The sequence below is a fragment of the Salvia hispanica genome, chromosome 6, assembly GCF_023119035.1.
Source record: "Salvia hispanica cultivar TCC Black 2014 chromosome 6, UniMelb_Shisp_WGS_1.0, whole genome shotgun sequence".
NCBI lineage: Eukaryota > Viridiplantae > Streptophyta > Magnoliopsida > Lamiales > Lamiaceae > Salvia > Salvia hispanica.
In genome coordinates, this window is record NC_062970.1 from 30,784,039 (window position 1) to 30,854,516 (window position 70,478).

Genomic DNA, 70,478 nt, shown 5'->3' on the forward strand with positions numbered 1-70,478 from the left:
GCCAGCGCCCTCTAATCGGCTAGCCCACGCCAATTTTTACTCCGATTCGCCGCTGGCCGACTGCAATGGTTCGGCTAGCAACGCGAATCGGCTAGTCAGCACTGTGAATGCTCTAAATTTAAAAATTCTTTTAATTCTCCTTTATTTATTTTCTCTTATTTTATTATCTTCCCTTATCACACAAGATAAGGGGACGCAGAAACTCACCCAAGGAAGGGATTCCTTGGGACGGAAGGAGTATTCAAGGACCTAAGGTGCAGTAGAAACATGAGTTGTTTTGTGTTGTATCAAGCTACAGTCAATTAGGTACTTTATCATTAAAAGATGAAATTAAACGACCCAAAAGTAGATATAGTGACACATGCGTAATTAAATGATATTACTGGGGTGAATGCCCCGCTTAATTAATAGGGAGTGGAGTATATACAATTGAATTCCTACATTTTGAATTTCCTATTCATTCGGGTATGACATTCAACCTCGCCGAGAACTTCCCTCTCCGCCGCCAAGATCCAGCATTTCCCGGCGGATTCTTGGCGGAGAAGACGACAACATTCCGTCCAAGAGCAGAGCTGGCTTTGACGGCCAATGCGGCCATATCCTGGGGAAGGAGGCGGCGGTTGAGAAGGGAGAGGGGAAGGGCGAAGTAGATTTGGCCAAGCTGGAGCTCCTCATCGTCGGTGACACCCAAAACGACGTCGTCGAAACCCATTTCATCGGAATTGCAGATAAAAGAGTCAGGAAACTTTTGCAAAAGGTAAGAGACTCTAACGGGATGCGAGTATTCTTGTAGTCTCCCATCTTCCAATATCAACTTAGCCGTCGCTACTACACAACTTGACTCGCTAGAACTGCATATCCCCATTTTTGTAAGCAATCTCAGCTGAGTGGTTGTGTGTGTGGAAGGAAGAGAGAGATAGTGCATATATATATATATATATATATATTGCATGGATATATAGAGAGATGGAGAGAATATAATTCATAAATTTGTAAGGTAGTGGATGACAGGTTGTAATGCTGGAGAGTACAGTATCCCTAAATTGTGACCTACTTTCTGCAAAAGGGTTGGAGATTGTCATTTTCGGTATAATAATTGAGGCCACTCTACTATTCTGTAGGGTTACAAGACTTTACCTTTTCACTTTCTTGTTTTTATTTCAGTTTATTACCTACTCCCTCCCATAATCCTAAAAATTTTAGTTAAGAAGTTTTAAGGGCATCCACATCGACATTGAAACGGACTAAAACGCTCTATGCACCATCACGTCAGAATTTTATCTTCCACCACTTCCACCTGCAATGGAGCGGATTATAACCCGCTCCAAGCCCCGTTCTAAGCATTTTACTTCTATTTTGTATTTATATAATTTATGCAAATATATCAAACAAAATAAATAAATAAAAACAACACAATTAAGGCAAATCCTACATTTACTTCATTAAAAAAAAGTTACTACAAAATAAGAAATTAAAATAAAAAAAAAGTGCACTACATATAAAAAAAATCTCGGCTCGTCTAGAGTAGTCCCAACCTGCGGCTGAGGCAATCGATCATCCGCTGGATGCCTTCGATTTGAGCCGGGTTGGTCGCCTGCATCAGGGCGTTGTGTACGTCCAACAACGTCCTTTAGTCGGAAGACACCACCAAATCCATGTAGGCATGTGACGCAGCCGAAGTCTCGCTCGGGGTCGCGCTCGGGGTCGGGCTTGGGGCATGGTCAGGCGGCGCCGCAGCGGATGAGGTCGCCTTGCCCTTGGTCTTGGTAGCCTTGATGCCAGGGGGACGCCGGGATATCGGTGTGCCGGAACTCTCATCCTCGAACACCGGATTGTTGAGGTCCATTGGAGACGCGCCGCTCTCGCTGCTTGTATAATCAGCGAAGGTGCGCTTCGACGCCCTCTTCTTCGCCGTCGTCGATTGGGGAATCATACCACCAACGAACTTCTGCTTCTCCTTCAAGATCGCCCACGACTGGTAGTGCTTGAACTCGCCATACAATGACATGTACAATTTCACCGCTTTGTCGCGCACATCCGACAGACTCTCGGCGCTGCCCTGCTCCCTCTCACACTTCTCGTACTTCATCGCGAACAGATTAACCTGCTTCTTTATTTGATCCCAGTGCTTGCGTAGCTGCTCCCTATGGCGCTTGTAGGCGTGGCCTCGTTGTATTTTTCGGTGATGCGCTCCCAATACGCAGTAACCTTCTGGTTGTTGGCGAACACCGGTATCCTTCCCTGAAACTCTTCACACACCGCCATTTGCCGCAACTTCTGGGCTCGTGCCTTGGGCCGCTTCTTCTTGGTAGCGGAGCCCGACGCGGCGGCGGATCGGCGCGAGGTGCGGCGGCGGGTGTGCGGTTGGGAGAAGGCTCCATGTCTGACAGCCCGTACGAGTCCGTGCTGAACTCGGGATCGTACTGGGTGTTGGTGTCGAATTGGCGGTATTCGTCGAGTTCTGTACCCGGCCATCGTGCACCACCGAACATCGGACTATTTGGACTTGGGTAGTCTCCGGGATTCATTTTGTTTGAAGTGTAGAATATGTAGTGTGAATTTGAGAGTGAAAGGAGTGAAAAATAAAGTGAAAAGTGAGAGGTATATATAGGTTTTGAAAATTAAATAAAATTAAATTAAAAAACAAAAGCACGTCGCATCGTCCGCGGATGATCGATTGGGCGCAGACAATGGTTAACCCATCGCCCGCGACGCCACAGTAATGAACGATGCGACGGATTAATCACTTAAACTCCCTTAATCCTATCATTTAAGGATACATTTTGACTTAATATGTATATTTTTTAAAAAAGAAGTTATGAAGAGGAATCAGTAGAAATAAGTTAGTGAAAAAATAAGAAAAATATAACATCTCAAACATAAGATTCTTAATTTAAACAATGTTAACCAAACTCTCATGAAAATATATGCCACCAATAATATAGGCAGAACTTTAGTGCCGATTTGGTCCCTAGGTGGTAAAAAAGAAAATCAATTAAGTTCACTTGCAAATGGTAAGGAGGGAATATTAATTTATAATAAATATAATTTGAATGAGTTAATGAAATATATGGTCTATTTATATAAAATAATATAAATAATATAAATTTAATATAAATATTCTAAAATAATAATACAGGATATTTAATGATTGCGTAAAATAGTGGAGTACTACATTTTTATGAATAAATAAATTAATTTATTATAGAAGTTGTGGTCGCATGGGATATGTATATACTACATTATATTATGAGTAAAATGTTATGACTTGTTGTGTAATATTTTCCTCACGAGTAAATAAATGTTTAATTTATTTTACTATTTTAATACTATAACTGTAGTTACTTGTCTCATTTACTTGTCACATATTCTATTAGTCCACTTCTATTTTATTACTGGTATAAAATAAAAACATTCAAATGGGATTCACATCTATTTTATTAGTATAAAATAAATAAATTCAAGTGATCAGATTCACATTTTATTAATTATATTACTTCTATTTCTGAAAATTGGAGCAATAAAATGTGGAGTATTGGTTATAGAATGGAATATGAAACTACCGGAATAATGTTGAGTCACGTAAGATAAAATAATCTATAAGTTGAGAAAATGAAAATTGAAAAAAAAAATATTTATGATAAGATAATATCGAAAGGCGAAATGTGCACATATGCCAATTAATGTACCAAAAACAAAAATTAGTTGGCAAGCAGCATAATTTTACATTTTAATTTACTACTACTCCTATAATTTTGCAATTTTTTCCTTAATTTTACAATTTTAACTGAGCAACATCTCAAATACAAGCCCCATGCAACCTTTTGTGCTGCCAAATTCTTGCAAAATCTGCTAACATTCCTAATTGATTTATCTTCAAGTTTTGTTTTATTAGTATATTTTTAATTTTGGACACTTAGAAAACGTGCCAAATGCCAATTGCAACTCTCAGCACTCTCTTAACTTGAGTACTGCGTAGAATTTGTTGATAACGTGAGAATTTAAGAGAGGTGTTTGGCCTTTGTTATTTATGTGCCTTTTGTTAATTTTTAGGCCTTTCCTCTTTCGTATTGTGGCAACCTCCAATCCACATGGTCTTTTCTATAAATTAATGGGTTTAACAGATTGGAGATCATGAAAGACAACAACCAACAACCATTCTTTATTCTTTCTAGCTTTGTACTCCCATATTGTAGTGTATATTATAGGAGCATTGTTGACTTAATTTTCAGAATTCCTTCAAATTTGTCGGTACCTAGTGAATTTAAAGTGTTTCTACACATTAAAGAAAGTCATTTTTATATTGGGTGACAATTAGTCAATTCGAGAGTATAAGTCAAAGCGTATCTTGTGAAAAGGGCACTTTCATCAACTTAGACTTACCAGTGTAAAAATTACTGCTAGACGTAATTAATCCAATTGGCAAAAGTATACTATAGTATAACTATTGAATCAGATGTGTGGTTTTATTATTTATTTTTATTTATTTTTATGGTGGGACTGCTTACGCTAGTATACACCTAACAATAGCCAATGCATTGTGACTTTATTTGGCAGAATTCGATCCATCAAAATCATATTGCATTCAATATCATGACCACACATAGTCACCGGCAAGCCGCGACAAAACTTTCTATCTTGAAATGGATCTTTCTAAAAAATTAATATAATTATTTTTGGATCTTGCCAGCATCATAATGATTTTTGGTTAGTAAAGGTTTAATAATTGGATAAAAGGTACAGACAAAAAAAATGGCACCCATTAAAAGTTTCAATTCAACCAAAATGAACAATAAGATTATCAACTCATTGATATTTAATTAAGTCACATCTAGTCAAAAATCAAAAGACAAAAGAGAAGGATGAGGTTAAAAGTCTAAGGCGCGACCTTTAACTTTAAAGTCATTTACTAAGCCAAAGAAAAAGACAAAAGAGAAGCGATTAACAAATCCACGATCAACATACCTCTCACCAATAAATAAAGCAACAAAAAGAGACAACTAACAACACAACCACAAAAAAACGAGAGTTCTCTCAACCACACGCAAAAGAGGGCAAAAGAAGCGAGATGAACTTTACATTTATATCGCTCAGCAAGTGGTATTGATTCTTCGATAATTTCTAGACCACCTTCTAACTTTGACCAATTCATAACACTGTTCTCCTTGTAGAAAAAAAAAGACTAGTCATTACCCTTGAATCCATAAGCCAAGTCTTCAAAGAATAAATCTTTTACAACATCCCAATTTGGCTCTAATATTTGAAAAATCGCATCGTTTCTAAGTAATCATATGGACCACAAAATCATACATAAAAATTGGATGATCGTATCTTTTTATCAACTTTATAAAAAGGTGCATTCGTATGAGAAAGATTTATTTGGAAGGGTTGTTATAGTACTCTACTCCCTAAGAGCTTTTAGATAATAAAAAAAGGTGTCTACATTTGCATTTATTTTCAACTTGTGGTTAGATGCCAGGTTTAAATTGTAGGGTAGGGTGGATCAAATTTTAATAAGCCCCACTCAAAATTTATTAACTATTGGTAATGAATTTTAAATAAAGTAGGTTTGAACACGAGATCACATGCATAGAATTTAATATAGACATTTTTTAGCGTAAACTCCGGCAAAAAACTTCAGAAGAAGACAACTATATAACGAATTACAATAAATAGCCCTCTATTTTTAGAGTAAAAATGCTTAAAGTATGAAACTAACGAGCAGAGTTCACCAAGAATAATGATAATACAAACTACAAACAACACAAAATCCACATTAAACCATAAGAGGAACAAGAAGTTAGAGAAATACGAGAGCTAACTCACAAACAACAAATTAGGTTGTTCTCTTTTAGCAAAGAGATCAGACATGCAACAAATCCAAAGAACACTAACTAAATACGAAGTAATAAACATAATTTGTGCCCATCGGTAATTTTCGAGTATTTTTACTACTATCTATATTGCACCAAGAGCCCTCTTTAACTGTTTTGTCTCCTACCTTATCATGAACATAATGAGTAATGAGCATCGACCTCAATCTGAACATAGTAATTATATCGTATAATGGCATTATATTATACGATAGATTAATAAAACATAATGATTAATGAACATAGTAATCTATCGTATAATGGCATTATACGATAGATTAATACTCCCTCCGTTCCCTATTAGGAATCACTCTTTGACCGGGCACGAGTTTTAAGAAATGTAAAGAAAAGTTGGTTGAAAAAGTTAGTGGAATGTGAGACCCATTTTTTTATATTGATTTTATAATAAAATGTGAGTGAATTGAGTTAGTGGAATGTGGGACCTACTTACTATTTATGGTAAAAATGAAGTGTGACTCTTAATTGGGGACGGACCGAAATGGAAAAGTGTGACTCTTAATGGGAGACGGAGGGAGTAAAACATAAGATTCACTATTTGAAGGCTAAAAAAACTAACTCAAAAATCATCAGTATAACCAGTAAACTAATTTGGATTATTTTATCAATCAATTTTATCACACAGTAGATGATGCATCGTCAAAAGAGTGGAAATATGGAAAGCAAGAAAGTTAATTGAAGATATTAATGAAAAGTGATGAGGTGACATAATGCAATTAGGTACTAATCCAACAAATTTAGGAATGCATGATGATAGTTTTTTCATTATAAAATTTAATGGAAAAGATTTAACATATAGTGTGTAGTAAAATTGCAGATTGAGCCCATTCCAGACATGGTAGCTCAATCTCAAATAACTCAATGTGAATTAAAAGAAGCATATAAATTTGGACATGGGTTTGCAGAGGAAACACTACTGAGAATGGGCCGGATTACATTTTGTTCCATACTCAATTTTGTGAGTCGGCATTTCTTCTATCAGTTAGTACAACTTACACACACACACACAAACGGTCATGTTATTCGATTGTTGTCTAATTATATACTATGATATATCCATATACACAATATATTTAAAGTATGTAAAATGTTTTTTAGAAACAAAATATAGTCAATTTTCTGTACTGACACGATGGGTATGCACGTAGTTAATGAGTTTGGGCCCTTATCGACCCAATAAGAACTCGATGATTTCGGGTTGAATTCGGATTATTCGTTAAGAAATAAAATTAGTATTTTAATTATTTTTATTATTTAAAAAGGTATTATACTTTAGTTTTATTATTTGGATTTAAATTGTGATAAAATTTTAATCATTCATATGTTTTAATTATGTGATACCACGTTTTAATCGTGTAATATTATATTCAGGTCATTATCGTGGCGTGTCAAGCTAAATTGTATCGTAACATACTAATGTTAACAGAAGGGTTGACAATTTTAATTCGACATGACATGAAAACCCTACAGAAACACACACAAAGTTAATGAGTTGCTATCAAATTAGAACCCGATAATTTTGGATTGTGTTAGGGTTTGCCTTATTCGGTTGGGTTGATGTCGGATTGACACAATAGCAACTGAATCTGAAACTATCCAACCCATATGATTATCCAGCCCTAATTTTAAGTTGGAAACAAAATATTATAGTAATTCTTTCGAAAAAAATCTTTTCTGAACATTTTAACAAATATAGAAATTAGATTGTTTCTCTCTCAGCTCCTTTCAAAGATCAAACTATAGTAATTAATACGATCTTACACAATACTTTTGTTGAAAATGTACTGGCATTATTTATATAGTACGTGACTCAACAACACTACTAATAATTTTTTTCTTTCTTATTCGGAATAGACGATGGCAACAAATTCAAATAATATTACCCTTTTCCACCTATATAGTCTACACCATAGCTGACCTTATAAAGTGTCGATCCAAAATGTCGAATTTTTCGACTTGGACATAGAAAGTAGAAGTGCGTGAATCTTGAATTATTTGAAATGGAATCCGCCATATTATTTAATTATGCAACTGGAATCTTTTTGAATCAATATTGTCGAAGTCAAATTAATTAATGCTTGTTTAATTAAGTTACAATCTTTTTGAATCAATATTATTCGACTTGGACATAGAAAGTAGAAGTGCGTGAATCTTGAATTATTTGAAATGGAATCCGCCATATTATTTAATTGTGCAACTGGAATCTTTTTGAATCAATATTGTCGAAGTCAAAATAATCCATGCTTGTTTAATTAAGTTACAATCACCATCATTTGCCAAATAATTATTACTATTAATTAACTCGGCTTGGAAACCCAGTTTGTATATTAGTAAATTAATACTACTAGTAATAATTTTCAATAATTTATCATCTAAGAATTTTGGCAATATACTCTAAATAAAATTTGGCGACTTCAAGTATATATTCCATCCGTGATCAATTTTGCAGATAAAGTTGGTGTAGGTGTATACGGAATATATTAAGCTTAATTAATGTATTTTGAGATTTCGGAAACTTATATTTAGATTATTTAGGTGTTCACAATTTAGAAAACATGTGTTTTCCCAACATTATTTTCAAATTTGTTATGCACATGCAATATAATGGAGTAATAAATTACTGAAGTCGGAATAATTAAAAGTTAAAGGCTCATAAATCATAATAATACCGACTCTTTAATAAATTAAAGAAACATTTTATCGTAAACATTTTTACTTGATAACGAATTGAATTAGACGTGTATGGTGAATCCGTCCACACTCCAGAACGCTTATCCTCAAAGCATGATGAAAGATGAATAGACATTTTTAATTTCTCATCATCTTGGATTATTTTTCTTATGAAACCATAATATCTAAAATATATAATACGGTAATAATAATAATAATAATAATAATAATAATAATAATAATAATAAAATATATTCTCATATAATTTAGAGTGAACTACAAAAATAGTCCCTAGACTATGCGTTTATCTCGCCGATGAACCATGGCCTTTAAAAATATCTCCAGACAACCCTCGACTAAGCGTTTATCTCGACATTGGTCATTTTTCACTGTTTCGTGGCGAAAATACCCTTTTGGGGGGTTTTGAGGGGTTTGGACAATTTGGTCTTTACATTTTAAATCTGATATTATTTCAATGATGTACTAAATCTGATATTATTTCAAAATTATCATTCTTCTTCCCTTTTGTCATCCCTCACTTTGTTTCTTTATTTCAATATTAGATTTAATTTTATAAAATTAAATTTTAAATTTCAATTTTTAAATATCAATAAATTTTTTGAATTATTAAAATTACTATTAAACATAACAAATTAATAGTTTTAATCAATATTTGATAGTGTCAAATATTTAATCAATAAGGTACGAAGAAACCTTAGTTTTAATCATAAATAGATCATATAACACGATTTATTGCGAAATAAATATGCATCTAATGTAAGACTAATATAATTTTCGTTTATTAATTTGAAAACAATTAAAATTAACTAGAAAATTTCAACAAAAATTCTCCTATATCAAATTTTTAGTCAACTTCATAATATTTTTAGTCGAATTCTCCTATACATTAGATGCATATTTATTTTGGAATAAATCATATTATATGATCTATTTATGATTAAAACTATTAAATATTGATTAAAACTAAGGCGTCGTCGTACCTTATTGATTAAATATTAGACACTATCAAATATTGATTAAAACTATTAATTTGTTATTTAATAGTTATTTTAATAATTAAAAAATTTTATTGATATTTAAAAATTAAAATTTAAAATTTAATTTTATAAAATTAAATCTAATATTGAAATAAAGAAACAAAGTGAAGGATGGCAAAATGGAAGAAGAATGATAATTTTGAAATAATATCAGATTTAGTACATCACTGAAATAATATCAGATTTAAAATGTAAAAAGACTAAATTGCCCAAACCCCTCAAAAGGGTATTTTCGTCACGAAATAGTGAAAAAGGACTATTTTCGAGACAAATGCTTAGTCCAGGGTTGTCTGAGGATATTTTTAAAGTCCAGGGTTCATTGGCGAGATAAACGCATAGTCCATTAACTATTTTTATAGTTCACTCTATAATTTAATAAGCTTGTTTGACAATCCCTTAGAAAAATAGTTATTACGTATATTTCTTTTCAGTATTGATTTCATTTAGTGTCTTTAATCTCTATACAAAGAATTAAAGTATTCATAATTTCATTTTAAAAGGAAATTATTAATAAATGGAGTATAAGATATAAAGTTATGTTGATAAAAAAAATTATATACTTTATAACATATTAACATTAACATATTCAAATGAAAACGGAAAACCATAGGGCACTTTTATATCAAATAAAGATACAATTAAAATATTACTCCTTCTATCCCATTTTAGCAGTCTCAATTTACTATATATGAATGTTCCACTTTAGAAGTATCGATTGGAATATTTCATAAATGGTAATATACCTCACGTTTCACTAACTTTTTTTTCACTCGCATTTTATTATAAAACTAATACTCACTCCGTCCATGAAAAATATGCACTTTGTGAATGGTATGAATTTTAATGTAGAATTAGTAAAGTAAGAGAGAAGCGAAAAACGTAGAGAAGGGAAAAAAATAAGAGAGATTTAGTGTTAGTGGAATGTGGGGTCCATATTATTAGTAAGAGAAAAGGGAAAAAAGTAAAAGAGAAGTAGTGTTAGTGGAATGTGTGATCCATTTTATTTGAATGTGCCCTATTTTTCATGGACAACCAGAAATGACAAATGTGTCCTATTTTTCATGGACGAAGGGAGTATATAAAAGTAAGATCCGCATTCCACTATTTCTTTTCACTAACTTTCCTTTACATTTCTTAAAACTCATGCTGAACTCAAATGGAACTCCTAAAATGGGACAGAGAGAGTATATAGTACTTCCTTGTTCCATAAAGAACACTTTCACTTTCCATCTGTCCATAAAAAAAAAGCTCATTTCTATTTATGGAAAGTTTTTCCAACTCATTAATCATGTACATATGTTTACAACTTATAAGATTCACTATTAAACTAATAATAATGGTCTCGCTATCCATTAACATTGTTTTAATTATCCTTCTTATTCTCTCTATAATTTTACTAATTATGCATTAATTTTTTGTATCGTCCCAAATGTTCTTATTTTCATAGGACTGAGGGAATACTATTTTAGATCTTGAAAACTTAATTTTCGATGATAAAACTATTAATGTAGTAGGAGTACTACTTATTTATATGTCAATATCTTGCTCGATCAATAAATATATTATTCAAGAATGTTTGGGGACAATAATTTGGCACATCCCACGCATCGTCAATATTAATATGGGAAAACTCTATGTAAATAGTGAATATGAACTACTCTGTTGACGCACAAAGATTCTCCGACAATTTTGAATAATGCATAGTGATATCTAATTTAATTGGTTATTCTTGCAAAAAAGCTGAAAATTAAATAAAAAATTTATTTGGTTATTCTGGTGAAAAAATTAAATTTAATTAGCTGGTTATGGTCCATTGTAAAACAAACACGCACGAGGTAGTGGTTACCACTTTTTGATCTATATAGCCCATAATGTTTGTATTATGTTCCCTCTTTTTATATAATCTTACTACACATAATTTCCGATTTTTCTTGATGGAACAAAAGGACCTACGCCTTTGAAATCTACTGAATTATAGAGTGGAGTAGTATTTTTGATAAAATTCAAGTCAACTACCTTTATAATGACTTGAATAATTAAGTATAATTCGAAAAATCTAACTCAACTCTGGTGTCCCATCCAGAATCCACTGTAAAATTTTCAAATAGAGTTTATTATTGTTAGAAATTTGGGAATGTGACATGAAAGAGGCAATTTTGGTAAGCGGGTTTCTTCACCTATCTACACACAATTTAATAAATTAGGATATTGTCAGAATTTATATGAATTGGGTTGATATGCAAGCTGAAAGCATATATAGTCCATGCATTCAATATAGTCTCAACTCAAATCAACAATATGACTTTAATTACCAACCTAATTATATTAAACTTGTGATATTTCAACTTCATATTCTGACCGAGTGATCACACTATCCACAAATACAAATGAATTACTTTGTATATGTTAGTTCGTTATTTTTCAAGAGGGGTTACTACAAATAAATATTGAATAGATTGTTGAATCATATCTTAGAAATCACACACAAATATTAGGTTAATCCGTAAAACATAAGATGCAACTAAGCATTACAATCACACAAACATGAACAAATCAAGCACCAATAAAATCAATCCATCTTGAGCGCCTCAAATTTTGAGGTTAATTATTGCAATCTTTACTTGTACTCTGCTGGTGCATTCGAAAATAGGGATATTGGTCCCTAAAATCATAAATTTTAGCTAAAATTTGGTATTTCTCACGAACTTTAAAATTAATTTTCAGTTTAATAAGTAAAGATAAATTAAATCGCCTTAAATTCCACCAATCGCGACTCTGTGCATACGATGCACTCACGCTATGATTGCAATTGCAAGTGGCGATAATTTTGGTTCAAGAGCCATGGGCGCGGCTGAGCCAATGGCTTGCTCCCTTGCAATAATGTGTCAGCGTGTGAATTGTTGATGCTCTTAATAAGTCAGTATAAAATTCCATGGTCCACATTTATGATAAAAGTAAGTAATTTTAGCATTACTGGGTTGTATTGTTCTTTTTAGAATGCGAGTAGTTATTTAATAATTTATTTATGATTTAGTTATTAATTAACCTTTAAATAGAATTAATGATTCTAATAAAATTTATTATTTTTCGTTGGAAATTTAATAATCAACAGATTTTAATCAGAATGCGCATTTGGTAGTAGTAGTACCTCTTTTTGGACATAGTCATGAATACAATTTACACTTTCTTCTAATTGTATACTAACTCATAGTAACGTAGAGTGCAGAATAAAAAGCTGGCTACTATTATGCCAACCATGCTGCAAACTTGTAGAATTATCAGTTAAATAATTTGTTCATAATCCATTCAATATACTTCTAGTAAGAGCGTATCAAGGGAGAAAGACAAGTTGAGAAGGTATATTTCTAATTTACTTTTTCAAAAAGGCAATTATACTTTCTTAAAAAGAAATGGACTCCAAGAGAAAAGAGAAGAAGGTAAATTGAGAAGGCAAATAAAAATAATTAATTTTTTACATTTCCTTCCATGAATAGGTAAAGATACCTTCTTAATATGAAAGAAGGTATACTGCCTCTCCAAATACTTTTTTCATTGGATCATGAAATTTTATCAAGAAGAAGTAAATATGATAGTTAATTCTCTTTATCTCTTCATTTACCATTTCCTTTGGAGATGTTCTAATATAAGATTTCTTGAATTTTTACTCGCACCGTAAAAATAGTTACACAAGTTAATAAGTGCAGTTAGGGGTGAAAAATTGAGCGTGTTGTGTCATTATTGTGTCGACACGATAACGGCACGACACGATAACAACAAACACGAATACGACCCGTTAAGAAAACTCCAAACACGAACAGAACACGACACGAATAACTTTGGATCAACGCGACACGATAACAACACATATATGACACGACACAATAATGACACTATAATAAAAATATTATAATATATTAATATTATTTTTAATAATAAATTTAAAATTTTAAAATAAATAATAAAATAATAATATTATAATATATTAATATTATTTTCTTAACGTGTAACACGAACACGACACAAAGTTTTCGTGTTGACACGATAAGGACATGAACCCAATAAACTTTGACGCATATCTAATAATTTCATACGGGTGGATTCGTGTCGTGCAAAAAATTGTCAGCCCGTCGGGCTGTATTGTTTGGTTTAATGCTCTGTCACATCTTAAATAAAGATGCTTAATTAATTGGCAACTACATCATCAATATTAACCAAAATAGTCAAAATACGACATCTGCCAAGGGGCAAAATGGTATATACGCCTTCTCACTCTCTCTTCTCGCTCTCCGAGGCCATTCATTGTCTCACTGTGTGTTGTGCGTGTAATTCGATATCTGCTCAGCCGAAATCCAAAAGTCGTAAATTTTTTTAAAAAAAATTACTTAATTCAAAGGGAAAAGGAAAAAAAAACATATTCTTATATGTGATGAGATATTTCTGCTGCGAGAAATCGTCTCGCAAACCCTGATGATCGAAGCTCGCAGACAGCAGCTCTCCTCCATGTTCTATCTTCGGTAATAACTCCATCAACCTTCCTCGTTTTATCCTCAAAATCTTTTCTTCTTTCTTCCTGTTTCCTTATTCAAAAGTTTTCAATCCTTTTGTTGCGTACTTCTTTACATAAGAGTTGAATAGCTTTCTTCCGTTTTTTTGAGATAGTTTCAGTTTTGAAATGGAAAAAATAGTTGGTATTTACTGTTTTATGTTGGTCTATCATGAGTTTCCTTTTCTGGGTTTGTTTCCGGAGATGCTTTTGTGGTGATGGGTGGATAGAGTTAGAGAGAGTTGTGTAACTTTGTATTCTGTTTATGCAAGGAAATTTTTTGGGTTTCCTTTCCTTTAAATAGAACTTGTTAATTTTGTAAATGGGCCGTTTTTATAATTTTTTAGAAAGATAACTTTTTGTTGTGTGCTATTTGAAAGCGTTGCTTATGGTTTCTTTAATGTTTTAGAATTTAGACATGGTGAAATACGGGTTTTAATTTAATTTGGATTCTCCCATTTTGTTATGGTGGTTGTTTGAATGTTTTTGCATGCGTTCTGTTGGTGATAGAAGCTGTTTGGTGCATGTTTTTAGGGGGCTTTGTGGTTGTGCCAAGGATTTGCACGTGCTGGTGGTTCTTTTGTGTGCTGCTTTCCTTCTGGCTTCGTGTGACAAATGCTCGTTAAATGAAGCAGAACGCCAGATAGAAATTGATAGGTGCAAGACCTATACTTCCAATTCTCATACAAGTTCTCTGGGGATTTTTGATGGCGATTTTAGTTTGTTAGCATCTAGAAATGCTGTTGAGCAACAGAGCCTTGACAATATATGTCCAGATCCAAATTCCTTCTGTTTCCTCTCAACATTGTCTGGTTCTTCGTTTGATGAAGTTGCTATTGAAAAAGATGCAACAGATGAAGCTTATAATGTTCAGTCTGAAGGATTTCTGCCTGGACTGAAGCAAGAGAGGAGTAATCTCAGCTGGCCAGCCAAGCACGGTATCTTCAAGACTTTTGCTGGCAGAGTTATTTTGTGTTCGTTGAATGAGCCAGATGATTTTCATGGATCCCAGTCCGAGGATAGCACCAACAATGGCCAAAACGTGGATGTTTCATCTTGTATGAGCACATTATTTGACCATGGAACTCACACGTCAAAATCAGGGGAAAATGCGGAGGGAGTTAACTCTGTCATTTGGGATAGTGTTTCTAGACCCCCTGTGGAAGTCAGACCCTTTCTGCTTGATTGGGGACAAAAGAATTTGTATTATCCTTCTGTAGCCTTTATAACGGTGAAGAATGTACACAGTGATAGTGTTCTAACTATCCATTATCCTTACAGCAGCAATTCACAGTTTTATCCATGTAATTTTAGTGAAATATTCTTGGCTCCTGGAGATATTGGATCAATATGTTTCACTTTTTTCCCTAGAAATTTGGGCCTATCCTCAGCTCAAATTGTTTTACAGACTAGTTTCGGGGGGTTCGTGATTCAGGCTAAAGGCTTTGCTGTTGATTCTCCTTATTTCATAAAGCCTCTCGATGGTTTCAATATTTCTTCTAATGGAAGGTGGAGGAAGAACTTGTCTCTTTTCAATCCTTACGTTGAAGCTCTCTATGTGGAAGAGATAACTGCTTGGATATCCATTTCCTCTGGAAATAATTCCCGTTTGTCAAAAGCTGTTTGCAGTGCACGCAGTATGGAGGGTTCCAGTGAGCAAGGGATATTAAGACCTAAAGAGTGGTTGGAAGTTGGAAGCGCTGATAGTCGTCTACCTGAAATTTCCGTAAGGCCTCACAAAAATTGGGAGGTTCCTTCTCAGCTAACAGAGGCCATTATGGAATTAGAGATTTCAGATCATTTTGAGGGAAAAATTGTTGGTGCTTTCTGTCTACAGTTAGTGAAATCTTCAGCCAGTGAGATAGAAACTGTTGTAGTACCTTTTGAAGCGGAGTTTATGTTAAGTCCAGCTTTAGATACAGATTATATTTCAGTATCTCTAGAGGCCTTGGTTCCATCTGATACAAGTGCACCTGTTGTTGCTCTCTCGGTGAGAAATGATGGTCCTCATGTTTTGAGTGTTATCAAGGTCAGACAAGTAGGAGATAGTGCTGACACTTTTCAAGTTAAGTTTGTAGAAGGACTTGTACTTTTTCCTAAGTCTGTCACACAAGTAGCAGTCATAAGCTATCGGGCGATTCATGAAGTAGACATGACATGTAATTTGCTTGTAGAGATAAATGACACAAGAAGTTCTCAGATTGAAATATCTTGCATAGATGTAATCAATGTTTTTGCAGGACAAAAATTGGATTCCGCTACTATATATGCCCAGGAGATGACTAATGTTATTGGTGTCAAAGGCAGAAAAAAGTCTTTTGACAATGACGTGCATCCACCTACTGGTCTCAAGGTATACACCCCTGATTCATTTTCTTTGTACAAATGAACTCTCTTGGATTAGTTAATTGTGTTTGTGTGCAAGTTCTTCACTTTGTAAATATTGAAGCCAGAGTTGGATTACTTAAATTATACCATGCTGAGGTCGAACTGTAACTGAAGTTTTTTAAGGGCTTTTATTTATAGCTTTCAACAACCAGAGTTGGATTCTTGCATTGATTGCACTATTTAGGCTGTGGTCTCCGTGATTGTAAATTTATCATGAAAAAAGGATAAAAGAAAGTTTCTTGCCTTTAAATCCCTCCTTTCTTCTTGAGTCTTATCTATAAAAAGAATTTTATCATTTCTTATTCCTCCTTTTCACCCCTATATGAGAATATTCTCATACCTATACATAATATTTTACCTTATTGGAGTAAAAAGGAGGAATAAAAATAGGTGATGTCTTTTTATGTATTGATAAGGATGGAAAAGAATAGAGGGATTTAAAGAGAGAGAATTTTGGTTTCCCTGTTTTTCCCATGATAAATTTACAACCAAAGAGAACATAACCCTAATGGTACAAGTCTGACTCATATCATGAAGTCATAGTAGTAACATATAATGATGGCGTTGGTGTCAAGAAATGTAGCTGTTTCTGTTCGTTACTTCATTGTTGAAGCTAGATTAGGCATTAAGCTTTCTTCTAAGATCAGTAGAGGTTAAACAGGTACATAATAGCATGTGTATAAAGTTGGTAGTTAGTCTATAATTTTTTCCTGAACCATATAGTTTCTATCCTTGTAGAATCTTTTTATGTATTTGCAAAAAGTCTGAAGTTCAAATTTAAGAAAATAATGACTGTCAATTGTTATCTGAAGGCAGTGGATAGAAGACAAGCAGATGACTTGGTGCTCAGTAACTGGAAATCTCAGGCCAGAGCAAGTTTCATGTCTGTTCTTGATGATGATGAAGTTCTGTTCCCAATGGTTGAGGTTGGAAATCATTGTTCCGAGTGGATAGCTGTTAAAAACCCGAGTAATCAACCAATTTTGGTGCAGCTTATTCTAAATTCTGGAGAAGTCATAGATAATTGCCGCACAAATGAGATGCATTTACAGCCATCTTCGTCCAGCATTATAGTGGGTAACAAATCAATTGCTCCAACAAAGTATGGTTTCTCGATAGCTAAGGATGGGATGACTGAAGCTCTGATTCATCCTTATGGTAGCGCATCTTTTGGTCCCGTCCTCTTCCAACCTTCTGTTCGCTGTGAATGGAGGAGTTCGGCTCTCATCAGGAATAATCTCTCTGGGGTGGAGTGGTTGCCTCTCCGAGGATTTGGTGGATCAGTTTCGTTGGTGTTGCTAGATGGGTCTGATTCTGTGCGAAGTTTAGAATTTAAGATGAATTTCCCATCCCAACTAAATTTTTCTTCCCCGGAAACTTTGCACCCCACAGAGGGTAAGAAGTCGCTGTGTTCTCATCCCTTGATTAAAGAAGTGTACGCCAAGAATATGGGAGATTTTCCTCTGGAGGTAGTACGCATTGGAGTTTCAGGGTCGGATTGTGGTTTAGATGGGTTTCTCGTGCTTAATTGTAAAGGTTTTACTTTACCACCTGGAGAATCTGTAATGCTTCAGATATTGTATCAAAGTGATTTCTCCATGGCTACCATACAGAGGGACCTTGAACTGTCACTTGCAGCTGGCATCCTTGTGATACCCATGAGAGCAAGCTCACCAATGCTCTTGATTAACTTCTGCAAAAGATCAACTTTCTGGATGAGGTTGAAGAAGATTATGGTTCTAATCTTTTTTGCCGCATCATTGTTGTTTCTACTAGTGCATCTCTTGATTCCACGTTCAACTGCCTTCACATATCATAACTTGAAAAGTGGGAAAAAATCATCTGCAGGCAGTGGTGTAGTCAATTATTTGAGTATGCGGTTGAAAAAGAAAACCAATGCTGCCATGCCTCCCAACATGAATGGTTATGAAGGATCAATAGTAGGAGAAGAAGCATTGCTCTTGGGATCTGCTGCTGGAGGTCTGGTTGGTTGTGCCTCTGGAGAGGGACATGTTAATGCTTCCGAACATCAGAAGCATGAGAACTCTTTCACAGATGATCATCCACCAGAAAACAGATTAGCATCCTCTCAGCTGTCAAACTTTTCACCAGTTGGGAACTCCGATATTCAAGCTGAATCGGATTCACGGAGTCTCACTGTTAGAATCGGAAAAGAAAAGGGAAGAAGGCGGAGGAAGAAGAAGACTTGTGGCATGAGGGTACCTGGATTTTTTGAAGTTTCAAGTAGTCAGAGTAGCAATTCTACCCCTACATCACCTTTATCACCTGCAACATCTTTAACACCTAAGCGTTCATGGCTGGTTCCTCTTGATATAAATCAACCTGTGGAAGTTAGGAACCCTTTCTCTGAGCCATCCGATCAGCAACATGATAAAAGAGAGCCCTCTGAACCTCCTAAGGTCAACCTGTTGAAAAATGAGGCTTCACCTGGGCATGTGACCAACTGGTGCTACTCCGCTGGAGAGAAACTAGACTCAACTAGAAAACTTGCTGGTAGAGCCATTCTGTTACCTTCTGCCACTTTTCCTAGTGCTGGGAGGTCTTCACCTTCCTGGGAATGCCATTCTCCTTTTTTGGCTTCGACATCGACAATTTCTCCTCAGGCACGAGCTCCTGGGACCAAACTGAATAACCATAAAATTAGTGAACCAGGGGCTATGATTGCTGTGGAGGAGAAATTCCAGTATGACATATGGGGTGATCACATCTTTCGACTTCCTGTGGCTAACCAGTCGAACCAGGCCTCAAATGTACCATTCCATCCTCTTGAAAACAATTCTGAGAGCTTTTTTGTGAAGGGTCCACAAACCCTCATGACAAACTCTCTACTAAAACCTGTAAGTTTGGACATGGAGGGTAATAAATAAATAAATATTTCTATCTGGAACTTGTTTGTTGGTTTCTACACTTTGTCTTGATTTTTGTTCTGGTTATTTGATTTCTGCTTAATGAAGTTGGACATAAATCTAACATTCTCTCAAGGCTTATGGATGTATAGTAGTTAGTTTGGTTTTCGTCATTGTTGCCCTCATTCACCAGATTAATCTTAATTCCTTGGGAAGTTCAGAACTGCATCACCATTTTCTCTTTGGACACTGGGACCTTTGAAGAAACTGACTAGACTCGATGTGTGTTTATGGGATTTTTGCTTAGGTCATACTAATGTTTCCATTATTTTAACCAAGTAGAGCTCAAGAATTTTTGTTTGACAATTTTAGTACAGTGGAATTAAACACTTAAATTTGTTTTATTATATTTCATTCTGGATTGGACATGCTCAGAATTGAATTGCTGTTATCCATTTTTAGTCCCTGTTTTGAGCTAGCTCCATGCCTCCATCCTAGCTCCGAACTGGCCCGCCCTGGAAGTACTCTCTTGACTCTTTTGTATCTGCTTATTTCTTATTTTTTGTAGTAATTAATATTATTTAGATCCAAATCTGCTTCACATTAGATGAGCATGCCAACTCACTCTTATCAGTTTACCTGTAAGTTCTCAAGATTCTTCAGTAAGATGCTTCCTCTGCTGATTTTGTGGGGTGAGGTTCTGCTTGAAGCATCAAAGTTGCAGGTGATGACCTTGCAATTCTTTTACTGTATGCAGAAAATGGTCTTTTTTACCCATATAAGATGCCTACCTAATGTTCTTAGTTGAATTAATCTCATGTGCTTCCACCACAAATTACTTCTGTAATATGAATAAAGTATTGCCTTTGGAAACCATGAAAATTTATGCATACAAGTCTTATCAATCTTATCTCTTGTGCTTGACGACCATTTAGAGTTTTATCTTATATATTACTCCTACTACATAGTATATTTGGAATGTCTGTAACTTTTATGTCTCTTCTCATTGGCTACACGTTAATGATCCGATGTTTTTGTCTTTCCTAGTGAAGTTGAAGCTGATAATGATCCAGGTAGTTGTCCTGAGCAGTCATGATTATTAGCAGGTCAATAATCAAGATTCTTGCAAATTAGCAGGTTGGTTAGGTGCAATGTTTGAATTCTTGCTACAACAACTGTTCACGTTGTCCGTTTATGACTGGGGATTCTGCTACAATCATGTTATAATCAGAGATTGGTGCAAGGCGCTCGATTTGTGGTATGGGCAATTGTTAAGGGATTCCGGTCCCTGTGGCTCTGCACTCTTGGTGACACAGACCATGGTCTGTTGTTGTCCATGACAAGAGACAGTAATGAAAATCTTGATTGCATGTAGGAATTCTGTTTGTCTTCTAGTTTTGGTTTCTTTTGACAATGTTAAATTTGGCTTGGTTTGGTACATCAGATTAGGGACTCTAAACTTCCTTGCTCGATTTCTTTCAACTGTATGCATCAAATTAAAAAGAAAAAAAGGAGATTGAATATATTAGATGGAGTTGAAGATACAAGGTGGAAGGTTATTAAGTCAGCATCGTATGTCAGAAGAGAGGGTATGAATGTCCACTACAACCTGCTGAGAAATGCTCTCAGCTGCAATCAAAATATAAATTAATAAAAGTTTAAAAAAAGGAAAAAAAAGGGATGAAGTTAACTATGGCTTTACAGTGGCTGCAGAACTGCTTGTGTTGAATTCCAGCAATCCTTAATCTCGTGTATCTCATCTTCAGAAGCTGGTAGTCTACCGGAATCTTGAATCTGGCGGTGAATTGCTCTATAAAACGACAACGTAAACAAGCTGAGTAGCATCCTAATGAGGTTTGGCGAGAGCCCGGCTGGAGACGCCGTGCAATAGCTTTACAAATCCAAGGAAACTGAGCTTCCCATCAGTGTGTCTGATCCAGTCATGTAGAACAGCATGAACAGGAACAGAAGGGCTCAGGCCAAGTTCCTGAAACATAAAATTCCATCCACTTTCTTTAAGTTTCCACGTTTTCATCGAACCTTTACCTGAAATAAGGACTATGAAAATTGTAGTATGTGTTACCGAAGCTAGTTCCTCGATCATGATAGTCCTGTTGCCATCCTTGTCGAAGAGCTCATAGGCGCAACGAGCGTGTTGCTCCCATCTATCGAGAGCTTCCAACTGATACACACTCAAAGCAGCAGCACAGAATTCTTCAAAATCCATTCTTCTATATTGTAGTGCATTCAGCTGTTGTGTGGAGAAAAGACAGAGTAAGTTACAGTCGATTGACATTTCATAACACATTTGATCCAAAGCCTCACCGAAGCAAGAAAATCAAAGATGTGGGATTCATTCATGGCGTCTGTTGCGTTTTTCTTCAAGGCCTGGCCAAATTAGTGGGGCAGTTAGACCAAGTTTTGATTTAAACAAACAATAGCAAGAACAATGTGACAACTACCAACCGTTTTAATATTATCTATACATATGGTGCCGTTTTTATTTGGCTCGAGCAGTGCAAACTGCTCCCTCAAGTAGAAAAGTTCATCCGCTGTCAGTGTTTTCGATAAAGCCTGCAGAGATAGATGAAGGAAATTATGGAATCACAACAGCAAAGTAAAAACAGCAGATTAGAAGTTTAAAATGAACAGGTAGCAAATCAGATTGTCACAAGATATCTCTCACAATAGGCCCTATGACCGGACACTTTCGCATGCGTATTTCTAACAAATTATGAAACCATATCAGTAGAGAAGTGCACCCTAATGTTAGACACCTCTTCTAATCCTACATCTCTGAAGGGAATGTCCATTTTGGGATATCTACCTTAGAGTAAGAAATAACCTAAGTTGGTTACTCTATCCAGAGTGCGCCTATTACCTAATCATTGAAACCCGAAAAATATTTATGATCTTTCTAGTGGAGAGATAATCTTTCAATGCAATGCACAAAAGAAATTGAAGGAATATACACTTTACCCACCCGTAATGCAGCTTTTCTAAGGGGAGATGATCGCATATATGCTTTCATTAGCTTAAATATCAATATATCCAATGGCGCTTTCACGTCACTGGTATTTCTGAGCCACGGATGACCTGAAGCAGCAGATATTTTGGTGAGTTAGTAAATCGGTGTATTTTGTTGGGGCAGGGTTAAGCATTACTAGCATTGGACACTCACACATGGCTTGAGCTGCACTCATTCGTTTCCTCGGATCCTTATTAAGCAAACGTTTGACAAAATCTTTTGCCTCAGATGACAAAGTTGGCCAAGGTTGTTCCTCATAAGTTGGTTCAGCTTTAACAACAGCACGGAAGATGCCAGATTCAGTTCGAGCCCAAAATGGCCGGCTCCCACATAACAATATATAAGCGATAACACCAATGCTCCAAACATCGGCCTCAGTACTGTATGCTCTATGTAAAACTTCAGGAGCTACATAGTATGCACTGCCAACGATATCATTAAGCCTTTCATCTATAAAGAAATGAATCAATGTCAATCTAACCGAGTCAATCATAACTTCCGCCACAAATTTTATAAGAACATATCGGACAAACCTGGTTTCACAAAATCTGATAATCCAAAATCAATGGCCTTCAATGTTGAGTCTTCTTCTTTAGTTGTAAACAAGAAATTCTGGTCAAGAGGCATGGACCAGTTAGACAATACTATAAATAGTAGTATTCCATTAGTAAATCAAACATGCTAAAAAAGAGCATTCAGCTCCAACTGCTTTTTGACACACTATAATAACACAAGAGAAGGCGATCTAGGCTTTCAATAAACCATTTGTAACTCAAGACACACGGTTGAAGCTCCTACCTCAGGTTTAAGATCCCGATGTACCACACCCTGGAGATGGCAGAACGAAACAACATTCAGTATTTGTATCATCACCAACTTTGCATCATCTTCTGTATACTTGCCACCCCTGAACCATTAGGAAACATAACCTATTATAGGTGATGCTTCTCACACGAATATTCAAGCTCAAAACATCCAAATTTACAGGATATTGCCCTCTCAAAACAAAACAAGTTCATACAAGTTGATACCTCGAAAGTATTTTATCTAAAAGTTCACCTCCTTCGCATAACCTGAGAAATTAAGTAAAACTCGAGATCATGCTTCTACACATTATAAGCAAATAAGAGAATAATCAAACACAAAGGAAGCAAAACTTACTCCATGACTACATAAACATTGTCATGATCTTCATAAGCATCATAAAATTGGATGAGATTAATGTGCCCTGTCAAAGCTCTCAGTATCTTCACTTCCTTCCTCACATCTTCAATCGCTATAGCTGTGGTCATCTAGAAACACAAACAAGTAACCAACATCAGACAAACAACATCATTAGAATCTCAAACAGTTTGACAATCGGCAAGCAAGATCCGGGCATTTATCTTTCATCTTCATAATACTAACAAAATGATCAGCCATTTCCAGACCTCATCATCCAATATTCAAATTAATTTATTTCAACCATCTTCCAAAACATAACCTAATCAAATGAAATCTCATTCTCGGAGACACTGAGCTCTTCACAAAATATAACCCCTTTCTGAATTCAACAGATCTCCACAAAACAAAATCCCATCAAGATTAAAAAAACACCAGATCACCAAAACAAAATCTCACCTTGGCTTTAGGTATGACCTTAACAGCAACTTCCTGACCCTTGAGCTCCCCCTTCTTGAACTTGGCCTTACAAGTAAACCCAAAATGCCCTCGCCCAACTTCTTCCCCAACCTCATATTTGCTATAGAAATTCTTCGAAAAGCCGAAGCTTTTATCCAAACCCGCCCCTTCCACCTCCTTCCCCTCCGGTATCGCTGCCTCATTGGGCTTCACCGAGCCGTGCCGCCGCGCCAGCACCGCCTTGATGTGCTTTGCCGGAGACGGCGGCGGAAAAGGCCTCTTGAAAAACCTCCTCGGCGTCCCACTCCCGGGCGCCGGAGATCTCGCCGGAGACTTCTTGGAGAAGAGATAATGAGCTGGGCTCGGGCTGTAGAAGGGGAAAAAAGGAGACTTTTTTCCTGCTTCTTCGCCCTTTTTCTTCTCGAGGTTTCCAGAATTCCTCGCATTCTCGCCGCTATTCTTCGCCGGAACTGGCTGTTCATCGTTATTCTGCCCCGGAGCATAATTATCGCTGATTTCATCTGATGAATGGAAATTGAGCTCTTGGGAGGGTTTGGGTTTAGAAGTGCAAACTCCCATTTCCGTTTACACACACAAAATCTCTGTTTCTATTTCTTGTATTGCTCAAAACCTTGTTTCAATACAAAAAAGGAAGCAAGAAAAACCCCAAAAATTTCAAAGATTTGAACACATTTTTATAGAGGGACTTCAGCTTTGAATCTCTGCGAAAGAAGAAAGTGGGAGAAGGAAGTGAGAGAGAGGGATCTGCGTAGAAGGTGATAAAAAGTAAACGACGATGGGTGCTTTGCTTTGTGAGTAATAAAAAAGGAAAAATCAAACTCAAAATTTGAAAAAAGAAAAACCATTTTAGGTTTAATTAAAATAAATTAAAATAACAGTAATGAGGAATTATGATTATAGATAATGAACGTAACGACTGTGGTCCAGGGTGTACAGTTGAGGTCCACGTGGCATGACGTGGTAGGTTTTAATCTTGATTAACAAGTGAGAATAAGAATTTGTTTCTTTTTCTCGTTGGAAACTAGTGAATTTTATTAATAATATTTTGGGATGGGTGACAAGGAATTTCTTGATTAAGTTGTCTAATTTGTTTTCTTTTGATTGTCAAGATATTTCTTTTTGTTTTTTACTGCGTATGTTTGTCTGCAATACTTTGCAACCCCAAATACAAAGAGGATTAGTTGAATATATATGATAGTTAATCAAGCAGAAGTTAAGACAAGTTGCTTGAACTTTTAGATTAGCTTCAAACTACTTCCTCCGTTTAATAGAAGCAATTCATTTTATGCACTCGTTTTAAAAAAATGATATTAAATAGTTAAGTGGAAAGATAGTAAAGTAAGAGAGAGAATAATGTAGAAAAAAATTTTATCTATAATATTCTCTCTCATACTTTATTATTTCTTTACTTTAACTATTTATAATTATCTTTTCAAAATAAATGCACAAAATGAAATGCTTCTATTAATGTGTAACGCAGGGAATACAAAAGTATACTCCAAGGCAATGAGATACTACTAAATAATAAGGTAAAGTAAATAACCATGGTATTTACATTTTCTTCGTAACAACTTATTCTCCAATAGTCCAAGTCCAATGAGTATAATATCTCCAAGGGAATGAGATATATATTTTACATGAGTATAATATCTTCTTAAATATTCTTTCTCATTATAGAATGAGTTTTTTTTTTTTAAAAGAGCCAAATATAAGGGACTTGGATCTCCTGCTGTGACAAAATGTACAGTAAAGCCACTCATTTATGAATAAAAGAAAATAATCTAACTTATTAAAAAAAAAATCAGTAGAGGGACATGATTTGCACCCTTTCTTGAAGACGCTCAAAGGTGAGGATTAGAGGCAGACACATAAAAAAAAAAAAAAAGAGGCTACATTTTAAAAATTTATTCAAAATATATTTTTAGATAATATAGATCGTTGATATGAACTTTCTTGATCTCTCTATCCACTATTATGAGTCTCATTTGAGTTCGGCACGAAGTGTAAGAAATACTTCATCCGTCCGCGAATAGAAGTCCTCTTTTTTTTCATACGAATTTTAAGAAATGTTAAGAAAAGTAGGTACACAAAAATGTTAATTGTATATGAGTCACACTTCTATGTATTTTAGATTTAAATGAAATGTGAGAAAATGTGAGCCTATTACCATATATAGTAAAAATGAACTAGGACTCCTATTCGCGGATGGAGCGAAATTAAAAAACGAGACCCATATTCGTGGACAAAGAGAGTATAAAGGAGAGTGGGTAGAAATAGGAAATGGAATGTGAAACTCATTTTTATATATCAGTTTTATAATAAAACGTAAATTGAATGAGTTAGTGAATGTGATGTCTACCTACTACCTACATTCCTTAAAAACAGAAACTCTTCTCTTTTTGGTCCGTCCCCTGAAAATAAAAACTTTCTATCTAAAGCAATGCGATGAGGAGTAGAGAGTGGCGGGGCTCATGTGTTGAAGCCCTTTTTTTTAAAAAAAAAATCATGTACTTTTTTTTTTAAATCTTTGTACTTTTTTTTAGTGGAATGGATTATTTTTCTCGTATATGTGTCGTAAATTTAATTCCGTATATCGCAATTTTAATTCCGTAAATGTAGTATATTTTGAATTGTTTTTATTGCGGTTGGCCTATGGGCTGACCTAAATCTGACGTGGTAGGTGATTTTTTTAGTGTTGCTGACGTGGCAGGGGAGAGAATGGCTGGCCTATGGCTGACCTAAACACCATTGCGGATGCTCTAATGAGGTGAGACTCATCCACAAACATACTTTTCTTTTTATCTCTCTTACTTTATCAATTTTATGTTAAAACTTATGTTGTTTCTAAAGTTTCAATTTTTAAAGGACTGAAAAAGTACAATTTATAATAAAATTGAGCTGGACTCCAATTGACGGATTAACTTAAATAGCAAACCAATTTGAATAAGTTTGAAGACACTACTAAAAAATAAGCATAGTAGGGACTTACACGACCGTCCAACATATGATCACTTGTTTCCGTCAATAGTTTTACTTTTAAAATTTATTCTACTAAAAAAAATATTTCCAACTTTTGTGTAATATTCATATACGACCATGTATTACATTTACAAGAAGGTTCCATCCAGTTTTAATTCAGTTAAGTGTAAAATATTAAAATTTTATTTTAAAATGGATTGGAATGCCATGAGCAATAATGATTAATCATTTCGACAGTTCTAGAAGATATATTAAGTTAACTAGAACATTACAGGAACACTAATATTTTATAGGTCGAATTTAAGTAAAATGATTCAAGAATAGTGATATTAAACCTTTCCTTATAAATAAAAATATTTGTGTATAATAACTATTAACGTAAAAAGTGTCCATTTTAAAAATTTTGAATTTTGTGCCATTTCGGAAATTGTATAATGAAGTTGCAACCGTAATGATTGGTTCGAAATGTTATAAAAGTATATTTTTTGCAAATAAACATGCTAGAATCTAAAAATAAGGTACCAACATGGCATCATAAACTTATTTGTGAAAGAAATACCTAATGCACATGGTAAAAAATTAAAAATCGAACGAACTTGTCATGAGTGTAAATTCTCATTGTTTTGCATTTTTAAATATGAAACTCGATTTTATTAGTATAATCTAATATTGTAAACTTTGATAATTGTGATTTGTACGCAAACGGCACGCCAAAAAGCGATGCAAAATTTTCAATTCCGGTACCGGAATTCTAGATATACTCTAAATTTGGAAAGGAAGAAGATAGAATAAACAAACATATACTAAAACCTATGAAAATATAATTTATTGAGACGCCGTTTAAATAAGACAAATAATTTGAAGTAAGAATAGCGGAATCGATAAATCCTTTGTCTTGGTGTTGTGCCGCAAGGATCAATCAATTCAAACTTAACTTATTCTACTTTTTCAATTACTTTTTCTTCTCATTTTTTTTAATCATTTTTACGCTCCTTTTCTCTAATGTCTTCGAGCCAACTATTTGTGCCCATTACTGTTCTCTTATTTTTTTCATTTTATAAGAATGCTAATTTTCTGCAATGTCTTCTATACAACTTTCTTGACTCTCTTAATTATTTATTCATGTTTGAGCACAGAAGGAAAGAAGCTTAAATTGGTGGGCTACTTAAGAAAAGAAGGTCTTACTCTTACGTGAAGGAGGTCAGATTTTTTTTGTTAAATAAAATTACGACACGTTTAATCATATTCGATACTACGTTTATTTTAGAAGAGAATTTACACATACTCCTTCACCATGTTAATAGCCTGTCAGGCGCCTAAAATTTAAATCAATAATAGATTGGAGTAATTTTTTAAAAGGTCATATATGTAAACAAAAGTTGATAAATTTGAAAAAAATGGAAAAATCGTGATAGAAACTTTAATCGACTCTTTTTAAGGAGCTTGACTTTATTCAAGTATACAATTTTGCTACTCCCTCCGTCCCCTATTAGGAGTCACTCTTTGACCGGACACGGGTTTTAAGAAATGTAAAAAAAAGTTGGTTGAAAAAGTTAGTGGAATGTGAGACCCATTTTTTTATATTGGTTTTATAATAAAATGTGAGTGAATTGAGTTAGTGGAATGTGGGACCTACTTACTATTTATGGTAAAAATGAAGTGTGACTTTTAATTGGGGACAGACCGAAATGAAAAAATGTGACTCTTAATGGGGGACGGAGGAAGTATTTAATACTACTTTTAAATACGCGGTTATTTTATGTTTATCTTGTGCATAATATCTCCATCTGCATCTGCATGAGTGTGATTAGTTTGATTAAATTGAAGTTGATACCTGAACATATATTGTGTTCGTCATAAAATTTAAACTTACAATGTACTTTTAGTACATATACAACCACAAAATATAAAGTCGTAACCACCTTCCTCCAATGAAAGATGTGATCTGACTCTATTTTGTGTGCGAGAGTTGATCAAACGGTAGAGAAGTTAATGTCTATTGTCAAAAATTTCAGATTCGAGTTCTCTTAACACAGTCTTTAAATTAAAATTTATTTATCTATAATAAAATTTTACTATTATCTCAGTAAAAAAATAGTGTCAATATTGTTTGTAATAAACAATTCTTTTAAATTGTAACTTTGGGAATTTCAATGGTAGTGGCGAACAGTTTCGTTAGCCAATGGAGTTTCAAATTTAACATAGAATTTGTACAAATATAATTGAGGCATATTGGGATGAGGCTCTTGCTCTTGGCATAATATTATTATAATAATACTTATATTCACTTTATATAATTTATTTGCATTTTGTTAGCTCTCTAGCGATAGAGATAGGGCAATGAGGCATTCCAAAATCCAACCTCATTAGTTACCAAAGTCAAGTCCGTGATATTCAATGTCATAAGAAATATGCAGATAGGCTCACAATCATGTATCTATCTTTTCAAAGGAAAATAAGGTAAGTAAAATTAGCAGAGAGTGATAGATGGATTTTTATACGTAGGGAAGTTGTAATATTGGGTTAGGAAAGTTGTTAAAAGTTTTAGAAATTAATATGTAACCTTAAAAAGTTATACATGTAAATTAAGGAAGTGTTATGTAACCGCTAAAAAAAAAGTAAACCCGAGTAAATTTTACAGACCAACAACTTTAATTACTTGATAATTTATGAACACATTGCAAGTGAACATTGATCAACGAAAACTTTATAGGGCATATTGCGAGTAACATTGAAAGCTCAGATCGTATAAAAAATTTGAATTATGTACCGAGCAATGCTTTGTTGTTAAATTACCAAGTGCAACTGTACTTGATAAACGACCAAACTTTTGGAGTAATTTTTTATAAAATTATGATTCCGCTCGGAAAAATTTGCACCAAAAAATAATCTTTCAATTTTGGGATAATTCATACTTATTCATGTTGCATGTAATATCATTTTCGGACAATAAAGTCAATAGTAGGAGTACATAGTTAAAGACAATTGAAAATGAAATTCCAGAAAATAAAAATAAAAATTCAAGCCTATAATGAATTTTAGGTGAGGTCATTTATTAATTACTTGAATCACATTGCTACCATTATGAATACTCATGTGCTAATTAATAAGTTCGTAGGAAAACTATTATATTCAATATAAATGAATATCAATCACTAGACATGGATTTTACCAATCACTACATTCTAAGCCTTGCAAATCATGCATTATCCTACTAACCAACCAAGTATTTAGAAAACCAAATACGACATAAGAGATTCAAATGAACATGGTATTTATTACTTCTATAATACTACTCGACCACTACATTATCTTGCTCCCAATCCATACCTTTTTATGAAGTGAGTTACGTTACCAATTTTGTTTATCGAAAACTAGAAAAAGAAAGCAATTGAGAATCACCAACAGCATCTTGGACAAAACAAATTGCACAACAATCCAAACAGAAGGAGTGAAACATCCACGCCCACCAGAAACAAATAAAAAAAGGAAAGGAAAGAAAAATAGTAGTAGTAGTATATGAATACTAATATTTAAGGTAGATATGACAGGCACATAATCCTTGTCCCATAAATATTTCGACCCCATTTTTGTGTTAATTGTGATAACGATGTCTGCAAGTTGCAATAACTGCTTCTAAGTGGCAAACCTCATCAATTCAATCTTGAAACCTTTTCTCTCTCACTTTTTCTTTCACCATCACTTCTCCCTTACTTGAATATCATATACTCCATCACTTATTTACATTTATAGTACCTCTTTTATATCAACTAGTATAATATTTTTGTCAAGACAATTAGAGAAAAAATGTCTGACCAACACAAGAAATCAAAATCAGTTAAACAACACATATATGAGCATTATCTGTCATACTCATTCATTGAATAAATCTAATAAACACAAATAACAAGAAATGAAAAACTCACCAAGACAAACAATAAGTACTAATAATTCTTTGTATGGTTATATATTAATCAAACAAATTGAAAAATTTATAAGGATTATTCATTTTCTTTTTTCACGGTTCCCTTTATTGATTCCTTTCTCCCTCACTTACTCGAGGTAAACACTTGTAAATTACATATATAGGGGTTTAGAAAATATGAAATAAAAACAAAATTATAACTATAAAACTAGTAGTTTATTAAACTTAATTTCTATCTCTATAATGATTCGATATCCTTTTTGAGCTTTAAAATATTTAGTAAGTAAAGGTGAGACACGGCTAAATAATAAATAGTATAGTCAAAACTTGATCAATATTATAGTGTTATATGGGTGACCCTATTATTACCCCTAATCTACCACACTATATGAACACCAATACATCCTTTTTTTAAAACAATTGTTAGGTTCACTTCACACCGGCACATCATCTACACTAACACATATACACTCACATCAAGTTACATATATTTGGTGAACGAATAACTGAGATTTCACATTAATTTTATCACCCCAAAATAGAATTACTAGTATTGATTTGGAGGTGACATTTGTACGAGTAATGAGATATGCATGCTACCCAACTCAAATTACTCTCAACAACTTCACCAACCGAACTTCATGGGAAAACTTGCTTCATTCGTTGATTAAGAAAAGGGCTTCTAACCATATGTTTTTCCATTATACATAAATAAATATACATGCCAAAAAGGTAATCTTGACCACCACTTTCTGTGTCTTAATTGCCACGAAATTAATTCACGTCTACTTAACAATAAATAAGATTAAATGCTCCTTTTGATTTTCAAACGCCAAGGGTATGAATATCATGTTATATTATTAATTACTTAGTTACGTTTTTCACTTTTTTGTTTGAACTTCTTTTTCATAGCATTTTTGTCTGGATGGTCTAGAAACTAAGACGCGTGACTTTATTGCACTGCACATATGAGAAAAAGTAAATGAAAATTATGCATAGTCTATAATTAACTAACTAATCTTGTAATCCCTTCGTCCACTAAACAATAATCTTGGTAGTATACTAAATGTACAAGTTTTAATGCAATATTAATACGGTACAAAAGTCACTAAAATTCTCGTACAACTGTTGCAACTAGTTATTAATTTAATTATGAGTTATTTTTTGTTGTAGTTAGGGTTTATAAATTCCAAATTAGTGTTAATTAAAAACTTATGTAGTATTTATTAATCTTTAAGTTTATAAAGTATAATTCTCTCATTTCTAATTATTAATTTTAATTAATTAATTAATTCGTTGTCTATGTCAATCAAATATTTAATACTTGTTCACGTGGATTTGACTTGTTTATGCATATGCACTACAATTTTTTTTTCTTTAATTAACTTGACTTGTTCATTCATATTATAAATTTATTAATATTAATTTATGTAAAAGCTGAAATTATTTTGTACCGCGTAAATAATGCACGCTTCATGCATATCCCACAGTATAAGCCGTGTTTAATTGTGGAAAGCAATTCACAAGGAGGAAATCATGCACAATTTAATAAGTATGTATAATAATAATATTTTGTCATTAAGATATTCTAGAAATTAAAACTTAACAATCAAAACTATTGAGGTCTGTACATGCATTCAACTTTGTCAAAAAAGTCAAGTAAAATAATAATGCAAGTCATGTTATATATATTAAAAAGAAAGATCCTTAACCAATCCATTTCGTTCACCTTATTAAGATTCTCCTAAGAGTAATCTGTCTTATATATATTGGTGTTGACTTCAAATAAAAAGAGAGCGACAATGATGAAAAATGATTTGTTACAATTCAAAGTCAAAAGCATGGACCCCTCACCCATCACACCTTTTAATCTTTTATCATATGCAATATTGTGTAATCTCTCTAGATCTCTTTTATCTATCCATGTGTCCCCTTAACTTTTCACGAATTAAGATGAAACTCCCAAGATCTTTACTTCTTTATTCGACTAAAGAAGAGCAATAATATCGAGATGGGGTAGTCCTTGATCGATATCAGTTTTTAGAGGTTCAAATGGAGTGGTCTATGAGTTTTCATTACAATTTGCTCTCAATTGAGGAATTTTGTAGTTCACAAACAAGTTAGAATATTCATACATGCCTGATTCATGAATATGATCATATGATTACGAAGAAACAATTTATAATTTTAAAGAAAATATAATTACTGAAAAATATTACTACTATAGTATTTTAATTGCCAATTGAATATGTGTATTTGTACGCATTTAATTTGTAAATTCAATTAATATGTTGGTAATAAAATTCGAATTACGAAATCATTTAAGCATATACTGTAGTTCATTTCGTGTGATTCGACCAAAGAGACATCTTTCTATTGTTTCAACCTACAAATATCCAGGAATGGGACAGAAACAATCCTAGGAAATTGGGTTCGTCCTTCTCTTTTTCCTTATATAATTAGTATACAGATACGATTTAACTTTGAGTATTAAATAGTTGTAAATAAAAGTGGAGACAAAGGATAAACATAAAAATGTGAGTTCGTCGTGGACCAACAAAAACTACCTACCCTAAATGGTGGTGCCATTAATGTTGGCGGGCCCATTTTGATACGCGTGCCATTAACTTTACCCTAAGCGGCCCAATTTTTAAGCCTAAATTAGGGTGGGAACTTTTCATTTTTTTTGTCATGATATTTGGTATAATATGATACTCCTAATTAGGCTTGTCAAAATAGATATCGGGTATTAGATACCTGTTATTCAAATCGGAAAAAATCGGATAATTGGATACTCGAAACCCGACTTTTCGGGTTTCGGATCGAGATCGGGTAATGAGAATTTTGGATTATAAGGGATCGGATAACCCGATACCCGATCGGGTATAACCGAATTATCCGATTTTTTTTAAAAAAATTAATAAATTATATTTTTATTCTAATTAAATATAATTTTCTTTTTTAATTACATTTAAGTTAATTGTTAGTGTAATTGCCTATTAGTGACTTAGGATCGTATACCCCAAAATTCATAGCGCCTCTCCCTCACCTCTCCAGCTATGCTCTCTCGCTTGCGCCTCCCTCCGCCGCGGCGGCGTCTCCTCTCCCAACATCGTGTGCTCTCCTCTCGGCCGCCGCCGCCTCCCTTTCTTCCGCCATCTGCAACTGCCAAAGCCACCGATGACGCCGGAATAGTAGTCCCGTCAGTGCCTCAATTATTGACATTGCATAAATCCCCATATCAAATTAAAGTTGCTGCCACCTCCAACGTATTTGAATTGAGTTTCTTGGATTCTGTTTAAAGGAAAAATTTAATGCCTTGAAATTACAATGAGTTTATAATTCTAAGCCTCTATTCTAAAACACAAAAAGAAAAATGGTGTCTTGATTCTAAAAACACAAGAAAATAGAATTTTGATTCTAAAACAGAAGAAAAACGGTATCTTGATTCTGAAAAACTAATGAAAAATGGTGTCACGATAATTAGAACTAAATAATAATAGTATTAAATACAGTAAATTCTAAAGGTTTGTATTTAATTTAAAAAAAAAAAAATCAAAATCACAATCAGGACTGGATGCCCGATATTTCGGGACTGGATACCCGAGTCGGGTATCTGGGTATCCGAAATTAAATTCGGATCGGGTATCGGGTATTGATTTTTTGAAATTTCGGGATCGGGTATCCGAAAATTTCGGAGGATACCCGATCTGACAGGCATACTCCTAATATTCGGAGTTAAGAAATTTCACTTTATAATTTTTGGTGACAATTTACTGTAAGAGACTACTCTATTTAGGCCATACACAGTGGGACGGACGATGTGACGAACGATGCATCGTCCGTTGCATCGCCCGCCACTGCAGCATCGCTGACGATGGGTTAACCATCGTGCGCGGACGAAGCGCGGACGATGCTCATCGTCCGTCGCATCGTCCGCCACTGCGGCATCGCAGACGATGCGACAGACGATGCTCACACGTTTTCTTTTCTTTTTTTTGATTTTTTTCCAAATTTTTTTCTTATTTAAACACCACAATTCTATACCATTTCACACACTCCAATTTCACATCTCTTCAATTTCTCTTCAATTATTCTCTCTCATCTTCTCAAAAATGAATCCCAACGACTACGATTTGAGTACATCGGATGGCTGCAGACGGGCCTTGACTCGAGCCTTGTTCGATGCCGTTAATGAAGCCGCGGCGGAATGCTTGGCACAAATTCAGCGGTAGCAGGCAGCGGCGGGCGGTGGCGCGGGTCCCTCGGCCGATACGACGTCAGACGTATGTCCCGTGCGAGCATGGCGTAGCTCACGAACGTCTGTTCGCAGATTATTTTGCCGAGAATCCCCGGTGGGGCCCGAATGTTTTTCACCGCCGTTTTAGAATGAGCCGAGATCTTTTGCTCCGCATTGTGCAGACGTTGGAGGGACGTGATGAATACTTCCAGTATCGGGAAGACGACATCGGTAGACCCGGACTTACGCCGTTGCAGAAGTGCACGGTTGCGATCCGGCAGTTGGCCTACGACACCACAGCGGATATGTTCGACGAGTACCTTCACGCCGGGGATACAACTGGCCGCGAATGTCTTAAGAAATTTTGTAAGATAGTTGTGGAGGCTTTTGGCGACACATATTTGCGACGCCCGACTGCTGATGATTGCCAGAGGCTGATGAGGATGCACGAGACGGTGCACGGCTTCCCTGGGATGCTAGGGAGCATCGACTGTATGCACTGGCAGTGGAAGAACTGTCCGACGGCGTGGAGAGGCCAATTTACAAGCGGCTACAAGGGCAGCCACCCTATGATGATTCTGGAAGCCGTCGCCGACCACCGCCCTCGGATCTGACATGCCTACTTCGGTGTAGCCAGGTCGAACAACGACATCAACGTCCTCAACTCGTCCACCCTCTTCGCGGATCAGTGCAGGGGTCGTGGACCGGCCATCGAGTTCACTGCCAACGACCGCAGACATCATGTGAGATACTACTTGGCCGATGGCATATACCCAAGGTGGCCTGTCTTTTTGAAGACGATCAACCGCCCAATTGGTGAGAGGAGAGTCTTGTTTGCGGCAAAGCAGGAGTCTGCGCGGAAGGATGTGGAGCGGGCTTTTGGGGTGCTCCAATCGCGGTGGGCAATTGTGAAAGGTCCGGCGCGTTTCTGGTAAAAGAAAGTCATCGCCGACGTCATGTATGCGTGCATCATCATGCATAACATGATAGTCGGACAAGAAGTTGGACATGTCACCGACTGGGTGGATGATGAAGCCAGACCTAGTTCCAACACGGCGACCCCGCCTGTCACTCGAGGATTACCGATGGGCTTCGGTGAGGTACTACAACGACAAACCTCAATGCGCAGCCAACAAGACCATACTTAGCTCATGATTGACATCATTGAAGAAGTTTGGAACCGCAACCGTCGTTGAGAATTTGTAGTTTTTTCACATTCGTAGTGTAATATTTTAATTTTAATGAAATGAAGTTTTTTTTTTCTTCCAAATTTGAAGTATTTAAATATTCAAATAATAGATAAAATGCTTAGGACGTGGCTTAGGCGGGCTATAGTCCGCCCCATTGCAGGTGGAAGTGGCAGAGGATAAAATGCTGACGTAGCGGTGCATAGAGCGTCCCACTGTGGATGCTCTTATAGAAAAAATAAATGGCTCTAATTCTAGTTACACTAGCAATATCATATTAATAAAAACAAATTATAAACATGGTAGAAAACATATTAAGTCTGACTAACTTCCTTTTATGCTCTATATTTAACAATCTTCCACTTGGAAACTGACGACTTCCAAACAATCATGTCTTCATGATCTCATATTCTCCTTACTGTATCTGTTGAGCATCGCCTAACTTTTTATTCAAAGTTTAAAACCAATTGAAGTTATGCATAACTTTAGTTTTGCTTAGGTCACTATTTTACTAAACATGTGCTTCCTCTCCCAATAAAGATGACTCATTCCTTGGGCGGCATGAGAATTTATACAACTTTATTTTGTGTATGAAGTGGAGAGAGTAAAGTAAAAGAGAGAGAATAAAGTAGAGAGAAATATATTTCTTTTCTAGTAATGAATCATCTTAGTTGGGACAAACTAAAAAGGAAAGTAGGTTATCTTTAATGGGATGAAGAAAGTACATTAGATTCTCACTTTCAAATACTCCATCTTCTAAGTTGCAGCATTTTTGTCTCCAACAAGTGCTGAATGTAATGAAATCGTGCTTTTGCCGAGAAAATAACACTCTAATTGTCCTTGTGAAATATATCTCATTCTCAAGCTCATCTAAGAAACTCTACAACCACATCATATCCATACATACTTTGCAAAACTACAGATTTTAGCCCTGTAGTACCCTAATCAACGGTCTTCAACTTAGAGGTTTCGGGGTTGTACGTCTTATTTTATTCTTTTTGGTCCATTCACATAAAAATTAGCCTCATTTTATATTTAAGGAAACTATATCATAATTTTTTTTCTCTATCTATTTCTCTCTCCTATTTTATATCTTTTATGTGTCTCTTTCATGCTTGTCAATTACTATTAAATTCAAATCTTCCGTAAATAAAAACTTTTTTTATAAACCGAAAGAGAAATAATTAGATATGAATTAGTACAATGATGTGCACCTAATATAAAAAACATAGCCACAAAAGCAATAATTCGAATCTCCATTGTCACCTAGAAAACATTATAGTTGGCCGTGCACACTCTCAATCACTAATGCGCATCTCCCACAGACATGTTGTAGGTTAGCGGTAAACGCATTATTGGCAAAAGGCAAAAGGTAATTTAGTTGCCCAATTTACTGTGGTGTCAAATGAACATATTGATGCAATTTTTGGGTGGTTTAATTATTTAGTATAGACATGTTCAGTCGTTATCTTGAGTAAAAAAGAGAGGATGGAGTTGAAAATTTGAAGTTGGTGAGGTAGGACCACATTAGTGTAATACTTGTGACATAATAAACACGAAACTCGAGTTGGAGGTTGCCTCAAATCTCAAGCATCATACAAACATACATTTCATGCATGCTTACAACAACGATCCATCGCACTCAACATATTCGTTTCTGGATAATTGAAAAGAGAGATGCTTCGTTCATAATTTGAAAATATATAATCACTACTGCTTTTTCTCTTAATTTAAATCAGACATGAAGTCAATGAAGTGCTCCAAACTAAAATACACTATACAAATAAACTCTTGAGAAAAAAAATCTATGCCATACATAGCACAGAATCAAAATTCGACGATAGCGTGAAGTGCTAAAATGTGTAAAAATCTTGTGTTACACCATATTCGATACGACGTTGTTTGAAATGACGTTAAGTCTGATTGTTAAGGAATATTTTGCAACATGAGATTTTCCAAATAGAAGCACTCGGAAGACCACGCCATTTTCATATTGTTACTGTTAGATTTGAAACAATCCTAAAAGCTCGTGTACTGATGTCAAATGAAAATGTCAAACTAAATTTATTCGATTCAATTCTATTCAATGCAATGCAATTAAAATCTATTGAATATCAATAAGAGTATAGAACAAATTAACAACTAATATTATTATAAAATAAGTTGAAATATTAAGGTTGAAAAATAGTAACAATGTCCCAAAGTTGAAAATACACGTTAATTAAATAAAATTATATTGGGCTGACCCATTCTAAGCCTGTGCTAGGCAGTTTTTACTTTTTACCAATTTGAAGATAGCAATCCAATGCCATAGGTTGAACAGGCATAAAAGTAATTATTTTTAATCAAGTATGGGCCGCATTTATCTCACTAAAAAAAATAGGGATGTCAATTGCGCAGGCCATCAGGTTTCGAGCTAACCCACTCGGATTGCGGGTCAATTGGATATGGGCTAATCAGTTTGTGATTTCTTTCGGACTATGAAAATTCAACTCTAACCCTAAAAGCTCGGATTTCGGACTAGCCCAGCGAGTTAATCGGTTGCTACCGATAATATTAACATGCGATCGATCCAATAAATAATGATGAAAAATAGTTATACTTGTAAAATGTAAAATATTTAAATATGATAAATTTGAGATTTAGGCTTAAACACAATCATAAACACGATCAAATACTAATATTTATGATATTTTTTTTGAAATTTTAATGCATGTTTTAGAAATTTAAATATTTTTTAGTGAATTTTTGAAGTTTTTAATTTATTTATCTATTTTTATATTAATAAAATTCAATATGTAATTTATATATTTAATATAAAATTGAAAGTTCTTTTTATAGATATCTATATTATAAAATTAATCAATTAAATGTCGAATTAGGAGTAAAAATATTGAATAACAGAACTTTTATCGGGTTTTTGGACCAACCCATCGGACTTTCGGATCTGGCCCTAATGGGGTGCGGGTTAAACGGGTGCGAGCTAATTGGGTTTTTGATTTTTTCGGGCTAGAAATTTCCGGCCCTAACCCTATAAATTTGGCGGGCTAATCGGGCCAGCCCACGGGTTGCGGGCTACACTGACATCCCTACTAAAAAATACTCTCTCTGTTTCTTCATAGTTGATGTAAAACTTTTCGGCACGAAGTTTTAGAAAGGAATGTTGGGTGTGTTAAATAAATAGATGAAAAAGTAAGAGAAAGGAAAAAGTAGAGAGAATAAAGTATAAAGTGAATAAAGTAGAGAGAATAAAGTAAGAGAGATTAAAGTAAGAAAGAGAAAAAAAGTTACCATATACGGAAATGACTCAACTATAAAGGAACTTCCCGAAATAGAAAAAAGACTCAACTATGAAGGAACAAAGGGAGTACTACTCCCTCCCTCTGTCCCAACATACTTGAGCCAATTTTTTTAAACACATAATTTGAGAAATTAATGTATTAAAGATTAAAGTGGAGGAAATAAAGTAAGAACGAGAATAAAGAGTAAAGTATGAGAAAAGATAAAAATTTTGCAAAAATGGAAATGACTTAATGACCTTGGGACGGAGGGAATACTATTTTTTATATATTAAAATATTACTATTAACAATAATTATTATTTTTGTAATAATAACTATAGCAATTATGAGAAATGTCATTTTTTATTTGGAATTTTCCATAACTTTTATTTATAAAAATAACTATTGTTATTTATAACATTAATTACTTTTTATACAATGATTATTTTTAATCATAGAAACAATAAATTTTAACATAATATCTTATCAAATTAGTAACTTTCTCCTAAACAGTATAGTAAGGTAACACAAATATTTGTCATTTAGGATACAGTAAAAAATAAAATTAGATATGTCGTCCACACTATCTTTAATTCTGTTAGATTATCCACAATACAACCTCATTTCAAGATTTAAAAAAACCGCCATTAATTTTTTTTCAGATTGCCATACCTGCATGGCTGCATTTCACGCAAACCAAAAATCATATTACAACTTAATATTTTTATTTCATCCCTTTTTAATTAATCTCCAATTCCATGTTGTCTAATGGCACTTGCACGTGAATTATCCTTAGGAAAGTGAGAGTTTACCTATATAAGACATTAATTAGCATTTCTTGGGGTGTCAAAATGGATATCGGATATTGGATACCCGATATCCAACTTGAAATATCGGGTAATTGGATATCCGATATCTGATTTTTCGGGTTTCGGGATCGGGTTATAGGATTTTTGAATTATCTGGTATCGGATAACCCGATACCCAATCGGGTATACCCAAATTATCCAAATTACCCGATTATTTTTAAATTTTTTTTTTTAATAAATTATGTATTTATTCTATTATTAAAAAAATTAAATAATTAAATCTAGTCCCAAAATCTTTCACTATTACTTCATATTTAGGGTTAATATATCATATATGAATTGTGATGTTTATTATTGATGGATGATGGATGCTATAACTTATGAATTTTTTATTTCTAAAATTTTAGTAGTTTTTTTCTCTTAATCGACTAATTCAAGTTTGTATCAAATTCGAACTATTACAAGTTTGTATTTCTAAAAGTTTGTAGTTAATTTTGTTAAAAAAATAAAATCAAAATTAAAATAAAAATCCAAAATCGGGACTAGATACCCGAGTCGGGTATTAGATTTTGAGAAATTCGGAATCGAGTACCCGAAATTTTCGAATCGAATATCCGCGGGTACCCTTTTTGACAGGCCTAAGCATTTCCATGTGAACAATCCATATGTTGAAAGATAAAACAGATTTTGTTAAAATATCAATGAAATACTGAAATACCAAAGATAATTCTTGCAAGGTATGCAAATGCTAAAAAGCCTAAAACTGATCAAATGCATAGAAGGGAGTTGCAACATGCAATATTTGGGCATCCTACCGGAATCCTGATAGAGTGATTTATTTGCCAACAAAACATTCCTACCCTATTTAAGGAAGACTCAACCAAAGTAGAATTGTTTCAATTGCATCACTCATTATAAAATATATATAAAATTATATCACCCATTTCTTCACTTCATTGTATCATGTCATATATAGCACATTGTTATGGGTGCAAGTAGCGATATTAATCGGGCTGATCCGTCGGGTTTCGGGCCAATCCTATTCAGGTTGTGGGTCAATCGGGTGCGAGCTAATCGGGTTGTGATTTCTTTCGAGTTATAAAAGTTCAACTCTAACCCTGAAAGCTCGGGTTTTGGGCTAGCCCAGCGGGTTAATCGGGTTGCTACCGATAATATTAACATGCGATCAATCCAATAAATAATGATTCAAATTACCAATATTCATACAATGTAAAACATTTAATTATGATATAGTATTTGAGATATATGCTTAACCTCAATCATAAACATGATCAAATACTAATATTTGAGATATTTCATGGAATTTTAATGTATGTTTTAGAAATTTAAATATTTTTTTAGTGAATTTGAAGTTTTTAATTTATTTATCCATTATTTTATTAATAAAAGTTCAATATATAATTTGTATATTTAATATAAAATTGAAAGTTATTTTTTTAGTTAAAATTAATCAATGAAGTGTCGAATTAGGAGTAAAAAAATAGAATAATAGAATTTTTATCGGGTTGTTGGGCCAGCCCATCGAGTTTTCGTGTCAAGCCCTAACGGGTTGCGGGTTAATCGGATTTTGATTTTATCGGGCTTGAAATTTCCAACCCTAAGAGCATCCACAATGGATGTCCGATCGTGCGCCCGATCGGCCGAGATCGGGCTCGGGCGTGGTCGGGCATCCATTGCAAGCCTCGGTCACGCCCGAGCGCGACCGAGAGTTCGGTCGCGACCGATCGGGCATGAGATCGGGCGCCCATTGCAGAGGCGCGCCCGAGCCCGAGCCCGAGCCCGAATTTTCCGGTTTTTTTTTTTAATTATTTAACCCTAATTTAAACCACTATAAATACTCCATTTTCTTCACTTTTGACCAAACCTTTCACTTTCTCTTCTATATTCTCTCGATATCCACACTTTCAACAATGGATCTGAGTCAATACCCAAGCTCGAATAATGTCGACGACGATATGCCGATGTTTGGAGGAGGCGGCGGCGGCGCCCGGTGGCCCGGCCACGAAGACTACCGGGTTGAGACGCCCGGATCTGTAGGATCCACTTTCGTCTCCGACTCTGAGTTCGATCCGTTCTTCGGCACCGAGGAGTATCGGGTTGAGGATATGGAGCCTAGTTGTTGGCAACCTCCTGCCCCTGTGCGGCCGCCGCCGAAGAAAGGGAGGAAGAAGATGGCGCGGAAAGAAAAGGCACCATCGGTCCCAGTCCCAATCCCACACGACGAGCCGAACGAGGAGTTCGCAACAGGGCGTACTGACGAGTTAGATGAGTGCCTGAAGGTGGCTCAGTGTTGGGTCGATGTATCGGAGGATTCGATAGCCTCCAACAACCAGACTTCGGCCAGGATGTGGGATCGCATTGAGGAACGCTACAACGAGGTGAAACCGAAGTGGGCGTTCAAGCGGACCAAGGTTCAGCTGCGCAAGTGTTGGGATCGGATCAAGATCCACATCAACAACTTCTGCTATATCTACAACAGGAACAGGGACGGAAGGGCTAGCGGTGAGAGCATGGAGGATGTCCTCAACAAGTCGTTGTCCGAGTACCAACGGCAGTTCGGGCAGTTCAAGCTGTACAATGTTTGGCTGATCTTGTAGGACAAGGGGAAGTTCAACGGAGGGATACCGGTTGGATCCTCGGCTCCGAAGCGGACGAAGAACACCGCCGGCTGGCGATTACACGAGCAGCGGCCCATCTCCTGTGGATCTGAACGCTGAGCCGGAAGGGAGTTCCGGCACGCCTACGTCTACTTTTAGACGTCCCATTGGTACCGAGGCTGCCAAAGCCTATGCCAAAGGGAAGGCGAAGGCGGGCGCGTCTGGATCAGCGGCCTCCCCGCAGGCTGCGCCTCCTCCATCTGTTCAACTCATGGACAGGGCGATCGAGGAGTTCGGAGGTTATCGCGAGGTGGTTGAGTATAGGTTTATACTTGACGCCTAAAACAGCCTCCGTGAAGAAACCGATCCGGAAGCCCGACAGAGGACTAAGAATATGATCAAGAATTTGGCGCAGAGGTTGAATTTAGATGACTAGTTTGGTTTTTTCTTTTTATTAGTATTTTAGTTTTAATGTAGTTTTTTTTGTTTATCTAAGTATGATGTAGTTCCACTTTTCTATTAAGTAATGTAGTTTTTTTTTTTTGCATTTGTGGTGTTTAAAATAATATATTTTGATATTTTATAGTAATTAAAAACAAAATTAAAAAACAATAATTTAAAATTGAAATGAAAAGTGGATAAGAGATAAGACATGCACTAGGGCTCCACCATTGCAGAAAGATAGGGCATGCTGACGTGGCAACCACTAGGGCTCTCACTAGGGCTTCCACTAAGACATCCATTGTGGATGCTCTAACCCTATAAATTTAACCAATAATGCTATGTGGCCATAATGTGGCTGGCCACACGGTGGCATTTTTGTAAATAGTTGAAAAGTATAATATAATAAAATAATAGTTTTAGATAGTGCTGATGTACTTTTACATAATCACCCTTTTCCTTTAATTGTGGAGGGATGTACATTTTATTTTAAATATTTGAAATCAATCTCTCTCTACACTAATTATAACTCTATTTCCCAAAATTAATTATTATCGGATCTTTATAAACATAAATATCGTACAATAAAGTTAATGCTCATACTATTTCTAGTAAGACTAAATATTTGTCCCACAAATCGACTTGGGCTCATAATATAAAAACATGATAGGAAGATGTGAATATAAAAAAGGCTAAATTAGTTTAATTAATTTTTGTCGCAATTTTTAAAATCATCAATAATATTATAATTTTAACGTATCTTTTCAATTGTCCCATTTTATTTATATTTGGAATAAATTGTGTACGATGTGGAAAATGAAGTCTATGATTTTTTTTTGCAAATTTATATATCACCCTTATAAACCATTGTTTTTTATATGAAGAATATAGAATATAAGAGTATGCTAAAGTATGTACGTTTATTGCATATATTGAAATTTTCCGTTTTTAATTAAACATTTTTTCATTTAGGAAAGTTTAACTATAGCTGAGTCAATTTTATAGTATATGTTATAATAAATATTTTTTCACTCTTAATTTATTTTATCTCTTACTTTACTCACTATTTTATTCATTTTATAATTTTATTTTCTCTTTTACTTTATTACTTATCCCTTAACACATTAAACATTCATTTCTTAAACTTTGATAAAAAAATATAGGATATCAGCTATAAAGGAATGGAGAAAATAACATTTCCATTTTTTAATTGGAAATATCTTAAGTACCATTTTTTTAAATTCCATTTCCACCTCCTTAATTCAATCACCTCTAAATACAAATATACTGTACTATAACCAAGGTCATGTTTATTTGATGGAAAAGGTCATGTTTAATTGATGGAAAAGTAAAGTCGACGGAAAAAATTATTCCTAAATAGTACTACCTCCATCTCATTCAAGATGTCTACATTTCCTTTTTAGTTTGTCCCACTCAAGATGTCTAGATTTTACATTTATAATAAAAAAAATGGATCAAACAAGTGGTTATCACATAAGGATGCATCATATCATTTCCCATAATTATATATAGTATATATACTTAGTACACAAATTAGGAGTATTTCTTTTATATTCTATAAAATTATTAATTTATATTTTTAAAAGTAATTGATAACATCAAAATATGATAGGTTACCAATCATATGAAATGTGTATATTACTATAATTTTAAACGATTAAATGTGATCTACGTAATTATTATTATTATTATTATTATTATTTATTGTTTTTGCTATTGTCGTAGACTATAATTGTCATAACATTATTTTTTAAATCATCAATAATTTCAAATATTAACTTTGTAGTATTTTACTTTATATCATTAAATTTATATTAATTTATCATATACTATTAGTATTACTATTTAGTTATTAGTGCAAAACGTGTCACTACACTTTAGACCTGTACATTAAGAGGAATTTAAATATTATGTTATACTTACTACATTTACTTAATATTGTCAATTATTTTTAAAATTAAAAATCTGAAAAAATAAGAAAAGAAATACTCCACAAGTATAATTAAAGCGTACTACATTTTATAGAAGACTAAGTAAAATATTGTTGGATGAATTAAGGCAAGGGGTAGCATAGTCTTAAAAATTTTGATATTTTCTAAGTGCATTAAATGACTCAATTTTCAAATTAAAAATCTGATTATGGCCAGCCATAACGTGGCCATTTAGCATCACTCAAATTTAACAGGCTATTCAAATCAGCTCACGGATTACGAGCTACATTGACATCCCTAGGTGCAAGGCACATTTGCAATACATTATATATGATATCACTCGCGAATCTTAGTGTGCTATTGTGTGTTCACATTTAGTCATTTAGGGAAAGATGGAATGTAATAATCTATAGAGTTAGATATTAGTCATTATTTATTTATTTTTGGAAATGTAATAAAACACATTAATTATGTTTGAAAATATCAAAGGATATTAATTATAGGTGTTAATTAATGACGATAAATTATAGTAATACCTTTTAATTTTCCTTCTACTTTTCTAGTACTATATAAAAAATTGAAGTGGAACTACAGAAACTTTCCATCTTTACCGCCACGCCCCACAATCGCCTCGTGATTATCTATCATCCTAGCCACAGTCGCCCCCTAATATCGAACTATAAATAATGATTTGCGTTTAAAATCAAGTGAGGGGCAAGACTAAGACTCAAAGACTACTAAACACCTTCAAAAATATAGCAAATGTTGCATTTCTTGAATCGAAGCATCAACTTTTTCTTTTTCTCATTAAACAAGTAGAAAAATACTCCGTATATCATAAGAATTGCAGGAGGTAGATGGAATATACACTAGAATTGCATGTTAGTTGGACATAGTAGCCGAAACCAGCATGATCGACGGTGATTTAAATAGGAAGCAATTATGTTCTGGATCTGCCACTAACAATGATGACAACATCCAGTCCAAAAAAAAATGCAGCACATACTGTGGCTTTTACTTAGGAGTATATTAAATCTGCAAATAAATACACTTTGATGGAAATAGGCCCAATGAGAGGCCGCTAATAAAACACTTGTTATTCACAAATTAAAAATTTGGTCACTCAAATTCATTACATAATTGGCGTGAAAATGGTTCCTAATTTACTGAATTTTCCGATTAAAGCTACATACATGTAAATATTTAGATATTGTATAATTTTGGCCAACCTCTGTTTCGGTTGTATATGGAATTAACGTGGCGAATGAGCCCTAAACACGAGTTTTGATCTCAAGGCTATGAAGAAATTTTGATGGCTAAAATTGCTAAAGAATTACTCCATTAATGCGTTCATAATCTACACAATAATACAACTTTACAATTTGATGAATGGAAATAGTTTCTAATTTATAGTACTGCATAAAAATAATTCTTATTTGAGCCAAATCATGTATTTCCATATATATGAAATTTACCATACTAAAATGATTTCATTAGGATAGCATCCATCATAAACATAGAGACATAAGACATGATTGTTGAATTAGATAAGCCCAAAAAAGGCGAAGATGAAATGTGACAGAAAATGAAACAAAGATTAAGCAAGAAAAGAGGCATTAGTTGGAAAACCCATTGATGCAGTCTTCTTCTAGCAGAGGTCACAAAATAAGTAGTCAAAGCAGCTATCCGTACAGTCGTAGAAGCAAGAGCAACTGCAAACCAATCAGAAATCTCAAAAGCTAAATTTCAAAGCATGAACAAATGGAGTACTAGTAAATAAAAGTAATTTACCACTGGTTAATGGCTTTGTCTTGGTCGTCTTCCATGGGAGGATACTTTTCAATAGATTGAATCTGCGGTGGATCCATTCTCTCTCTCTCCCTCTCTCTAGAAAATGGGGGAAGAAAGGAGAAGAAGGTATGCAAACAGCTTTATATTCTATAGTGCCAAACAACTTTAATTATTTTGGTCATCATTAATGCGTTCCGCGTTGGAGTTTGTTTTATTTTGTAACCATTTTAGGAAATGGATCTCTTGGGTTGGGCTTCAGTTTTTTTTTTTCAATTCCACTTGCCTATTTACCATTATATTCTTGATTTAGCTAACGAATTAATATCCCGCCCATCTATTCACTGCAAAACTAATATTCATTGCAATAACTATTAACTACGATTACATCTCTATCAAATAGGCACTATCTATAACTAAGAATTACGAATTTTGGATAAGAATAAAAAGAATAACTATGCATGGGGTGGAATAATAGTGGATTTGGATCTCAAAAAATGTACTAATTCGGATCAGGAATCAATAGAATTCAAAGTAATGGTACTGATCTGATCTGGGCTGATTTTTAATTTTGGAAGATTCATTTTTAGAAGGAGATATCTGGATCCGCAGATATGGGCCGGGTCCAAAATCCATTTGGGCTCTTAATTGATGATGAAATGGGCAAGTTTGGGTGCTAAGTAGTGAGCCTATCATGTGATTAAAAAAAAATTAAGCATGTAACTTGATAAAAAAGAATGTAATTGGATTATATTAACAAAACTCCAAAGGCATATGATGGGAAAACTAGCCAAAAAATGTCTACATAAATGAGATTACATCATTAACACTAGACTAGAGGCTGCAAATTAAATGGATTTACATATAGAGCTGATAAACTAGAGTGTGTTGCAGCCAAGAGGAATACCAAACTGACATCAGTAATCATGTGGGAAGAAAATGTTTAGCTTTTTGAGTTAGCAAAAGGAATACCAAACTTATCAGCACTAGCACCAAAAGAGATTGGACATTGCATTACACCATTAACTTGATCAGTTTAAGTGAGTGGAACTGATGCGGCTACAATCCACAAATGGATGTTCTAGTAACTTGCTAGCCGCAGGTCTATCAGCAGGATTTCGGCGGAAGCAGCACTGCAGGAAATCTTTGCCCTCTGCCGACAGCATTTCAGGTATGGGTGGACTCTCCTTCAAAACCTTGAACAATGCTGCAGCCTTAAAACACACAATGCAGTTTCACAAATCAGTTCATCATACTAAACTCGAACCCCACAAAATGTTACTCACCCCTTCGTAGTCGCTCCATGGGGGCTTTCCGTTGATCATTTGAATTATGGTACATCCCAAACTCCATATATCTATTGCTAAACCAAGATCAGCACTCGGCACCACACACTGCAAAAGCTGCAGGAAGGAATACAGTGATGTTAATATATTAGGGCCACAGTTTCCCAGTATATTAAACGAGCATGCGTGCACCTCTGGAGCCAGCCAATATGGACTACCCTTCAACGATAGATTTACCGCTTCCCCATTTAGCTGCATATTAATAGCCCATAATAATCATTAGCATATTTGAAACTCAGTTGCACTGCATTCTTATAAATGTAATATACTTCACATTTCTCAAGTTTGATATAAGCCTATGCTAAACATTTGACCTCTGGGACTTCAGAATACCTTTCTTTCCCACATATATTTGTGTGAATTGGAAAAAGAAAAACTCACATGTTTAGCCATCCCAAAGTCAGCAAGCTTGACAACACCATGTGCATCTACAAGTAAATTTGCACCCTTGATGTCCCTAGAAAAATTGATCATCATTAGACCAACGAACTTTATCTATGATTATTTTTAAACAATCATGATGCACTCTATTAGGGCCACAATCCAACTGTGCAAAGCTTCTTTGCCTCCTTACTTTTGCCTCTTGTCATCCATATCCATTTGAAAAAGATTAGGCTTTGACATTTCTGACTAAAAATATTCTTTTGCTGGCATGTAAGTAAGAGTATTCCCATATTTACCTGTGTATGGTTTTTGTGCTATGCAAATAAGCCAACCCACATAGAATATGACGTGTGAAATTGCGAACTACAGATTCCGTAATAGCTGCACTATGGTCATGGATGAATTTATTGATTGAGCCAGGATGAACATATTCCAGGTATATATAAAACTTGTCTCCAACCTGCATGATCAGAGAAAGTGAGATTCCAAATGGCCATCGATGTGGAGCTTCGTGAAGGAAAAGTACGTACAATTTCACTGCCATAATACTGCACAATGTTTGGATGCTTTAGCTTGCTCAGAACCTTAATTTCCTGAATAGATTAAGAAACATGAGCCAAAGGTTCACATACTCTTGTGCTAACAAACCAGTCTGCAAACTCATAGTATTAAAAATTTCCACACCAATAAGCAAGGGAGGTGAAAGATAATTCAGATTTATTTTACTCAAACCAAAGATTTAAGTATGAATAAAGAAGCAGCTAAATTGGAACATAACCTGCTGTAGCTGCCTGATGCTTTCTTGAGATTTGACATCCTCTGGTAAAATCTCAACCTCCTTCATTGCACATAAAGCTCCAGTCTCCCTATTCACACAAAAGAAAGAAAGCCAGTTAGTTAAAAATGTGTGATTGATGCTGAACATATTCAGCCATGCATACCTGTTGGAACCAACATACACACTTCCAAATGTACCCCTCCCAATGAGCTTCCCTTTCTGCCATTGAGATCTAATAGGAGAGGGCTGTTTAGCTCCTGAAAGATGAGATGTTGAGGATAGTGGAGTGCCTGGAGGGAGAGGCAGAGTATGTACATTGGCATGACAAAAACTTTCCCTCCACTCCAACGATATCTTGGAAGCTTCTGTTAATCCGGCCTCGGCTGCACTTTCGACATGGGAGTGGGAACGAGTTATAAGAGGAGGGACCTCAACACTTGAACCAGATATTTTATCAAAAGGCATTTGATAACTACAACTTAGCCCTGTATTTCCATTGGAATGGGGATTCCTTGGCTCGGACCGAGCACGGAAAATAGCCGGGGGTATCCTGTGACAGTATGGTGAGGGACTGCATACAGGACTAGTTGGAGCACTACTGCGACGGCTCTCTTGTTTAACAGCTGACTTTCTCGATAGCCGAAATTCAGGGTGTTCTACACTTGATCTGTTGATTCAGGATATAAAAGGGAATCAGCATTCCACGGTGATTAAAGTATGCATCAACAGCTAATTCAAGTACCTTTTTAGGTGGTGATCTCTCTCCTCATTGCGGCTGAGGCTCCGGCACCGGGGCGGCGACGGAAGGGGCACGGCGGAGGGGACGGCTTTAGGCTCAGGCGGAAGCAGTTCAGGCAGGGGCAGCGGCTGAGAAGAGCTATCGGAATCGACGTCGTTTTGCCGCAATTTGGCGATGGTGGAAGACGAAAATGGCAGCTGCCACCAATGCATGATTGGATGGTCCGTTGAATAATTCTCAGTATTTTGTAGGTGGAACATATAAATGACTTACTTATGTCAACGTCGTCGTCATTCAATTAACTTTCTCACTCTTTATTTTATTACTACTTTCCTATCAAAATACACATATTTGGAATGTCTCCAATTTTAATTTTTCTTTATAATTTTAACAAATAGGTAAAAAGAAAAAAAAAATTAGAGCATTACTAAAGAGAGAATGTGACCTAACTTATTAGAAAGAAGGAAGTTACTAAAAAATAAAAAGAGAATATTTTATGGATAAACCAAAATGAAAAAAAGTCATGATATTACGGATATTGGGGTCTAATTTTATTAAAATTTTCAAATTTTTTTTTTCCCACGAACTTTAAACTTGACATATAATATCACAAACTTTAAATAATTGTTGAATCTTCTCACCGAAAACAAAATCTAACAACATATAATATCTAGCTTTCAAGACTTTATAATCACATTACTATTATTTTTAAGTGATAACCATACCTTATATGCTGAAATAACAGATGAAATAACTATTTAATTAAGTTCATAATATTATATATTAAATTTAAAGTTTATGGAAAAAAACAAATTTTTGGAAAATTTCATAATATTAAGCGCAACATCCTTTATTTTTTGTTTCGACTCACGGAGGGAGTAGTAGTAACTAAACGCAAATGGAATGATCCAATGAATAAAGACTATTATAATTTGCATCCCTACTAACTTCACATCTAATTTATCTCTTACCTATGAAATTATAACAACACATGCTACAACAATAAAATCTAACCAAAATACAAGGATATAATAAATCTATTTCTTTTGTTGAAATGTTTCATTTCTTCCAACTTGGACCCATGAATATTGCACGATTTGTCGGTTATTCATTGGAATTGGTCAGTTGTCGCATACTTTGACAATATAATGTCATGAATCTGAAGCCATAATTTATAAATTAGGAGTAATACTTTACTCCATTTCTGGGTGTCGCATAATTTGACAATACAATGTCATGAATCTAAGCCCATAACTAATAAACTAATGCATAATAATGCACTCCTTCCCGTTTTTATAAGGGAGAAATTGTCCAAAAAATAAATAAGTTTGGTTAAATTTGATTTGTTCTATAACTTGAAAAACTAGATTGAAAAATCATATAGTTATCATTTTTTTTTTCAAGTATTCGATGGTGAAAAGTTGAAGTCACATACTTATAGTATATTTTTCACATTTTTTCACCAAACAATGTCATTTTTTTAAACTGACATTGTTTTAATTCATCAATCAATAATGCCCATGTTTGATTTTTCGGCTTCCAAATTAAATACAAGTTTCCAAACTAAATATAATTTCTCCAAAAAAATCATCATGGGGTAGTTGAGAATAAATTTAAACAAGTTAAATTTAACTAAACTTTATGTTTTTTTTAAGTAATATGCTCTTATATAAATATGATTATTTTATCATTTTAATTCATTCTATAAGGCCATCCGCAACGCTATCTCTTATCCGTCTCTTAACCGTCTCATCTCTTCACTATTCATGGACCCCACTGTACTTTTCAGCTCATCTCTTAACTAAGAGACAGCACCTGCAACCCTCCATCTCTTAACCATCTCTTAACTATTCATTCAATTTCATTTTTTATTTTTAATTCCAACAAATTCCATTAATAAAAAACACACTTCATTATAAATAAAATAAAATTACAATTTAAAATACATAAAAAAATAAAAAAGACATAATTAAAAAACTAGAAATTACAAATTGCACACTTTAACTCAAATAAAAAAAATGGAGGCAAAGAAGCAGAAGAAGGAGTTCTCTAGTGACGATCATCTAATGGTTGCCAAATTTTGCCCAAATGTGCTCCATTAGATCCTCCTGGAGTTGGGCGTGGGCGGTAGAATCACGTGTCCTTGCCCGAATAGACAACCGCTCTTGCAAAGACGGATGCAATCCCGTTCGAGGCGGACTACTTGCGGTTGAGCTTCCCGGGGTTTCAGGGTCGAACCAATTTCCCGCCTCAGGTCCTTCGTCGGCGACAATCATGTTGTGCAAGATTATGCACGTATACATGATGTCGACCATATTCTCTATAAACCACTGTCGAGCCGGGGCTTTGATAATGTTCCATCGAGCTTGGAGAACCCCGAACGCTCTCTCCACATCCTTGCGAGCAGACTCTTGCTTCTGCGCAAAAAGAGACTGCTTTTCGTCCGTAGGCCTGTTGAACGTCTTCACGAAGGTTGGCCACTTCGGATAGATGCCGTCGGCAAGATAGTACCTCATTTGATACTGGCGATTGTTAGCAACGAAGTTGATGGCCGATGCTTTACCATTCAGAACTTCAGCGAAGAGGTCGGAGTTGTTGAGCACGTTGATGTCGTTGTTCGAGCCGGGGACCCCGAAATACGCATGTCAAATCCATAGCCGGTAGTCGGCGACGGCCTCGAGTATAACCGCTCGTGTATGACCCCTTCAACGCCACAGGGCAATTCTTCCATTGCCAATGCATGCAATCGACACTCCCGAGCATCCCGGGGAATCCGTGCACTTGTTCGTGAAGACGGAACAGAAACTGACAATCTGCGGTGGTTGGCTTCTTCAGAAATTCGGCGGTGAAGGCTGCCCGGACGCCTTTGCAGAAGTTCAACAAACAAAGTCGCCCAGTGGATTCTCCGACGTGCGAGGTATTCGTCGAACGCATCCGCCGTTTGTCCAGTAGCAAGCTGACGGATCGCCGCAGTACATTTCTGGAGCGTCGTGTGGCTAGGACGGCCAACAACGTCGAACCCTTCTCTGAAGAACTCTTCCCGTGCCGCCAATGTATTCGCGTGAATTACATTACCACAAAATAAAATATTAGCACTTTTTTCTTCTGGATTGTTGGGTCAAATTTTCAGTTTTGAGAACGATTATATGTGAATTGTACCATGCTCTGATTCCACGTTAAAAACGCAGATCTGAAATTTGGGAAAAACATGGCTCCATTTGGTATTATGGAACTGAGTCGACAGAATTGGAACAAAAACCTTCATTTCCAAATTCAATACTGGTATCGCATAATATTTTGAATTTGGATTTGAATTACAATTGCAAGTTATTCCGATTCCACAATTTAAATTCCATATCAAAAGTAGATAATTGAAATTCCAAATAGTTATAAAATTAGACACCTTCTGACTTACTACACATTGCACACCAAACACTACACACACTACTCACACAATGAGCACGCACACACTTCGCATCAAATATCATCATTTACCAAACAAAAGTTTTGGAGTTGGATTACAATTCGATTTCATCGAATTCAAAGTTGCAGAATTCTAATTCCAATTCTAATTACATGTACCGAACGGACTCTGAATCAAAGTTTAAAGCTTAAAATTTGGCTTTGTATTGCTTGATTTGCACACAATATTGGATAAATAATAATTCAGTTTTTACGTGATATTTAAGGATTACTGATTTAAATGTTGTATAGATGTATTTGAATTGTTTTGTACTAATAATTTAGTATGTTGTCGAGATTTTTTATTTTCAAATAAAAAGGACATAAAAGGGATAAAAGATGAAAGATGTGAAGTTGGAGTTCGGATAAGGTTGTGAGGACCGAACAGGTTGCGTGCAGGCAAGCAGTGTTGTGCGACGCATGCGGGCGAGAAGGAGCAATGACGACGGCTGTAGGACCCACGTGAGGCACCAACTTCCCGTGTGAGTCATGCGTTGATCGGAGGCACCCTACGTGACAAGGGCGATACTTCCCAATCTTTAGCCGTCCAATCGCATGGAGTAAATTTAGGATATACTCCCTCCCCCTTAAATTTTGTCACATTTTTCTATTTTCGTCCGTCTCATAAAATTTGTCACGATTCACTTTTCACCATTTTTGGTGGTGGATCCTCATATTCCACTAATTCATTCCAACTCACATTTTACTATAAAAGTAGTAATATATAAAAGTAGGACTCAATCTCTACTATTTTTTTCAACTCACTTTCCATTACATTTATCAAAACTCGTACCCGATCAAAGTGTGACAAAATTTAATGGACGGATGGAGTAGTACCTAACTACCTTAGTTTTAATGGACTCTCATATTTTTTTCTATTTGAATTAATTAAAAAATATTATCATACCCTTATTTTGAAATGTAGTCTTTTGTTGAATATTAGCCTACATCTTAATACCCAATTATGTATGTTCTGTGGTCATCTTTCCCCTAAAGAGACTCGTTCCTAGAACTAAATATTCAAAGAACTTGTTATACATCTAATATTTTAAACTTTGAATTAACTTAGCACGACCAAATCGAGATGTGAGTAATGTGAATGCGAATTTTTAGGGCTGCTGGACTCATATGTAACACACAGTCACACACACAATATAGCCAAAACACATTATCGGCTTGACTTTGTAATAAAAAAATCCATGCTATGCTATGTACCTTAACAGCACGGAAGTCGTTTTTCAATTACCAAGTCAACGTTATATAATTTGGACTTTTGGAGTTATTTTCGTGCTTCTAAGTAGTTTCCCAATTTATATATCATCAATTTAAAGGAAATTATAACACTTCGTCGGAAGACTCGGAAGTCAGAACATGAGTCAAGCATGAGTTAAACCATCTCCAACCATTTACACCAAATTCAAACTCATTTTTGAGTATAGTCACACTAAAAAGTAGTTTTACTCCAACCATTTACACCAAATTCAAAATTTACACAATTTTTAGGTTTTTGTCTCACAAAATTTTTGCAGTAACACCATATTTGGTATTGTTTCAAAAAAACACCGAAAATGGATTTGAGTTTAGTGTATGATTGAAGAAGATTTCTACACCAAACCTCATTTATGAAGTACGGTTGGAGATGGTCTTATGTGTTATTAGTATTCAATAAATATTTCATTTTACCTCTTATATACTTAGACCAAAATCAAATAAATTATAATTTTATAATCCCTCAAAATGTGATCTAAGGTTGTTTTTATATTAAATGCTTCCTAAATTAGCTCCATGCTTTTGGTTTTGTGAACAATTATGATAACTTAAACAAAAAACTACTTATATGTTCCATTCATCCTATTCATAACGACATGAGTTTTGTGATAGAGTTATTAAATGATTAAATTAAAGAGAAAAATTAGTAGTATTAAAGTTTTTTAATGAGAACAGAGAAGAAACATTTTTATACCAGAAATGAGAGAATTATACTACCATAATATATATACTAGTATAAATATAGGCTAGCATTCATTACATCCATTGACTATATATTATACACATCTGATTAGCTATTAATATGGCATATAACTTTGAAAACGTTCTGCACAATATCTCTACATATGCACAATTAATAATTTATACGAATATGGTAAACTTTGGTTTTTGAACACAAGCTTAGGAAATTGTGAATGTGTTTCATTGAATATTAGTAGTTTTATAAATTTTTGGGATATTGACATCTAATATTATGAAATGAAACTGTCAAAAAGTTAGATTTTTTCCATGAACTTTAAAATTGACAAATAATATCACGAACTTTATTCCGGATTTGTTTTTCCACGAATGAAAAAATTTATGTTATTTTAATAGATTGAAGAACAATTTTGGAGGATGTGCTTCAAGAAAAATTATCTTCAAAAAATTGAAAAATTTGAAGCTTTCAAAATTGTTGTTGAGAAATTACGAAAAGAAAATCCGTATCATAATATTATTTATGAGAATTTTTTCATTAATGGGAAATAACAAACTTGGGATAAAGTTCGTGATATAATTTGGTGATTTTAAAGTTCGTGGAAAAAACCCAACTTTTTGAAAGTTCCATGATATTAGATGTGAATATCCCAAAAATTTTTAACATGAAATTGATTTTAAAGAATTGGTTTTATTTTCACTTAATGTCTTTTCCAGTTGAACTTCTAATATACATCGGTTTACCAAGCCACGATGTGAAATAGTACTATCAAACATATTGAATTGGTTGAATAATACTACTATAACTGTAACTAAAATTATGTTATACTCCAAAACAATGCATTAACATACTTCATTCTTGAGCCCACTAGCATGACAAAATTTCCAGGTAGTCTCCTATCCTCATTATGATCCACAGATTTCCCAATATTTTCATTAGACCAATACCACAAAATCCTTGTGGAATACTACATACGAAGAAAATGATGTCGAAAGCACAGCACTAAAGTAGTTGGCTAAACTCCTTGGCATACATAGAGACCACTAACTTTGAATCACAAAAGAATTTCACATCTCTTATTACACGGCCCGACTAAAGAAACCAGTACCTGAAATGTTGTCTTTGTGTCAAAGAAAAATAGCACGGAGTGGCCTGCAATCTTGAACAACACCGGTCAACTGGGCTCCAAAAAGTTGTACACATTCCTAAGCAGCAATGTATGTGCTTTTTTATGCCTCTTCTGTGTTTTCTATGTCTATGTATGTTGCCTTGACCTTACAAATAGGTATCAACTCATTCTTACTCAGCAGCTTCAGGCTAGGATGAACCACCGGGTCATGTATGGACACTCTGTCCTCGATGTCCAGATTACTCACATCAACTTCAATTTTTTGAGGAATGTGTTCGGATGGGCACATGTACTTCAAGGATTTCCTTATCTTAACTAAAGTACCACCTGCATGTTTATATAAGCCAGCGAAGTTAGTAGTATCAAATTTGACAGTGATTAACAAGTGTAAGACTGTATAATGAATAATGATAACTGAATGAACAAACTAAAAGAAGCATCCTGTCATTCTTATTTAGATGTGGAAAAGATATGATCAAATGGAAGCAGTAAAAAGTAAAACTCAAATGCCAACATTTATAAAAGAGATACAACAGAGGTATTAGATGATGGAGATAATTTCAAGCAAAATTAAATTTCAATACTGACAAAATCCGGGAGAAAGATTCATCTTGAAGACAATCCTTTTCTCATTCTGATGCAGAAATAATATGGATTCCTCTATTCTGAGTAATGGGTCAAGATCTATAACTAATTTGAATGAACATTAAGCCATTTTGCCTGTTAAGCTAATGTTAAAGTTAAACTCTATGCATCAGCTTTTATGTATAAAAGCATAGCTATCTTATAATGCAATATGATACACTGCTTACATCCAAGCACAACAAACAGGTTTACAGTAACACAGATATCACACAGGGGTTTACATTCCGATGAAAATTAGACAACATTAGCTACACACCAAGAAGTTGAGAATGTATGATTCAATCACTATCCAAGCATATAATAAGAAGAACCGATGCCCAGAAAACATGGATATGAACAGGCACAACAACTTATGATAGTTAGAAGTAGGAACTATAACTTGCAGAGTCCAAAGTACACTACAAGTTATGCCAGTTATTAGAGAGGCCCTCTAAGCACCGAACAACAAACCAACAACTAATCAGTTAAAACAGTTAGCTGCTGGGCTGAATAAACATGTTACCGGTAACACTTACAATCTTCGATATCTGGTTAGAGGGAAAATGAAGAACCAGTAAAGTAAATCAGATTCGAATACAAACCTTTCTTGACACCAGGACAAGCATCCTCTCCTGTATAAACAATTGGAACCTCCACCTTAAGCTCCGAACCATCCTCCGCCCATGCAAACACCAAATTCAGTATGTTCCCCTCACAATCCCTATGTATCTTAGGCACCAAAAAACACCGATAATCATGTAAAAGCGAACAACTTCAGCCTACACAATGGTACTAGTAAAGGGCGGAGCTAAATTGAAGATTTAGATGATTGAATCGAACAATAATAATTCCAATCTTCCAAACCATAGCAACAACTACTCTATTGATTAGCGCCTAACTCTATTAAAATATGTTCAACACGATAGCATTTTCGTTGAAGCAATCATGCGAATCAAAGCAGGCTACAAATTAATCGAGAGAGTAGAAATGAGCGAACCTTAATGGGAAGAACCTTTCCATTCTGAAGTATGGTGGAAGAACCTGAACCGGCGCGGATCTGGAGAGGGAAAGCGGTGGAGCAGAAGAAGGGCAGCTCAATGTCCTTGAGAATGGACTTAATCTGCTTGCGCTCGGTGGTTAGGAGCAGTTTCTGGGAGACAGAGGTGGAGGCGACGAAGGAGGTGGGGTCGCTAGGGTTCTTCTGGACGTATTTTTGGGAGAAAACGACGGCGGGGATGCGTCCCTGAGCACGTTCGCGGGCGGAGATCCGGTGGCCAGAGAGCTCTCTAGGAACGGCTTGGATCGTGTGATAAGAGCGGTGTGGCGGTGTCTGATTGGCGTTTCTGAGAAGGCCAGCGGCGGCGCGCCAACACTTGGACATTTGATTGATCGGAAAAGGGTGGGGCAGTGGAGGAGAAATGGTAAGCAGAGCAGAGGGTTTTCAGTTTTCAGGGTTTAACGCATTCTAAAATATTGGGCTCTAAATTATTCCTATAGCCCAATTCTTTAAAGCCCAGTTGAACTTGTTTTTTTATTATTATATTAATAATAATAATTTCTGTATTCTCCCTCCTCGTCCTCAATTCTCTCCTTTCTGTCTGAGTTTACGCTGCCATAGCAATTGGTTTTCTTTTTCTACTTAAAACCCACACTGTGTTGAGATATTTACAGCTTCCAGAAATGAATCATAATGCACTTCGTTATGTTGATGTTTATCCGAGTCAGTTTGCACTTTCTCAAAATTTATGCACGCCAGCTGTTTGATATTTGTCCCACAATAGTTTTTCCATTCTTCTCTCATTTCTGTTCAGAGAACTAGTGTCCCCATTCTCGTGTTTATCACTTTTTCTTTTATTTTTTCAATCTTTCTATCATCTACCAATGTATTCCACCTCAATATACACTGCATCAGCCTGCTGCAAGAATTTCACTCTACAAGCATGCTATTTTTCGTGGGGCGCCAGAAACATGAGCAAAATGTCTCTGTATCTCCAAAGGGCAAAACTCATTGATTCGATAAGACTCTGTCTCCGTTCCAATGCTCCGGATTCGTCTCTCGTTACTTTATTGAGGAGTCCTACTCTGGACTCGTTTGTCGTCACCAATGCTCTCCGGTCGGCTCCCTCGCCTCTTTCCGCTCTGCATTTGATCAAAAATCTTAAAAAGATCGAAACTTTTTCTCATACGCAAGAGACCCTCCACGCATTGGCCAAGATTCTTGCTAAATCTGGACAGACGAGGAAACTCGGAGCGTTGATTGACGCCATAAATACTGGAAAATTTACAAATGTGGCCTATGCAAGTTTCATGGATAGAATGCGGTGGTACGCTGCTGCAGGTGATCTGACTGAGGTCAGTGGCGTCTGGCATGAGTGGCGAAGAACATTGGACAAGCATCCTTGCACCGAGTCCTACAACGTTGTGATGAAGCTCTGTGTGGAGAAGGGCATGGATGCAGAGGCTGTCAAGGTGTTTTGTAGGATGGTTGAGGAAGGCGCCCTTCCGAACTGCAGAACGTATACAGTGATCATTCAGCACCTCGTTAAGTTTGAGAAACTAGATTCAGCCTTGAAACTCTTTAAAATGCTGCCTCTTATGAGAATTAGGCGTACGTTGATGCAGTATTCTATGTTGGTGGAAGCTTTTACTAGTGCTAACAAGTTGGAAGTTGTGAAAATCTTGCTCAATGAGATGCGAGCTGATGGGATATTGCCTGGTCGAGCAATGCTGATGTCGCTAGAGGTGATGAAAGAGGCTGGCTATGGCGAAGAGGCTGATGAACTGATTAAGGAAATGATGCCTGATGAGAGGATAAAAAGCATATGCTATTCCTTAGTCAGCAACGAGGATGATGTTGATGACGAGGATGAGGGAGCTTCTGGTCTTTGTGGTGTCGAAAAGGATGAAGTACAGTTGAAACCATGGTTGGATCCAGCTGCTTTGGCGAGTGCATTGAAACATTGGGAAGATGAAGAAGTGGCTGTGCTAGAAGCTGCAAACATTATGTGGACAAGCCGCCTGGTTTGCAAATTAATTAGGAACTTCAAATCACCTGAAACAGCATGGGAGTTCTTCTGCTGGGTGGCTCGTCAGCCTGGATTCGTTCATGATATTTACACAGTGTCGAGGATGATTGCCAAGTTGGCTCGCCATGGATGCGTGCAGCTGGTTGAACAGCTGCTGTTTAAGATAAAGCGAGAAGGCATGCTATTGTCGTTCAGCACCATTAGGTTGATTATTGACTCTTATGGATTCTCGAGGAGGGGTGATGCAGCTTTAGAGATTTTCCAAAATGTCAGAACAATTTGTGGTCCATTGTCACAAAATAGTCAGCTTATTCTGTATTCGTCGCTCTTGAGGACATTAGCAAAGTGCCAGATGAATGGTGAAGCCTTTGAAATACTTGAGGAGATGATGCTGCGCGGGGTTTGCCCGGATGTGCAGACATTTTCTGGGTTGATGCATCATTATGCGCTTCAAGGAGATATCAAGACTGTGCAGAGAATCTTTGCCATGGTGAGACAGTGTGATTTGGAGCCGGATGCTTACATGTACAAGATTCTCATCTGTGCTTATTGCAAGTGTGAAAGAGCTTCTCTTGCCCTGAAGATTTTTGAGGATATGAGGAACTCGCAATTGATGCCTGATGCTGCTACTAAACAAACACTTGTGAAGAGTTTGTGGAAGGAGGGTAAGATCCGAGAGGCAGCTCGAGTGGAAGAGATGACTGAGGAAGCCGTGGACAACTTGCCACTTGCTTTGCCAGGACACTTGTACACTGTCAGCAATGCAGATCTTATAATGGTGTACAGATTATACTCCGGTTGTTTTACAGATTGTCCCGGAAAAGAAATTCGTGAGACAGAATCAGTTGTGTCAGCATGACATGCTGAGTCTCGAGAACCAACTTAAAGGTTTGTTAAGTCAGAAGGAGCTTGTTTATTACTCCTCTTGATTTAGCTCTTTTAATCCCTTGCGACGATTTTACTGCTGTTTGAATATATGAACTTTAAAGAGAAGTTTAATCAAGGGAATATGTAGTTGTCTGTTCTTATAGATCCTCTTGCAAGAGGACAAAATTGATGGAGACCTAATTTTCTAAGTATTTACTATGTAGTTGACATAGTTGTTTGCATCTATGTTTAAAAACAATAATTATTTCTCAAGGTGACAGTCTTTAGAAATCAATATAAAAAATATAGTTGCCGTAGCCATCAACTCCTTTCTTTTAATCTTACAATTGCTGTCTTGCTTTTGAGATTCAGAAGGGAACACGCGTTAGTGCCGTCTTTACTTGATTTCTTTTTTTAACAATTCCTGAAATCTTGAGATGACAACATATGAAACAGAATATTGTCGTAGAATATTAGAAGGTGGGCCACCTTATTGTTGTCGAGTTGATTTGCCTTTACCGCAATAAATTTCTGAAATCTGAATATATACAAATCAAGGAATATCCGATTATTATAGTAATTAAGTTATGTGCATCAATCTCAGTGATCCTTTTCAGCTTTTATATGAACCTATGATGACATCGTGAAAAGTTTCATTCTGCACAGACAGCATATACGATTGTATACCATTAGCCATCCGTTAATCTTACCCTTCAAGAGATGGCAGCCTCTTTTGATATAATTTTGATAATATTTTCACTGTTTCTGATCTTTCTGATTTCCCCTGCTGCTTCTGAATTTGTTAATAATACTGCTACTACTGACTTCAGATCATCTGCAGACTCGCCGTCATCGTGTGAGGCTTATGTTACATATCGTGTTAAGTCACCTTATGCTGACCTTGGAAGTATATCTGATCTGTTTGGAAAAAGCAGAGCAGAGATAGCAACAGCCACTAATCTAACATCGGAGGATGCTCCACTAATTCCGAATCAGCTGTTGTTGGTGCCAATCACCTGTACCTCAAACGGGACACACTATTTCTCCAATGCTACATATCAGATAAAGAAGGATGACAACTTATACGCAGTTCAAGTGAAGGTTTTCCAGAATATGACCGACTATCATGTGGTTGAAGACATGAACCCAGTGTTGGATCCTCTCAATTTGACGATAGGGGAGGAAGTCATCTTTCCGTTGTTCTGCAAGTGCCCCGGAGAGTCGTACAAAGAAAAGGGAATTCAGTTCCTCACTACTTACGTATGGCAGCCGGATGACAACACAGAGCTTGTGAGTGCTATGTTCCAGACGACGGCTTCAGATATTGAGATGGCGAACAACTACAGGAATTTCACTGCTGCAGTTTGTCTTCCTGTGTTGATTCCAGAGAAGACACCGATTCTTGTGCAGCTTTTTCCATCTTCAGCTTCGCGTGGTAAATCAAAACTCCAATCGATTCTAATAGCTAGTTCGAGTGCTCTGGCTTTGATTTTTTTGTCAGGGTTTGTGGTGTTCTTCTTTCTCTCGCGCAAGAAAAAGAAGTTGTTGGACCGAAATGGTTCTTCTCTGGATGCATCGGATCTTTTTGCAATGTATAAAGCCTCCAAAGACAAGAAATTAGAGGTGAAGACGATACAGGACAAGCTGCTTCCGGGAGTATCGGGCTATCTTGGCATGCCGATAGTATATGATATAAATGTTATTCTGAAGGAAACTATGAACCTGAGTGAACGGTACAGAATTGGAGGGTCGGTCTACAAGGCTACAATCAACGACCAGGTTCTTGCTGTGAAGAAAACACGTGATGCAACGGAGGAAGTCCAAATATTACAGAGAGTGAATCATGCAAATTTGGTGAAGTTGATGGGAGTCTCCTCTGATAATGATGGTAACTTCTTCATAGCCTATGAATACGTCGAGAACGGATCATTGGACAATTGGCTCTCCCGGAAGGTTTCAGCTTCTTCTTCCACAGTTAAATCCCTCGTTTGGAGTCAACGGCTCGTTATAGCTCTAGATGTTGCCAACGGTCTTCACTACATGCATGAGCATACTCAACCAAGCATTGTTCACAAGGATATCAGGACGAGCAACATACTCCTCGATTCCAACTTTAGAGCAAAGATAGCAAATTTTTCTGCAGCCAGACCAGCTACTTCATCAGCCATGTTAAACATTGATGTGTTCTCTTTTGGAGTCGTGCTCCTGGAGTTGCTCTCAGGAAAGAAAGTCATGGAAACGAAGGATGATGGTGAAGTTGTGATGCTGTGGAAAGAGGTAAATGGAATTTTGGATATTGAAGATCAAAGGAAAGAGAGGCTAAGGATATGGATGGATCCGAATTTGGAAAGCTCCTACCCCATTGAAGACGCTCTAAGCTTGACAACTTTGGCTAGAGCTTGTACGTCGGAGAATTCTTTGGAAAGACCAACAATGGGGGAGGTCGTCTTCAACCTCAGTGTACTCAGTCAATCATCTCCTCACATGAGTGAAAAATCTTGGGTTTCCAAGTTCGAAACTGAGGAAGTCTCCCCTGTTGTCACTCCAGTTGAAGCTCGTTGAAAGTTGTAAGTTGGTTTAAGGTTCCCAGTCATTATTATGTGTATAGGTGCAGTAGCCTTATCAGAATCAAGTCTGATGCATCTTCTTTATGTGGTATTATTACCCTAAGGAATACAAACCATTGCTACCAAGGAAAATTTCTTTTGAAATAGACCATATTCTGTACATTTTGATTTCATGTCTATGAAAACACCCTTTCTGAATTGTAAGAAAAAGAGCATCGTAAGTCTACTGAGATAAATTTGTCTAAAACAGACATTTGCAAAAATAAGAAAACGAAAAATTGAGAGTTGGTGTTCCTAATGAAGTAGATATGATGATTTGGTACTGTTACTGACTGCCGACCTTCTAACTGGTCTACAGATATAATCAAGTCTGATGATAACTTTTTTTTGTTGAAACTACACTCGTTAAATTTATACGGGCCTAATGTTGCATACAAAATTTGGCTGCCAACTGGTCTTTCCGATGTCGTTAACTGGCTAAAATTGTTAGTAAACCAATATATGTCGTTTCAATATTCTGTTAATAGAGATTTAGACTAAAAATGTCATCAAGATGACTGTAAGATCTCCAGTTTTCTTTTAGTGGTTCCTTAGAAATGCTTTCCTCACAAAAACATGGATAGAGAAGAAGCTGAAATTTGATGCAAATATTTCACTCATCTTGATGCGTGGAGAGTGGAATGAATCAATAGGGTTACTATCTCATGTTAACAAATATATAGAATCTTCAGAATTTGAGCTTTAAAAGGAAAGGCATTTTGTCAGCAAAGGGTGGATCAGAGTATTTTCCAGTGAGAATCTGTGAGGCAACATACTGATTTGCAGCCTCAGTGTAATGGATTCCATCCCAGCTTATGTATTCTGTAGTATCATTGCATCCCTTGGCCGTCACTGAAATCCCATTCACGACCTTGGTCTTACCGCAAGGAACCCGTATGTCGTAGTTCAGTGGTGGTCCTCCATATCCACAGCACGCCATCAACGCCTGTTCGAACCCTGTAAGTCAAGTCATCAGTATTTTTGCCAAATATTTCAAGCTAAACCTCTTTCTTATTCATTGCACTTACCATATCTAGAGTAGTTTGCAATGAGGTTGGACTTAATTGTGTAAATGTCGACATACGTGACGTTTGCATCTTGATACTGTCCCTGCAATTTTTTACAGAGAGCGTGCAGTTGCAGGTTGAAAAGTTTTGAAGCTTGGTTGTGAGAGTTGACGCATCCAAGCTCATCTAGCTTCGAAGCATCTCTGCCGAATTTGGCAATGTTTTGAGGCAAGCAGCCAAGGGGGCCGGTGTTGTGAATCCAGAAATCTCTAGCTCCTTCGTCGTACAGTTTCTGCAGGAAGTTGGAAAGATTTGTTGACTCATCATCTTCATCTAAGCTATGATGATGTATGTGAGAAACGGTCAAGACATGGCATTGCCAACCTCAATTCCTTCTTCAAATTCTGATAAAATTGTTGGGATTGAAGCAAGAACTTGATCAGCTGTCTTGGAGTAGAAGGCGCCCGCCAGATCATTTTGGCCTATGTCGAACATGTAGAGCGCCTTCTGGAAGTAATCCTGAGCCGGCAGGTATTTGTCGAATCTCGTGGCTGTTGTGTTTACAGGTATGTAAGGAGGTGATTGGTACGAAGGAATAGAATATTAGTATTGTGTTATTGGAAGATTGAAATACATTTAGTGAGGATATCCACAGCTTGTGCCTTGAACCTCAGAAACTGAGCTACTTGAATCTTGAACGAAAACGGACAAACTGAGTAAGGCGTTGGCGGAAGAGTGGTGGCGCCTGCAGCTGCAAAGTTGCACCCTCTTCTGAAAATCGGTGCTGCAATTGACTCCAAATATGGATTCAACAAGGGCAAGTCCATTGCATCCACTGCAGACAAACATCAACACTAGCAGGTTTGCATTTTATTTTTCAGAATAAGAGCTAATGTTACAACGTATACATTTTGCTGATGGCATCCAAACATATAAGAAAAAACATATAAGTCTCACTCTTCTTATACAAACATATAAGAAAAACTACCTATATTTTGTGTTGATGGATGATGAAATATAGATTGTATGATGGGAAGAGAGAATGCTCACTCAGAAAGTCGATGATCAATCGGCCATCACAGAACCGTCCTGAGGGCTTCTGGAAGTAAGTCTGGCCGTTGGGCGGCTCGAGGTGGTCGGCCATGCCGGCCACTAGGTTGCCGGTGTCAGAATTGGAGTCACCGAAGTTAAAAACTGCCGGATAGCTGAAATCAACGGCGGTGGCTGGTGCACAGAAGATGAGGAGGAGGAAGGTGAGGTGTTGGAAGGTAGAAGCCATGTTGATTATGGTAGCCTCTTGTTGTACCTATAAAATAAAAGGGGTTGGCAATTTTAGAGTGCTTTTCAAGTTATGGTTCTTTTTAACTGGGGACTATTCATAGTGTACAAGGTAGCCAATGGCTGTCCTTTCCATATTCAAGGTTGCTTTACTGTTACAAGATTTTCAAGCAATATATCTTTTTTTGGGTAACAAACTAACAATTGATGCTATGTGTCACCTAAAGCTGGCCAATTTGCTCAACTCATCATATTTGACATTTTAAATAAGGTTAATGGTTTAAAAACACGAATTGTGTACGGATTTTGTTCTGCGGATAATTTTTGTTTGGATAGAGTGAGTATTTTATACTAGTAAATTACTCCTTTCATCCACAGAAGATGTCACACTTTCTTTTTTGAAAAAAGTTCTCCCTCACATAAATATAAAAATTATATTTTCTCTCTCCATTTAACACATAAAACAAAACCTCTTAAAATCACGTGCCGTCCCACAAGTGTGACATCTTTTATAGGATGGAGGGAGTACAAAACTTTGATACATATTTAGAAGATGAGTGATCAATTGCTAACTCACTCTCTAATTGTTAATTGCTGACTACAACTAATTTAAGATCATAGGATTTTAGAAATCTAGTAGTCTAAAATTTACCACGTGTAATTTTCGTTTTTATTAATTAAATAAAAAAAAATAAAAAAAAATACCAAATTAGGATTTTGAATGAAAATTTCAATATAGTGTTTTGAAAATATCAACACAATGCTTTGCTTATGTCAACACTCAACACATTGCTTTAAGAATGACATTCTACATGTATTATATTGGCATATTTTATATACTAAGTTGACATTTGTTGCTGTATAAAAAAATTGAATTTTTTGTTTTTTCAAATTTTGACATCGAAACATATGCAAGTAAGATATCGTTAGAATCCTTATGAAATTATCTTTAATTTAATATATGTTGTGCGAAAAAATAATTTAAATCGAGAAAGTTATATGCGTTTTAAAGTTATGGGATATTTTTCAAAAGTTAGTTACAACTAATTTGTTGTAAATTGACCTTAATACCCTTATTGACATTTTTTGTTGATCGTATTGATATTTCGGCCGGATAATCTAAACCCGTGAATTGAATATCCAAGAGCATCTCCAATGCTACCCTCTTCCCGCCGGACTTCCCAAAAACACCTCCTGTCACGTCATAAGGACTTTCCACTGCACAATCCGGACTTCCCATCGCCCTTCCCGCGTGGACTTCCCCCAATAAAAAAAATTCACAAATATTCAATTTACGTTACGGAATTAAAATTTCAACACGAATACGGACGGGAAAAATGCAACAACTTCATTAAAAAAAACTTACATAATTAAATTAAAAAATTTACATAGTCATAAAACCAAAAAAAAATACAACCACAAGATACAAATGTGATTCTCGGCTCACTCCTCGTCCTCCGCGTCGTCCCCGTTGCCAGTGCCGCTGCCGTCGTCCCCGCCGCCAGTCTTGGCGCCATCATCGAGCATGAGTGTCATCCTCAAATCGCGCCTCAATGTGTGGATGACATCCTTTAACATCCTCTTGTAAAAATGATCGGTCGTATTATGCCATCTATGTATGGTCTGTACCAGGCTAGCCATTTGCTGCGCGCGGGCGAGATTGTTGTACTCTTGAGGGGTCTCCGATTGGACCTTGTCGGACCCGCTGGCGCTTCCCCTTGCCATCCGCTGCGCAGTCTTTTGCCCAATCAGGCGACGACGGCGGCGGGAAGACGATTGAGGGGTCAGGATCACTGCCTCGGCTTCACGGAGCTCGTTTTCCGGCATTGCTCGGGACCGTGAGGCTTCCCATCAGCCGGTTTGAATTTGAGGTAGCCTTAACTAATGTGAAACCACATTCTGTCGATATGCCGGTTAGCCCCGATGTAGGGATCCTCAACTACACCGAACCAGGCCTTCGCCAGCGCGGCGTTTTCCGCCACGGTCCAGATGGTCCTCCTTCCCGTCTCCTCCACATCTTCCTCGACCCCTGTACGCGATGAAGAGGTCGGGCCTTTCCCCTTGCCCTTGCCTTTTCCCCTGCCCCTGCCCCTGCCCCTTGCCCTGTCCCTGCCTCACTGAGAGTCTCCCTGACCGGAGATAGCCCCAACTCCTCAAAAGAGAAAGTGTCGATGCCGGTGAACTGAGTCTCCAAAGGAGTATTCTGGGGAGAATCACTAGACAATAAATCCATATATGGGCGATAAACATTGTCCCCAGGTCTTTGGGGGCCCCTGCTACCCCCTGCAACGGCAGACATGGTCTGCATCATATCGGGCACCATTCCCCCCATCATAGTTGGTGTTATTCCCTCCCTCCATCATAGTTGGTGTCATGCCCCTCATCTCTGCTGCCCCGGGCATCATTCCCGGCATCATCCCACCCATCCCACCCATCTAATTGTACATATTGTAGTACGGGGATATTTGGGGATGCATCCCCGCCATTTGGGGAACCATCCCCGCCATTCCGCTCGAGTTTCCCTCACCTCCGGCGGGAAACGTCGACGTTTGTGACTTGCTCGTGGCGGGAGAGTTCCTATTGTTCTTCATTTATCTTCAACAAAAATGAAATTTAGAGAGAGAGAAACTTGTTATCACAAGTGGTGCGAGTGAAATGAAGTTCAACGAGCAGTATATATAGAGTTTTTTTTAAAAAAAATTTAAAAAGGCGGACGTCCGCGAGTCGTCACAATGGCGGACGTTCGCACGCCCTTCCGCCGACGACCGCATCCTCACGGGACGTCCACGTCCGTTCCTCTACGCTCTAATGGCGGACGTCCCGAGCACCCTTCCCGGAAGCCAATCCGACGTCCGACGAGAAGTGCCCCGCTGGAGATGCCCTAAGGGCTATTATTTAATTGTAATTAGCAATTAAGTATTGAGTTAACAATATAACACTCCCCCATCTATGAATATAAAAAATGCGAATTTTGAGAAAGTAATTTAGGCATTTTATAAGCTGCAGTTTGAGCAAAATATTAAAATATACTCCATCCGTTCTCAAGGAGTATGGACTATTTTATTTTTCATCCGTCCATGAAAAGTACTCCATGAATACTTTCTAATTTTGTAAAATTCAAACAACATATTACCCATACACATTATTTTATTTACTACTTATATCATTATCATTAACAACTTATACCATTACAATAATGTGGACCTCACTCTCCACTAACATTATTTCCACTACCCTTTCTCTTTCTCTATTACTTTTCCACTTTTTTTATTAAAACCCGTGTTGAACCCACTATTCATACTCTTTGGGGACAGAGAGAGTATATATTTTGGTGATGGCCTCTACAAATAAAAATCATCACATTTTATGTTCTGGTTTAAGACATTTGAGCAAATCAAGCATATCGAAAATATAGTTGACGAGGCACCTTTTCATAATTTTTAAATATTAATTATATTTTGGAGTAACATTTTTACTGCTGGGGTTTGGTGCCCCTTGCACAGCGGAAGACTTGTACAAAACAAATAAATCAGATACGGATCCATTTGATCGATTATGCGATTAATCAATTCACATGTTAAACAGATAATTGCATGCTAGAACGCAAATAATTCATGCTTAGAAAAATATAAATCCTAAACATGATTTCTAAGGTTTAGGGTTACCGATTTGATTCTCTAAAGAATCGTCGTTTGCTCGCGCCTTCTCCACGATGATGATCTTGAGTACTAGACCACGGATCTTCTCTTTAGTTCCCGAACTGTATCTCGATATCAGGGTGAGCTGATCTCATCAAAATACTAGGACTTGAATAAAGAAGACATAAAATTCCTCACGGAGGAGGAGCTGAAATTCTCACGGAGGAGAAAATAAAAAAATCGTTTCCTTCTGTAGAGAGAAAGGAACGAAAATTTCATAATGAAAATTGATTATTCTGTTTACTTTATTCTCCTATTTATAT

General features: G+C 35.9%; 9 protein-coding genes and 1 long non-coding RNA gene across 28 annotated transcripts; 4 read left to right on the forward strand and 6 right to left on the reverse strand.

Annotated features, from left to right (window-relative positions):
* Positions 1–457: 457 nt before the first annotated feature.
* Positions 458–865, reverse strand: LOC125195118. The gene has a single exon (XM_048093312.1). The coding sequence runs from the start codon at positions 863–865 to the stop codon at positions 458–460; it is 408 nt and encodes a 135-aa protein (XP_047949269.1).
* A 13,090-nt stretch (positions 866–13,955) lies between these two features.
* Positions 13,956–20,889, forward strand: LOC125194313. 18 transcript variants are annotated; one of them, XR_007171743.1, is made up of 6 exons: positions 13,956–14,133; positions 14,697–16,515; positions 17,363–19,408; positions 20,052–20,141; positions 20,465–20,554; positions 20,649–20,806. XR_007171743.1 is itself a non-coding variant. In XM_048092464.1 (6 exons), exons 1-5 carry the CDS (start codon positions 14,087–14,089, stop codon positions 20,465–20,467), a joined length of 4,005 nt encoding a protein of 1,334 aa, XP_047948421.1. In that variant the 5' UTR covers positions 13,956–14,086; the 3' UTR covers positions 20,468–20,490; positions 20,552–20,889. The 18 variants fall into 18 exon arrangements, 16 of the variants coding, with proteins under 16 accessions (XP_047948421.1, XP_047948420.1, XP_047948422.1 ...); XM_048092464.1 differs by having other exon boundaries at positions 20,465–20,490; positions 20,552–20,889; XM_048092463.1 differs by having other exon boundaries at positions 20,465–20,490; positions 20,555–20,889.
* Positions 20,890–20,913: 24 nt separating this feature from the next.
* On the reverse strand, positions 20,914–24,854 carry LOC125194314 (CDPK-related protein kinase-like). The gene is made up of 11 exons (XM_048092474.1): positions 24,066–24,854; positions 23,607–23,737; positions 23,477–23,518; positions 23,244–23,352; positions 22,979–23,057; positions 22,599–22,895; positions 22,401–22,513; positions 21,884–21,991; positions 21,743–21,805; positions 21,501–21,668; positions 20,914–21,404 (listed from the first exon to the last, which is right to left on the reverse strand). Exons 1-11 carry the CDS (start codon positions 24,642–24,644, stop codon positions 21,264–21,266), a joined length of 1,830 nt encoding a protein of 609 aa, XP_047948431.1. The 5' UTR covers positions 24,645–24,854; the 3' UTR covers positions 20,914–21,263.
* Positions 24,855–35,184: 10,330 nt separating this feature from the next.
* On the forward strand, positions 35,185–35,844 carry LOC125195119. Its single transcript, XM_048093313.1, has one exon. The coding sequence runs from the start codon at positions 35,185–35,187 to the stop codon at positions 35,842–35,844; it is 660 nt and encodes a 219-aa protein (XP_047949270.1).
* Positions 35,845–46,987: 11,143 nt separating this feature from the next.
* LOC125191594 lies at positions 46,988–47,478 on the reverse strand. The gene is made up of 2 exons (XR_007171190.1): positions 47,309–47,478; positions 46,988–47,229 (listed from the first exon to the last, which is right to left on the reverse strand). It is a non-coding gene; the product is annotated as an uncharacterized LOC125191594 (long non-coding RNA).
* A 580-nt stretch (positions 47,479–48,058) lies between these two features.
* Positions 48,059–50,767, reverse strand: LOC125196890 (mitogen-activated protein kinase kinase kinase 5-like). Its single transcript, XM_048095549.1, has 9 exons — positions 50,556–50,767; positions 49,977–50,480; positions 49,814–49,901; positions 49,566–49,628; positions 49,332–49,495; positions 49,033–49,108; positions 48,784–48,843; positions 48,592–48,708; positions 48,059–48,519 (listed from the first exon to the last, which is right to left on the reverse strand). The coding sequence occupies exons 1-9, from the start codon at positions 50,762–50,764 to the stop codon at positions 48,337–48,339; spliced, it is 1,464 nt and encodes a 487-aa protein (XP_047951506.1). The 5' UTR covers positions 50,765–50,767; the 3' UTR covers positions 48,059–48,336.
* Positions 50,768–56,802: 6,035 nt separating this feature from the next.
* Positions 56,803–59,195, reverse strand: LOC125192777 (50S ribosomal protein L25). Its single transcript, XM_048090427.1, has 3 exons — positions 58,731–59,195; positions 58,336–58,462; positions 56,803–57,436 (listed from the first exon to the last, which is right to left on the reverse strand). Exons 1-3 carry the CDS (start codon positions 59,112–59,114, stop codon positions 57,210–57,212), a joined length of 738 nt encoding a protein of 245 aa, XP_047946384.1. The 5' UTR covers positions 59,115–59,195; the 3' UTR covers positions 56,803–57,209.
* A 61-nt stretch (positions 59,196–59,256) lies between these two features.
* On the forward strand, positions 59,257–62,598 carry LOC125192775 (pentatricopeptide repeat-containing protein At5g66631). 2 transcript variants are annotated; one of them, XM_048090425.1, is made up of 2 exons: positions 59,257–61,647; positions 62,468–62,598. In XM_048090425.1, exon 1 carries the CDS (start codon positions 59,615–59,617, stop codon positions 61,616–61,618), a length of 2,004 nt encoding a protein of 667 aa, XP_047946382.1. In that variant the 5' UTR covers positions 59,257–59,614; the 3' UTR covers positions 61,619–61,647; positions 62,468–62,598. The 2 variants fall into 2 exon arrangements, with proteins under 2 accessions (XP_047946382.1, XP_047946381.1); XM_048090424.1 differs by having other exon boundaries at positions 62,457–62,577.
* Positions 62,347–66,654, forward strand: LOC125195120 (serine/threonine receptor-like kinase NFP). The gene is made up of 3 exons (XM_048093316.1): positions 62,347–65,805; positions 65,914–66,100; positions 66,261–66,654. The coding sequence occupies exon 1, from the start codon at positions 62,347–62,349 to the stop codon at positions 64,186–64,188; it is 1,842 nt and encodes a 613-aa protein (XP_047949273.1). The 3' UTR covers positions 64,189–65,805; positions 65,914–66,100; positions 66,261–66,654.
* Positions 64,870–66,518, reverse strand: LOC125192776 (GDSL esterase/lipase At1g54790-like). The gene is made up of 5 exons (XM_048090426.1): positions 66,290–66,518; positions 65,874–66,074; positions 65,624–65,790; positions 65,261–65,531; positions 64,870–65,189 (listed from the first exon to the last, which is right to left on the reverse strand). Exons 1-5 carry the CDS (start codon positions 66,516–66,518, stop codon positions 64,921–64,923), a joined length of 1,137 nt encoding a protein of 378 aa, XP_047946383.1. The 3' UTR covers positions 64,870–64,920.
* Positions 66,655–70,478: the final 3,824 nt, after the last annotated feature.

Excerpts from the sequence above, each read along its gene's own strand:
- LOC125192776 (XM_048090426.1), bottom strand. The coding sequence starts at position 66,518 with ATGGCTTCTACCTTCCAACACCTCACCTTCCTCCTCCTCATCTTCTGT. Across the intron at positions 65,791-65,873 it reads TGTGGATATCCTCACTAAAT|CCACGAGATTCGACAAATAC; the intron begins GTATTTCAATCT and ends TAAACACAACAG. Across the intron at positions 65,190-65,260 it reads TGCAAACTACTCTAGATATG|GGTTCGAACAGGCGTTGATG; the intron begins GTAAGTGCAATG and ends CTTGACTTACAG.
- LOC125195120 (XM_048093316.1), top strand. The coding sequence starts at position 62,347 with ATGGCAGCCTCTTTTGATATAATTTTGATAATATTTTCACTGTTTCTG.
- LOC125195118 (XM_048093312.1), bottom strand. The coding sequence starts at position 865 with ATGGGGATATGCAGTTCTAGCGAGTCAAGTTGTGTAGTAGCGACGGCT.
- LOC125194313 (XM_048092458.1), top strand. The coding sequence starts at position 14,087 with ATGATCGAAGCTCGCAGACAGCAGCTCTCCTCCATGTTCTATCTTCG. Across the intron at positions 16,516-17,362 it reads ATCCACCTACTGGTCTCAAG|GCAGTGGATAGAAGACAAGC; the intron begins GTATACACCCCT and ends TGTTATCTGAAG. Across the intron at positions 19,409-20,051 it reads CAAACTCTCTACTAAAACCT|TTTACCTGTAAGTTCTCAAG; the intron begins GTAAGTTTGGAC and ends CACTCTTATCAG.
- LOC125192777 (XM_048090427.1), bottom strand. The coding sequence starts at position 59,114 with ATGTCCAAGTGTTGGCGCGCCGCCGCTGGCCTTCTCAGAAACGCCAAT. Across the intron at positions 58,463-58,730 it reads GAAAGGTTCTTCCCATTAAG|ATACATAGGGATTGTGAGGG; the intron begins GTTCGCTCATTT and ends TTGGTGCCTAAG. Across the intron at positions 57,437-58,335 it reads TTGTCCTGGTGTCAAGAAAG|GTGGTACTTTAGTTAAGATA; the intron begins GTTTGTATTCGA and ends ATAAACATGCAG.
- LOC125196890 (XM_048095549.1), bottom strand. The coding sequence starts at position 50,764 with ATGCATTGGTGGCAGCTGCCATTTTCGTCTTCCACCATCGCCAAATTG. Across the intron at positions 50,481-50,555 it reads AGAGATCACCACCTAAAAAG|ATCAAGTGTAGAACACCCTG; the intron begins GTACTTGAATTA and ends CTGAATCAACAG. Across the intron at positions 48,844-49,032 it reads ACTTTGGGATGGCTAAACAT|CTAAATGGGGAAGCGGTAAA; the intron begins GTGAGTTTTTCT and ends ATTAATATGCAG.
- LOC125195119 (XM_048093313.1), top strand. The coding sequence starts at position 35,185 with ATGAAGCCGCGGCGGAATGCTTGGCACAAATTCAGCGGTAGCAGGCAG.
- LOC125192775 (XM_048090425.1), top strand. The coding sequence starts at position 59,615 with ATGTATTCCACCTCAATATACACTGCATCAGCCTGCTGCAAGAATTTC.
- LOC125194314 (XM_048092474.1), bottom strand. The coding sequence starts at position 24,644 with ATGGGAGTTTGCACTTCTAAACCCAAACCCTCCCAAGAGCTCAATTTC. Across the intron at positions 21,992-22,400 it reads TTAGAAAAGCTGCATTACGG|GCTTTATCGAAAACACTGAC; the intron begins GTGGGTAAAGTG and ends CTATCTCTGCAG. Across the intron at positions 21,405-21,500 it reads TGATCGAGGAACTAGCTTCG|GAACTTGGCCTGAGCCCTTC; the intron begins GTAACACATACT and ends TTTATGTTTCAG.